Raw genomic sequence first — 72,089 nt, forward strand, 5'->3', positions numbered from 1 at the left:
GAAAAAGAAACAAATACCATGACTTTCTCCCCCTTCTCTCTAATCTGCTAATGGTGTGTGTCCTATGGTCATGATGTAAGTCAGAGCTAGGGAGTAAGGAGCCCAACTGATGCAGCTTATGGATGCCTTCCTCCCACGGCACAGAGCAGGGCGGAACTGGATCTCAGAACATAAAGGAACATGCACAGCCAATGGCTTATGCATATGCATCCAAAAATATTTGGGTGATTTCTATTCAACTCTGCTTCTCTCAATTTGAAGAGGTTCCTCGTTTGTAATACTGTATTTCTAATGGTATTACCAAAAAAAGTGTGGTGTTTTTTGTTGTTGTAGTTTTTTCTCCTCTCCTCTACCAACCCCAGTCTCTGCTCTTCTTTGCCTTTTTATAGTGGGTCTCACTCAATATCCATTATGAATGGGGTTAAAAGAAACGTAGATGGAAGTAAAGAGACAAACACAACTTTCTAGAACATTCCCCTTCCTATGCCATTGCCTAACCCTAGCATGTTCTCAGGCCTGCTGATGATGCTGGTGCCTATGGTGAGTTGGGGAGAAAAAGGGAGAAACAGGGTAAAATGGGAGAGTGACGGAGAGAGAAGATGGCTTGATGGTGTCTGGACCTGCAGTTGGCATCATAGGTATGATGCCTTCACTCCATTTCTTCCTGGCTGTAGATCAATTTAATCAATAATCCTTATTAAGCATATAATTTGTGCCAGACACCATGTCAAGCACTGATGAATAATGCACAGCCCTGCCCACAGGGATCTTACAGTCTATATTCTCGAGGTGCTTACCATGCACCGCAGTTCACATCAACCACACAGTGAGATAAACTCAGCACAGAGGCACTCCCAGGCACAGAGAGAGGCTGAAGAGTCAGGGAAGTCCTCCCAGATTACTGACTCTTAGCAGCAGAGTTAGAGGCCAAGAAATTAACAAGTGAAAGGAGAGGAGGGCAGGGAGAATGCACTTGGCAGAAAGAGATCTTGGCAAAGGGATAAAAATCATGATGTGTTTGGGGCTCATTCTGGATGAGTGAGGCAAGGAAATGTGTAGGCAGCTGCCAGAGGAGGTTTGGAGAAGTGGGCAGGCCTCAGAGCAGGGAGGACCTGAGGGCTTAAGAGGAGTTCAGTTTTATTCCGAAGGCCATGGGATGGTGTCAAGAGTTTCCATAAGAGACTAACTAGGCCAACACCATTTCTAGAGCAATCGTAGTGGCAATAGTATGGAGGCTGAAGGGAGCAGAGAAATGGAAGAAGATTCTTCCAGTAAACTGGGCAGTCAATGACAAAATCCTGACCTGAGCTAACAGCAGGAAGAGATGAAGTGGGGTGTCGCAGTCTATAAAGAGAGGCCAACGATAGGTGGCATCCTGGAACATCAGCCTCAGGTTCTGCCTCACGTAATGCACTTTTCCAACTGCAATACTTGGTGAATTTTGCCATCTGTTTCAGTTAAATTCAACATGCAGAGGGGACAAAACTCTTTCTGGATGAATATCTATTCTTTTCAGAACAGAGAGCCTCTATTGTCTAATTTCTACACAGATTTCTACTGGATATCAAAGAAGCCTTTCAGAGCTTGTTCTGGGAGATGCTAACTCCCATAAAACCTCACTGGAATGAAATGTAGAAGCAGCACCAAGAGGGGCCGGTGCAGCAGGCTCAGATCTAGGGTATGACACGTTCCCTACATATGCCCTAGCTATGCCCTAGGTATGCCGTACATATGCTCTACATAAACCCTACATATACCCTAGATACGCCCTAGATATACCCTAGATATGCCCTAGATATACCCTAGATATGCCCTAGATATGCCCTAGGTATACCATACATAGGCTCTACATAAACCCTATATATGCCCTAGGTATGCCCTAGATATGTCCTAGATATGTCCTACATATGAACCAGTATGCCCTAGATATACCCTATATATTCCCTACATACACCCTACATACCCCCTACATATACCCTACATCTGCCCTAGATATACCCTATATACACCCTAAATATATCTTAGATAAACCTTATATGTGCCATATATATGCCCTAGATATACCCTAGATATGCTCTACATATGCCCAGATGCTTTTGAGCGTGGGCACCGATGTAGATCATCTCCTTAAGTGTAGCAGAAGGGACCCTGGCTCCATTTTGTTTTTACTGCCTCCCATCTTTAACTAGACAACTTTCTTTTTAGGTTCTTCCTGTGAGTTGACATGGAAAGATAAGATGAATGCATGTTGCACAAACCACTCGACAAGCTCACCTGGTTTATCACTGACTGGCTGGGTGTCAAACTCTTGGCTTATGCCCTGGAGATTGGATGCTGCCTCCATTTATAGAAAAGAACGGTTTGGGGATGAGGGCTGAGGTTACTAGTCGCTTTCTTTGGGAGCTTCTTCCCAAATATGATGAGATGTCTCAGGTGGACAGTTTTGGAGCTACCTACAGCCTGTACACAGGAGGGCTTACCACATCTGTAAATTTTGAATCTGAGTTAAGATTGGCTGACCTCTGAATCAGAAAGGTTTGTTTTGGAAGTACTGACTTAATTTCTGTTCCGTTATAAATAGCAAAATTAAAGCTATAGCTGAGGATTCTGGCAGTACATGTTTTTAAAAACCTAAGTGACAATGAAATAGCTTAATGAACTAGTAAATTTCTTTGCAGGAAGTGTAAGACTTGTAAAATCATTGAAGAAAAGCTTTAAGATACCATATAAATACAGTATGCATTGTTAAAGTGTGTTTAATTATGCCAGTAGATTGTTATTTTAAAGCAATTCCAAAGACAGTTGTATAGGTTAATCATAATAAAGGCAATTACAATACTGATGCTTTTGAAATAAGAAGGGTTATGTTTTTTAAAAGTGTAATTATGTTCCTGAATGAATCTATGTAGAGAAAGGCAAAGGAACGTAAGGGCCTCGGCTTGAAGCCTTCAGCGGCTGAGTTAGAATTTGCAAGTCAAAACTTATTTGCATCTAATTCTCAGAACACACAAAAAAAGTCACAAAAGCTTACTTTAAGAAGAAATTCTAAAGATTATTAGAAATTTTTTTAGAGTAAACCGGGAGGAAGGAAAACAAAGCAGGAAAACCAAGTGCGACTTGCGATTTTGTCTACCACACGTAAATGTGCAGATGGTTGACATATCTAAAGCAATCCTGGCAAAGGCCTTGCATGCATCATCCCAGTAAGCACATTTATAACAGGCAGCCCATGTACCCAGCTTGACGCAGGATGCAAAACATGTATTAGACGTGGCTCATTCCAGACCTGGTCCCTGGCTTCAAGCTAATTCACCATGCAGTTGGCAATATAAGACACATGACAAGTGGACACGCAAGTGCAGGCATACAATTAATGCCACAGAGCAGCCTTGCCTGCGATCTGAATGCACCCCTTTCCTCTTTTGGAACTGAAACCACACAATGTGGCATTTCAGGCACAACAAATGGGTGACAGTGGCATAATAGGCCTGGCTTTAAAGTTATCTTAAAACAGCTTCTGTATTTCAGCTTCATCTTCCATAAAGGCAGAATCAGAACACTTCCCACTATGTATGTCTTCTCTTTGCTTTCTCTAAGTGGGGACAATGAAGCTGGCTGAACTTAGAGGGGTTTGGAGACAACGAATCTCTGGTTAAGCAAGATCACAAGGGTGGTTTCAATTGAGGAAAGAGAGGTTATCAGTTTTGGCTAAACAAAATAGCAGCGGTCTCTTGTAAAAGAAGACTGAAGGCAGGCAGTCTACGCCCATGCTTCAAGGACCAAAGCTGCTTCTGTCCTGCTGCTCCACCAACCCTCACCACGAGGTTTCCACCTCATTGCTTTAAGATGGTTGCATGGGCTCCAGCCATTATGTGTGGATTTTAGCCAGCAGGAAAGAGGATGGAGAGAAGAAGGGCATGCCTCTCCCTTTAAGGTTGCTTCTTAAAAGTCTCACACAGTTCCACCTGCATCTTGTCAGCCAGAAATTAGTTGCATGGCCCCACCTAGTTGCAAGGGAAGCTAGAAAATGTGGCCTTTATTCTGGGCAGCCACACACCCAGCTACACACCAGGGGCTCTGTTGTGAAGCAACAAGGGGAGAACAGATACTGGGGTTCTCTGTCATAAGGAATTAGACAAAGGTACGAACGCATGAAGGAGCCTGGGCACTGTTCTTTGAAGTGGCACGATTTCTCTGCTTGTCTAGAAAAGGAAGTTGCACCTGTGTTAGCAGAGGGCAAAGACCTGCAATGCTCATCTGGCACCAACCAGTACAGGAAACCAGCTCCCCCATGGCACCAACCAGCCTCCTGTCTGGCTCGATAGGTTTGCATTTATGTCTTTATTAAGGAAGAGCCAAATTCTGATGTCTAGTCTCACTTTTTCTTCCACAGATCACTTATAACTCCGATTCTCAGTGATGTCATTCCAGACCAGAAGCCACTGGAAGCCTCCAGGTGCCGCAGCAAGGAGGAGCTGGAACCCTTCTCCTCCAGGTGCCGGCTCATGCTGCTGTAGTTCTTGTCTATAGAGGACGTGGACCATCCAGGGAATCACCTGCAGCCGACAGAGGAAACTCTGAAGCCCACCAGGCCTGTACAGACTGGGGAAACACCAGTGACTGAGGTTAGTGGCTAAACTGCCAGAGAACATGGGGCTGAGGTGGAACCTGGATGACTCTTCTGCCTCTGAGCAAAGCTGCTTGCCCTACGCACAACAGCAGTGTCTTAACATCTGCTGAGTTCCCAGGTCCTCTTAGCAGCAGGCAGAGGCATTCAGAGCCCAGACCCCAAAGACATGCTGATCTGGTTTAAACCTGACTGTGCTACTCATCACCCGGGGGACTAGGCAGGTTACATCGTCTTTTTGTGCCTCAGTTTCCTCATCTATAGAATAGGGATATTCTAGTTTCCTGTGATTGCTGTAACAAATTTACAACCTTTATAACAAATTACCACAAATTTGGTGGCTTCAAATGACAGAAATTTATTCTCTCACAAACCTGGAGACCAAAAGTCTGAAGTTTCTATCACTGGACTGAAATAAAAGTGCAGGTGGGGCCAGGCACAGTGGCTCACACCTGTAATCCCAGCACTTTGGGAGGCCAAGGTGGGCGGATCACGAGGTTAGGAGTTTGAGACCAGCCTAGCCAATATGGTGAAACCCCGTCTCTACTAAAAATACAAAATTAGCCAGGCGTGGTGGTGCATGCCTGTAATCCCAGCTACTTCGGGAGGCTGAAGCAGGAGAATCACTTGAAACCAGGAGGCGGAGGTTGCGGTGAGCCAAGATCGTGCCATTGCACTCCAGCCTGGGCAACAAGAGCGAAACTCCGTCTCAAAAAAAAAAAAAAAAAAAAAAAGTGCAGGTGGGGCAGGGCTCCCTCCAGAGTCACTAAGGGGAGAATCCTTGCCTTGCCTGGCCCAGCTTCCGGCTGAGCCAGCATTCCTTGGCTTAGGCTGCAGCCCTCTAGTCTCTGCCTCCGTGGTCACGTTGCATTCTCCTGTGCATTCGTAATGCCCCACATTTCTCTTATAAGGACTCTTTTGATGGCATTTAGGGCCCACCTGGATAACTCAGGGTAACACCCCCACCTCAAGATTTTTAACTTAATCACACCTGTGAAGATCCTTTTTCCATATAAGGTCACATTTGACAGGTTCTGGGAATTTGGATCTGATCTTTTTGGAGACAGTTACTTAAGTCTACTTCAACCGTTAATAATAGTGCCAACTTCAAAGGGTTGTGGGGAGGCTCAAATGAGCCAAGGTATATAAAAAGCTTTGAATGGAGTCAGGCCCATTGAAATCACTGTGGAAGTGTTGGATTTTATTATTTATTTATTTATTTATTTATTTATTTATTTATTTATTTATTTTTGAGATGGAGTAATGCTCTGTTGCCCAGGCTGGGGTGCAATGGTGTGATCTTGGCTCATGGCAACCTCCGCCTCCTGGGTTCAAGTGATTCTCCTGCCTCAGCCTCCTGAGTAGCTGGGATTACAGGTGCCCATCACCATGCCTGGCTGACTTTTGTATTTTTAGTAGAGACAAGGTTTACACCATGTTGGCCGGGCTGGTTTCAAACTCCTGACCTCACGTGATCTGCCCGCCTCGGCCTCCCAAAGTGCTGGGATTACAGGTGTGAGCCACCATGCCTGACCTTATTATCTCCTTTAAAAGGTAAATGGTACAGAAAGGATAGAGCCAGGGAACTCAGGTCTGCAGATGGCTGGTGCAGAGACCTTTCCGCTAATTCTCCAGTCTCACTACAAAACCTACTTCTGCACTCCAGCTTCCCACTGAAAAGACCTCCGAATCAACATGACTGTCAACTCTTGCAAATCAGCACTCCCAAAATGCTCAGGCATCCTTTCAAAATGCCTGCCCTCTGGCCGTGCTTTCATTCCATCTCCATTCTCCCTCTCCACGTTTTTGCCTCAGTCTGCATTGATACTTATTTCTTCCCCACAGAGAAAACTAGATCTAGTCATAGCCAATAGAGATAGTATTGTGAGAAAGTAATTACAGGATCTGAAAGACGTATATGTTTTCTTAAACTTTGGAAATGCAGGGGGTGATAGAGGGAGAGGGTATACGTATGTTGTATATAAGTGTATTTGTATTGATAAATATAATTTTCTGTATTATCAGAATAGGCTAGATTAAATAGGCTAGATTAAGTTACTTACCCAAGGTCATACAATTTCAAATTGACCTCCAAATTTCAATGACTCATTACAGTAGTTTTTTCTTATTCATGCCCCTGCCAATGTGGGTTGTAGGTAGAGAAGTCCTCTGCTCCATATGGTCACTCAGGAGTCCAGGCTGATGGAGCACTGCTGGTCACTGTGGCAGAGAGACAATGTGCTTTGTCCAAAAGCACACAGCACATTCTCCACGCCTAACTGCAAGGGGCCTAGGAAGTCGGGGAGGGCACGTGGCTGTTTGGTGAGCCAGAGATATCTCTGCAACAATGACATAGAGAATTGAAATATATTCCTTTTCTGTCCTAGAATAGCTTCACAGGAGAAAAAGGGTCTGAGCCGTAGGAATTTAGAGTTGCAGAAACATGAATGAACTGCTTCCATTCATATTTATGTCCATTCATTAAGTATAAAGGATATTATCAGACTTGCATTGCCTTTTATGTTTCTACCGTAGGTACTTCCACCTATATTCTGACAGATTTTTAAAAATCAAGAAGATACCTTTTCTCCTTAATTTTTCCTGAAACAACAGGCAGACTTTATCCTAATTAGGACAAGCAGTATGTGAAAGCTAAAGTTTCCCCCTTTGCCACCCTCTGGGGGTGGAGGTAGAGATCGTCCGCACTTGTTCACTAGTGTGTCACTCCTACCCTCCCCTGTTCTCCTCAGCCTGCCCCTACCTCTCCACAGCTGCCCATTAGTGTGTATTCAGTCCTGGCTGAAATCTGATAACTGGGTTTGCAATTCATTTTTGAATGGAAGGTACAAAAAGCACTAAACCTGAAACTTAGAAGTGAAAGAGACTTAAGTATGTACGCCCCCTCGAACCACTTGAAATCATGTCCCCAGATCCTCTTTTCCCTCCAATTTGCAGAGTCCCAGTTAAAGCATTGCTCCTCTGAGCACTGAGGACTTGGTAAAAGGACTCTCAGAGGCAGTGGAGAGAGGTCTGCTCTGCATCTAATTTGGGCCAAAGGAGTAAAGTGTCTGTGACCCTGACAGTGGGGGGTGGGTGTGGAGTTATTTCCCAGGACACCTGATTCCATATAAACCCCAATCATACCTTCAGCTGAATAAATGATAGCATGACCCTCATGTGGGGCCCTGCAAGATGTTTTGATGTTTGGGCTAGAAATTGCTGAATTTAGAATGGCAGGTTTCCAGATCTGTGATTCTAAAAAACAGAAGAGTCAAGAAAAGAAAAAAAAAAAAAAAAAAAGGAGCTTCTCAGAAATAAAATTCCAAGCAGAGAAATATGAATGGGTCTATTGTTGAGGAAAGGGCACCTTTGGAAGCCGACGTGCATCCCGCTGGTTCTGCCCTGTGGTCTCTCTTTCTTGGATCAGGCCTGCTTTCTCCTGGTGTCCTGCAGGCCTGGAGTGAGGTCCTGTTCCCATCCTCATCAGACCTACACCCACCATGCTTTTGGTTTCTCTCTCCTCCAAATCCCTGGCTGAGTTGGACAATCCTGAGGCTCAATTTTTTTCCTGCCACTCCTACAAATCTGCATCCAACCCCTCGGGCATAAGGTATTTTATTGGCAATTCACTGAGAAAGACAGAAGAGGGTCAGACATATGAAATGATGAAGAAATCCCAGAGGCTGCCAACATCTCAGAGCCTCAGAGAAGCCATTCCCACAGGGGACACCAAGGTTGGCTGCCCCTGTCCCTGCCCCCTCCTTCCTTGTCCCCTTTGCTCCACCACAGCCTCTCCCTGCTCCAGACACCTGGGTGGCTCTCCTCGGGGTGGGAGTGGCTGTCCAGGTGTGGAAGACAAGAGTGAAAGCACAGGTGCCATCGGAGTGTCCCAGATGATGATTCACATCTCAGGGAACTTCGGATGAGAGGTTTAACTTCAATGAGAGATTTTCTCCCCAAAGGAAAGTCACCTTCAGGTGCTTCCTCATAGGACCTTAAAGGATAGATACACTTTACAGAGAGCCCGTCAGGGTGTTCACATTTTAAAGGTGGGAAGAGGGAGGCAGAACAGAACAGCACGATAAAGAGGCCATGGGACCCTCAGCCTAAGTGGTACTTGCCAACTCAGATGCCCAGAGCAGGCCAGGCAACAAGACCGAGCTGCCCCAGGTCCATATGGCATCTCTGAGTCATTGATGCAATGGGGCCCTTCTGCTGGGACAGGCATCCCAGTGTTGGGGCCACTGCTTGGCAAGCAGAGCCTGGGCACCTTCCAGGCCCCGGTAGCATGGCCAGGAGCCTCCCACGTGACGCATGTGCTCTCTGTGTGCGATGCCTGGGTATGGCAGCAGGGAGGACCGTGGAGTTCATTTTCACAAGGGCTGTCACCCAGCCACATGCCCTGTGGGCCTGACGTTGTCAGATCTTTCCATTTTGCAAGAGACACTAAGGTCCAGACTGTAATAGGAACTCTCCTGATTTATAAACATAGGCTACTGTTTCAAATATTTTAAACATCACGTGGGCCCAATGAAACAATGAGTGGCTTCCGAAGCAGAAGGTCAGGGAGTCCAGGCCCCAAGTGTACTCAGGCTTGAGGGAAAGCCCTTAAGGTGACAGCGCTGGGGTTCCAGAGTGTGAGGCAGAGAAGAAAGGCAAGCGAAGAAGCTCTAGGCCTTTCACTCGGGGTGGACCATGAGGAAAACGAACTGTGGGAATGCTCTGCTTTTTCTTGTTTCTGTACCTATTATAAGAAAGGCTGGAGGCTGGGCCTGGTGGCACAAGCCTGTCATCTCAGCACTTTGGGAGACTGAGATGGGAGGATTGCTTGAGCCCAGGAGTTCAAGACAAGCCTGAGCAACATAACAAGACCCCATATACAAAATATATAGGCATGGTGGCGTGCAACTGTAGTACTAGCTACTCAGAAGGCTGAGGTGGGAGGATTGCTTGAATCCAGGAGTTTGAGGCTACAGTGAGCTGTGGTCACATCATTGCACTCCAGCCTGGGAGACAGAGCAAGACTCCATCTCTAAAAAATAAAAATAAAAAAGAGGAGGGCCGGAGAGGGTGGAACAGGCTAAGAGTGAAAGGAAGGTTCATGTTGAAGTAGCACTCAGCTTCTGCGACAGTCCAGACTTCTGGCCTAGCAAGGCCATCATAAGAGCTGACACATTAGTGTAGACAAAATGGCAGACACCATTTTAGGCATTTCAACTCATTTAATCCCATCAACATCCCTATTCAACAGGTCTTGCTATAATCCTCACTTTACAGATTAGTACATTGAGGCACAGAGAGGTTAAATCACTTGCCCAAGGTCACACAGCTAGCAAATGGCAGAGCTGGGATTTGCACCCAGGCAGGCTGGCTCCAGAGCTCATGTTCTTAGCCACTACCTCCGCTCAGCATGAGAAACACGGCAGACAATGCTTGGCTTCAGGGGCCATCTTTGAGAATCCTGGGGAAACAGAGGGAACCAGAAGACTGCAGAGAGACATGATGTGTCCTGATTTTTTATTTTAAAAAGCTTTAAATAAGGTATATTCATACAAAAATACAGACAATAATACAATGACATACCTGAATACCCACCACCCAGCTTAAGACATAAACATTTCCGTTATTTGTTGCCTGTGGCCCTTCTACACCCATTTCCCCTGCTCCCTCCTCACCTCCCTGCCTGTTCGTACAATTTTGCCACATCCTTGTATATTCATAAATGGCATATCAAATAGTTGGGCAGGTTTTAAAACTTTATATTAATGGTACTACACACACACGCACACACACACACATTTTTTGAGACAGGGTCTCAGTCTATCACCCAGCAGACTGGAGTGCAGTGGTATGCTCACAGCTCACTCCAGCCTCAATCTCCAGGGCTCAAGTTATCCTCCCACCTCAGCCTCCCCAGCGCTGGGACAACAAGCATGCACCACCACACCTGGCTAATTTTAATATTTTTTGTACCTAGTTTCACCATGTTGCACAGGCTAGTCTCAAACTCCTGGGCTCAAGCAATCCACCCACCCACCTCAACCTCATGAGTAGCTGGGACCACAGGCTCGCACCACCACATCTAGCTAATTTTTAACGTTGTTGTTGAGACAGGAGTCCCATTATGTTGCCCAGGCTGTTCTCAAACTTCTGGGCTCGAGTGATCCTCCCACCTCGACCTCTCAAAGTGCTGGGATTACAGGTGTGAGCCACCAGGCTCAGCTGTACTGTATTTTATGCAACTCATTTAATCCCTTCAGCAACATATGTAACTCATTTATGCCTTCAGCAACATATGTTTTTTGAACCCTGTGGTTTTGAGATTGATCTATGTGACACATGAATCTTACATTCATTTATTTTTGTGCAATTTTTTATTGGAGCATAATATCCATGAATAAAATTCAAAATCTTAAAGGTGCAGCTTAAGGAATTTTTCAAAGTGGTTACACCGTGGAAATATTATTTGTTTAAAAAAATTAAGCAGCCTGTTACCAGGACTTAGAAGCCTTCCTTGCACCCCATTTCATGTTCATTCATTTAAATTGCTAAGTAGTATTCCATTGTATAAACATATTATTTCTTAATCCATTTTTTAATTGATAAACATGTAAGTTGTTTGCACCGTTTCTCTTAATAAACAACGCTGTTGGAACATTTGAGCTTATCTCAGGTGTGTGCCCAGGCGTTGTCTCCCTGAGGGGTGGGGTCTGCAGCTTCACTTGCTGTTGTATGCCAGAAAGTCCTGAATCTCACTCCGCTGCAGTGTGTAAGGGTTCCCTTCCTCCACATCCTCACAGCGCTCAGAACTGCCAGACTTACAGAATTCCTAACATAAAGGGTGTGAAATGGTTGCTCACCATGATTTTAATTCATGCTTCCCTGATTAGAAATGAAGTCGAGCATGTTTTTGTGTTTTTATGGGCCATTCAGTTTTCCTCTTCTGTGAATTGCCTTGTCCTTTGCCAGTTTTTCTATTGGGTTGTTTATCTTTTTCCTCTTGATTTACAGGGGTTCTCTATATAATCTGGGTACTATTCTCACGTCAGTTATAGATCAAGGTGTGGTGTTTTACTTCAGTTTCCCAAAGAGGGAAGAGGATTAGTTTTATGAGCTATAGGCCATTGAGTTTGTAATAAATTTCCAGCAAAATTCTAGAACAGATTATTAAGTGGATGATTTGTGAGCACTGAGAATGGAAAGTCGGGATCATTGGGAGAGAACCAAATGACAAGAAACAAGTCACTCCAGATTCTCAGTCTTGCCTTGGTAGGATTTCAACTTCCAACCACCGCCATTTGGGTGACACTCTTAAATTATGAGCCACAAAGTGCTTTACATACTTCTTCTCACAGCAGCCTCTGAGCCTGCTATCATCCTCGTCTTTATTTTACAAACAAGAAGAGTGAGGCTCTAAGTTACTCAGCAGCACAGTGAATGAGGAAGCAGCCTGGCCTGGTAGACCAGGGAGTGCTGATGTATCTGTGCTGCAATTTCAGCAAGGCCTTGAACCTTGGCGTTGTCAACATGTGGAGAATTGTGGACTGAATCATAGACATTAGATGGGTACAGTTACTGTGTTCTGTGAGTGTTCGTCTTACAAGAATTTTCTAGAGACCTGCACCTGGGCTCTGCTCTGATCTAGTCAATAAGCTCACCAATGTCTTCTTAGAAAGCAGAGACAAGGCTGGGCGCAGTGGTTCATGCCTGTAATCCCAGCACTTTGGGAGGCCAGGGCAGGAGGATTGCTTTAGCCCAGGAGTTTGAGACCAGGCTGGGCAGCATAGCAAGAACCTGTCTGTACAAAAAAAAAAAGTAGGGTGTGGTGACAAACGCCCGTGGTCCCAACTACTTGGGACATTGAGTTGGAATGATTCCTTGAGCCCAGGAGGTTGAGACAGCAGTGAGCCACGATTGTGCCACTGTACTCCAACCTGAGTGACAGAGTGAGTTCCTATCTCAAAAACAAAAGGGGAGTTGGGGATAAAACACAGCATAGCTGAAAGAAGCAACTAGTGTGTGTGTGTGCCACTATCATGAGGAGAAATAGATGGGGGGAGTAAATACAGCACCTTCAACTGAAACACCCAGGTACATGCATTTGAATTCGTCATGAAAACAACTCAACCCATAGAAAACTGGGAAAAGCAAGGCAAGATGACTGCACAGCCAGGAACAACATGGAGCCAGGGGAGCCTCCCCTGCCTAGGGAAGTGGTGAGTGAATGAGTAACCCCAGGGACCCACGCTTTGCCCATGGATCTTTGCAACCCTAAGGTCAGAAGATCCCCTTGTGAACCTACTCCACTAGGGCCTGCAGTCTGACATGTGGAGCTATGTGGAGTCTTGGGAGAGCAGCTGCCCAGGCACATGTGGAGCCCCAGGAGCTTTAGATACCTGGGCTTCCTGGCAAAAGTGACTGCAACCCCAGTAAAATGGGAGATTAGAACCTGGTACCTACCCCTGAGAAAGGGGCTGAATCCAGAGGGCTGAGCAGTGATGGTCTGCAGACCCTTCTTCCATTGCACCTTGCAGGATAAGACCCACTAGTTTGGAACTCCAGCCAGCCATGTGTAACAACATTACATCTCCCTGGGAAGGAGCTCCGAGGGAAAGGGGTGGCAGCCATCTTAGCTGTTTAGCAGCCTTAGCTGTTTTTGCCTTCGGGCTTTGGAGAGTCTGAGGCAACTGGGGGCTGGTGCAGACCCCCAGCACAGCACAGCTGTTCTACAAAAATGTGGTCAGACTGCTTTTTTACACAGGTCTCCATGAAATTTCATGAAAATTAAACAACTGGCTCCTGAATGACTTTTGGGTAAATAATGAAATGAAATTAAGGCAGAAATCAAGAAGTTCTTTGGAATTAAGGAGAACAAAGAAACAACATACCAGATTCTCTGGGACACAGCTAAGGCAGTGTTAGGAGGGAAATCTATAGTATTAAATGGCCACATCAAAAAGTTAGAAAGATCTCAAATTAACAACCTAATATCACAACTAAAAGAACTAGAGAAGCAAGAGCAAAACAACCCCAAAGCTAGCATAAGACAAGAAATAACCAAAATCAAAGCTGAACCAAAGGAGGTCAAGACACAAGAAACCATTAAAAGATTAATAAATCCGAGCTGTTTTTTTGAAAAAATTAATAAGATAGGCCACTAGCTAGATTAATAAAGAAGAAAAGAGAGAAGATCCAAATGAATACATTGAGAAATGACAAAGGGGATGTTACCACTGACCCCACAGAAATACAAAGATCAGACTGCTACAAACACCTCTATGTACACAAACTAGAAAACCTAGAAGAGATGGATAAATTTCTGGACACAGAGACATTCCCAAGACTGAATCAGGAAGGAATTGATTCACTGAACAGGCCAATAATGAGCTCTGAAACTGAATCAGTAATAAATAGCCTACCAACTAAAAAAAGCCCAAGACCAAATGGATTCACAGACAAATTCTACCAGATGTACAAAGATGAGCTGGCAGCATTCCTACTGAAACTATTCCAAAAAATTGAGGAGGAGAGGCTCCTCCCCAAACTCATTCTATGAGGTCAGCATTATCCTGATACCAAAAGCTGTCAGAGACACAACAAATAAAGAAAACTTCAGACCTTGATGAACATCGTTGTACATATCCTTGATGAACGTAGATGTAAAAATCTTCAACAAAATACTTGCCAACTGAATCCAGCAGCACATTAAAAACCTAATCCACCACAATCAAGTAGGCTTTATCCCTGGGATGCAAGGTTGGTTCAACTTATACAAATCAATAAATGTGATTCATCACATAAACACAACTAAAGACAAAAACCACATGATTATCTCAATAAATGCAGAAAAGACTTTTGATAAAACTCAACATTCCTTCATGTTAAAAACTCTCAATAAACTATGTATTGAAGGAACATACCTCAAAATAATAAAAGCCATCTATGACAAACTCACAATCAACATCATACTAAATAAGCAAAAGCTGGAAGCATTCCCCTTGAAAACCAGCACAAGACAAGGATGCCCTCTCTCACTGCTCCTATTCAACATAGTATTGGAAGTCCTGGCCGCAGCAATCAGGCAAGAGAAAGAAATAAAGGGCATTCAAACAGGGACAAAGTCAAAACTATCCCTGTTTGCAGATGACATGATCCTGTATCTAGAAAACCCCATTGTTTCAGCCCAAAAGCTTTTTTTTAAAAAAAATTTTCCATAGGTTATTGGGGTACAGGTGGTATTTGGTTACATGAGTAAGTTCTTTAGTGGTGATTTGTGAGATTTTGGTGCACTCATCACCCAAGCTGTATACACTGCACCATATTTATAGTCTTTTATCCCTTGCCCCCCTCACACCCTTCCCCACAAAGCCCCAAAGTCCATTTTATCATTCTTATGCCTTTGGGTCCTCATAGCTTAGCTCCCACATATCAGTGAGAACATACGGTGTTTGGTTTTCCATTCTTGAGTTGCTTCACTTAGAATAATAGTCTCCAGTCTCATCCAGGTCACTGCAGATGCTGTTAATCCATTCCTTTTTATGGCTTAGTTAATCCATTCCTTTTTATGGCTAATATGTATATATTACAGTTTCTTTGTCTGCTCGTTGATTGATGGGCATTTGGGTTGGTTCCACGATTTTGCAATTGCAAATTGTGCTGCTATAAACATGAATGAAGTATATTTTCGTGTAATGACTTCTTTTCCTCTGGGCAGATACCCAGGAGTGGGATTGCTGGATCAAATGGTAGTTCTACTTTTAGTTCTTTAAGGAATCTCCACACTGTTTTCCATAGTGGCTGTACTAGTTAACACCAACATCTACTGTTTTCTAATTTTTTTTATTATGGCCATTCTTGCAGTGGTAAGGTGGTATCGCATTGTGGTTTTGACTTGCATTTCCCTGATCATTAGTAATGTTGAGCATTTTTTCATATGTTTGTTGGCCATTTGTATATCCTCTTTTAGAATTGTCTATTCATGTCCTCAGCCCACTTTTTGGTGGGATTGTTTGTTCTTTTCTTACTGATTTGTTTGAGTTCATTGTAGATTCTGGATATTAGTCTTTTGTCAGATGTGTAGATGGTGAAGATTTTCTCCCACTCTGTCGATTGTCTGTTTACTCTGCTGACTGTTCTTTTGCTGCGCAAAAGCTCTTTAGTTTAATTAGGTCCCAGCTATTTATCTTTGCTTTTATTGCATTTGCTTTTGGGTTGTTGGTCATGAAATCCTTGTCTAAGCCAATATCTAGAAGGGTTATTCCAAAGTTATCTTCTAGAATTTTTATAGTTTCAGGTCTTAGATTTAAGTCCTTCATCCATCTTGAGTTCATTTTTGCATAAGGTGAGAGATGAGGATCCAGTTTCATTCTCCTACATGTGGCTAGCCAATTATCCCGGTACCATTTGTTGAAAAGAGTGTCCTTTCCTCACTTCATGTTTTGTTTGCTTTGTCAAAGATCAGTTGGCTGTAAGTATTTGGTTTTGTTTCTGGGTTCTCTATTCTGTTCCATTGGTCTATGTGCCTATTTTTATACCAGTACCACACTGTTTTGGTGATGCCTTATGGTATACTTTGAAATCAGGTAATGTGATGCCTCCAGATGTGCTCTTTTTGCTTAGTCTTGCTTTGGCTATATGGGCTTTTTTGTTGGTTCCATATGAATTTTAGAATTGTTTTGTCTAATTCTGTGAAGAATGATGGTGGTATTTTGATAGAGATTGCAGTGAATTTGTAGATTGCTTTTGGCAGTATGGTGTTTTTCACAATATTGATTCTACCCATCCTTGAGCATGGGATGTGTTTCCATTTGCTTGTGTCATCTGTGATTTCTTTCAGCAGTGTTTTGTAGTTTTCTTAGTAGAGGTCTTTTGCCTCCTTGGTTAGGTATATTCCTAAGTGTTTTATTTTTTGGCAGCTGTTGTAAAAGGGGTTGAGTTCTTGATTTGATTCTCTGCTTGATTGTTGTTGGTGTATAGAAGAACTACTGATTGGTGTACATTAATTTTATATCCAAAAACTTTGCTCAATTCTTTTATCAGTTCTAGAAGCTTTCTGGAGGAGGCTTTAGAGTTTTTGAGGTAAATGATCATATCATCAGCAAATAGTGACAGTTTGACTTCCTCTTTACCAATTTGGATGCCCTTTATTTTTTTCTCTTGTCTGATTGCCCTAACTAGGACTTTCAGTACTATGTTGAAGAGGAGTGGTGAGAGTGAGCATCCTTGTCTTGTTCCAGTTCTGCCAATTTTGCTGAGAGTTTTAATTGTAAAGCGATGCTGGATTTTGTCTAATGCTTTTTCTGCATCTATTCAGATGATCATGTGATTTTTGTTTTTAATTCTGTTTATGTGGTGTATCACATTTATTGGCTTGTGTATGTTAAACCATCCCTGCATCCCCAGTATGAAACCCACTTGATCATGGTGGATTATCTTTTTGTTATGTTTTGGATTCAATTAGCTAGTATTTTGTTAAGGATTTTAGCATCTATGTTCATCAGGGATATCAGTCTGTAGTTTTTTGGTTATGTCCTTTCCTGGTTTTGGTGTTAGGGCGATGCTGGCTTCATAGAACGAATTAAGGAGGGTTCCCTCTTTCTCTATCTTGTGGAATAGTATTAGTAGGATTAGTATCAATTCTTCTTTGAATGTCTGGTAGAATTCTGCTGTGAATCTGTCTGGTCCTGGACTTTTTCTGGTTGGTAATTTTTTAATTACTGTTTCAATCTTGTTGCTTGTTATTGGTCTTTTCAGGGTATCTAATTCTTCCTGATTTAAGCTAGGAGGTTTGTATTTTTCCAGGAATTTATCCATCCCTTCTAGGTTTTCTAGTTTATGTGCATAAAGGTGTTCATAGAAGCCTTGAATAATCTTTTGGATTTCAGTGGTGCCAGTTGTAATATCTCATGTTTTATTTCTTATTGACGTTATTTGGATTTTCTCTCTTCTTTTCTTGGTTAATCATGCTAATGGTCTATCAATTTTATTTATCTCTTCAAAAACCAGCTTTTGTTTCATTTATCTTTTTTAATTTTTTTTTTTTTGGTGTTGTTGTTGTTGCTGTTTCTATTTCATTTAGTTCTGCTCTGATCTTGGTTGTTTCTTTTCCTCAGCTGGGTTTGGGTTTGGTTTGTTCTTGTGTCTCTAGTTCCTTGAGGTGTGACCTTAGATTTCTGTTTGTGTTCTTTCAGACTTTTTGATGTAGGTGTTTAGGGCTATGAACTTTCCTCTTAATACCACCTTTGCTGTATCCCAGAGGTTTTGATAGGTTGTATCACCATTGTCATTCAGTTCAAAGAATTTTTAAATTTCTATCTGGATTTTGTTTTTGACCCAGTGATTATTCCAGAGCAGGTTATTTAATTTCCAAGTATTTGCATGGTTTTGAAGGTTGATTCCTTCTGGGGTTGATTTCCAGTTTTATTCCACTGTGGTCTGAGAGAGTGCTTGATATAATTTCAATTTTCTCAAGTCTATTGAGGCTCGTTTTGTGGCCTATCATATGGTTTATCTAAGAGAATTTCCATGCACTGTTGAATCAAAGGTGTATTCTGTGGTTGTTGGATGGGAGGTTCTGTATGTATCTGTTAAGTCCATTTGTTCCAAGGTATAGTTTAAATTCATTATTTTTTTGTTGACTTTCTGTCTTGATGACCTGTCTAGTGCTGTCAGTGGAGTATTGAAGTCTCCCCATTATTATGTTGCTGTCTATCTCATTTCTTAGGTCTATTAGTAATTGCTTTCTAAATATGGGAGCTCCAGTGTTAGATGCATGTATGTTTAGGATTGTGATATTTTCCTGCTGGACAAGGCCTTTTACCATTATATAATGTCCCTCTTTGTCTTTTTTAACTGCTATTGCTTTCAAGTTTGTGTTGTCTGATATAAGAATGGCTACCCCTGCACGCTTTTGGTGTCCATTTGCATGAAATGCCTTTTTCCACCCCTTTACTTTATCTGAGTCCTTATGTGTTAGATGAGTCTCTTGAAGGCAGCAGATAGTTGGTTGGTGAATTCTTATCCATTCTGCAGTTCTATATCTTTTAAGTGGAGCATTTAGGCCATTTACATTCAATGTTAGCACTGAGATGTGAGGTACCATTCCATTCATCATACTATTTGTTGCTTGTGTACCTTTTGCTTTTTAAATTGTATTTTGTTTTATAGGTCCTGTGAGATTTATGCTTTAAAGAGGTCCTGTTTTGATGCATTTCCAAGATTTGTTTCAAGATTTAGAGCTCCTTTTAGCAGTTCTTGTAGTGGTGGCTTGGTAGTGTCAAATTCTCTCAGCATTTGTTTGTCTGAAAAAGACTGTATCTTTCCTTTATATGTGATGCTTAGTTTTGCTGGATACAAAATTCTTAGCTGATAATTGTTTTGTTTGACGAGGCTGAAGATAGGGCCCCAATCCCTTCTAGCTTGTAGGATTTCTGCTGAGAAATCTGCTGTTAATCTGATAGGTTTTCCTTTATAGGTTACCTGGTGCTTTGGTTTCACAGCTCTTAAGATTCATTCCTTCGTCTTAACTTTAGATAACCTGACGACAATGTGCCTACGCAATGATCTTTTTGCGATGAATTTCCCATGTGTTCTTTGTGCTTCTTGTATTTGGATGTCTAGGTCTCTAGCAAGGCCAGGAAAGTTTTACTCCATTATTCCCCCAAAATATGTTTCCCAAACTTAGATTTCACTTCTTCCTCAAGAACACTGATTATTCTTAGGCTTGGTCATTTAACATAATCCCAGACTTCTTGGAGGCTTTGTTCGTATTTTCTTATTCTCTTTTCTTTGTCTTTGTTGGATTGGGTTAATTCGAAGACCTTGTCTTCAAGCTCTGAATTTCTTTCTTCTACTTGTTCAATTCTATTCCTGAGACTTCCAGTACATTTTGCATTTCTACAAGTGTGTCCAATGTTTCCTGAAGTTTCAATTGTTTTTTCTTTATGATATTTATTTCTTTGAATATTTCTCCCTTCACTTCTTGTATCATTTTTTTGATTTCCTTCCATTGGGCTTTGCCTTTCTCTGGTACCTCCCTGTTTAGCTTAATAACTAACCTCTTGAATTCTTTTTCAGGTAAATCAGGGATTTCTTCTTGGTTTGGATCCATTGCTGGTGAGCTAGTGTGATTTTTTTAGGGGTGTTAAAGAGCTTGTTTTGCCATATTGCCAAAGCTGGTTTTCTGGTTTCTTCTCATTTGGGTTGGCTCTGTCAGAGGGAAGGTCTAGGGCTGAAGGCTGTTGTTCAGATTCTTTTGTCCCATGGGGTGTTCTCTTGATGTGTAGTACTCTCCCCCTTTTCCTATGGATGTGGCTTCCTGAGAGCCAAGCTGTAGTGATTGTTATTTCTCTTCTGAGTCTAGCTACTCAGTAAGTCTACCAGGCTCTGGGCTGGTACTGGCATTTGTCTGCACAGATTCCTGTGATATGAACCATCTATGGGTCTCTCAGCCATGGATACCACCACCTGTTCTGGTGGAGGTGGCAGGGGAGTGAAATGGACTCTGTGAGGGTTCTTAGCTTTGGTGGTTTAATACTCTATTTTTGTGCTGGTTGGCCTCCTGCTGGGAGATGGAGCTTTGCAGACAGCATCTGCATGGTAGTGTGGCGAGGGCTCGGCAGTAGGCAGAGTCCCGGAACTCCCAAGAGTATATGCCCTTTGTCTTCAACTACCAGGGTGGGACCATCAGGTGGGGGCAGGGCTATGCAAGTCTGAGCTCAGTCTCTCCTTAGGCGGGTCTTGCTGTGGCAGCTGTAGGGGATGAGGGTGAGGTTCCCAGGTCAATGGAGTTGTGAACCTGGGAGGATTATGGCTGCCTTTGCTGAGTCCTGCAGGTTATCAGAGAAATGGAAAGAGCCAGCAGTCACAGGCCCCACTCAGCTCCCACACAATCCAAAGGACCAGTCTCACTTCCATCATGTCCCCCCCAGCAGCACAAGTCTGTTCCAGGCAGTGGGCAGTGGGCAAGCAGAGCTGAGAACTTGCCTCAGGCTACATGCCTCCTGGCTGCAAAAGAAAAAGGCTTCATTTATTTCCCTCCGCCCCCCCACCCCCAGGTCTGCACACCAGATTCGTGCCCTCCCCCAAGCTCTGGCCAGGAGGCTTCTCAACAGGTTCGAATTGTTACAAAGTTCAGCTGGAGACTTCCTTCTCCCTGTGGCATTTTCCCTGCACTGCTGGCCATCCTCCCAAAGGAACCCTGTGGTGCCAGGCAGGAATGGCCTGCTTGGGACCCAGCGAGCTCCCAGGGCCTTTCCCACTGCTTCCCCCACCCCTGTATTTCACTCGGCTCTCTAAATTGACTCAGCTCCAGGTAAGGTCGGAATCTTCTCCTGCAAACTAGACCTTCAGTTTCCCCAGTGGGGGTGTGCGTTTGGGAGAGGAGGGTCTCCCTTTCCCACTTCCACAGTTTGGGCACTCATAGTATTTAGAGTGTCTCCTGGGTCCTGCAGGAGCAGTCTGCTTCCTTCAGAGGATCTGTGGGTCCTCTCGAGATTCCTGGTTTAGTCCTGCAGTTCTTCTGGAGCTAAAATTCATGATGCGAGCCTCCTCATGCTGCTCTGTCCATCCAAGTCAAAGCTGCAGTCTAGTCCTGCCTCTCACTGCCATGATGATCCTGGATGTCCGAGCATTCCCAAAAGCTTCTTAAGCTGATAAACAACTTCAGCAAAGTTTCAGGATACAAAATCAATGTGCAAAAATTACTAACATTCCCATACACAACAACAGCCAAGCCAAGAGCCAAATCAGGAACACTATCCCATTCACAATTGCCACAGAAAGAATAAAATACCCAGGAATACAGCTAACCAGGGAGATGAAAGATCTCTACAATGAAAATTACAAAACACCACTCAGAGAAATAAGAGATGACACAAACAAATGGAAAACATTCCGTGCTCATGGATAGGGAGAATCAATATCATTAAAATGGCCATACTGCCCAAAGCAATTTACAGATTCAATGCTATTCCTATCAAACTACCAACAATATTCTTCACAGAACTAGGAAAAAACTATTTTAAAATTCATGTGAAACCAAAAAAGAGCCCAAATAGCCAAGGCTATTTGGAACAAAGCTGGAGGCATCACGCTACTTGACTTCAAACTGTACTACATGGATGCAGTAACCAAAACAGCATGGTACAGGTACAAAAGCAGACACATAGATCAATGGAATAGAATAGAGAGCCCAGAAATAAGGCCACATACCTGCAAGTATCTGATCTTTGACAAAGCTTACAAAAACAAGCAATAGGGAAAGTACTCCTTATTCAGTAAAAGGTGCTGGGATAACCGGCTAGACGTATGCCGAAGATTTCTTACACCATGTACAAAAATCAACTCAAGATGGATAAAAGGCTTATATGTAAAACCCGAAACTTAAAAACCCTGGAAGACCACCTAGGCAATACCATTATGCACATAGGAATGGGCAAAGATTTCATGACAAGAAGGCCAAAAGCAATCGCAACAAAAGCAAAAACTGACAAATGGGCTCTAATTAAACTTAAGAGCTTCTATACAGCAAAAGGAACTATCAACAGAGTAAACAGACAACCTACAGAATGGGAGAAAATATTTGAAAACTATGTATCTGACAAAAGTCTAATATCCAGCATCTATAAGGAACTTAAACTTACAAGAAAAAAGCCATTAAAAAGTAGGCAAAGGAGGCTGGGCACAGTGCCTCAACGCTTGTAATCCCAGCACTTTGGGAGGCCAGGTAAATCACTTGAGGCCAGTTCGAGACCAGCCTGGTCAGCATGGTGAAACCCCATCTCTACTAAAACACACACACACACACACACACACAAACACACAAAAAACAAAAATTAGCCAGGAGTGGTGGCACATACCTGTAATGCTAGCTACTTGGGAGGCTGAGGCATGAGAATCTCTTGAACCTGGGAGGTGAAGATTGCAGTGAGCCAAGATCACACCACTGCACTCCAGCCTGGGCAACAGAGTGAGACTGTCAAAAAAAAGAGAGAGAGAGAAAAAAAAACAAGTGGGCAAAGGACTTGACACTTTTCAAAAGAAGACATACATGTGGCCAACAAGCATATAAAACGAAATTCAACATCACTGATCATTAGAGAAATGCAAATCAAGACCACAATAAGATGCCATCTTACACAAGTCAGAATGGCTATTATTAAAAGGTCAAAAAATAACACGTGCTGGCAAGGTTGCAGAGAAAAGGGAATACTTACACATTGTTGGTGGGAATGTAAATTAGTTCAGCCATTGTGTAAAGCAGTGTGGTGATTCCTCAGAAAGCTAAAAATAGAACTACTGTTCAATGAACAATCTCATTACTGGGTATACACCCAGAGAAATATAAATCATTCTGCCATAAAGACACATGCACATGAATGTTCATTGCAGCACTACTCACAATAACAAAGACATGGAATCAACCTAAATGTCTATCAATGACAGGCTGGATAAAGAAAATGCGGTACATATACACCATGGCATACTATGCAGCCATAACAAAGAATGAGATCATGTTCTTTGCAGGAAAATAGATGGAGCTGGAAGCCATTATCCTTCGCAAACTAACACAAGAACAGAAAACCAAATACTACATGTTCTCACTTATAAGTGGGAGCTAAATGATGAGAACACGTGGACCCAAAGAGAGGAACAACAGACACTGGGGCCTACTTGAGGGTGGAGGGTGAGAGAAGGGAGAGGAGCAGAAAAAACAGCTATTGGGTACTACTCTTAGTACCTGGGTGACAAAATAATCTGTACAACAAACTCCTGTGACACAAGTTTAGCTACATAACTAACCTACGCATATACCCCTGAACCGAAAATAAAAGTTACAAAAAGCAGAGATAACATGCAAACATATTTATAAATGGTTTGAAACCAATTAAGATTTAAAAAGTTTTTAAGGTAGGTCGGTTTGAACTGAATGCAAATTCCTGGAGCAACATAAGAAGTTGACTAACACGGTGAAACCCCATCTCTACTAAAAATACAAAAAATAAGCCGGGTGTGGTGGCGGGTGCCTGTAGTCCCAGCTACATGGGAGGCTGAGGCAGGAGAATGGCGTGAACCCGGGAGGTGGGGCTTGCAGTGAGCCGAGATCGTGCTACTGCACTCCAGCCTGGGCGACAGAGCGAGACTCCGTCTCAAAAAAAAAAAGAAGTTCTCTGTCCAAATCTTCCCTGGTCATCTCTCTGATTCCAAAGACCAATCAGGGAGGAGGTGAAATAGACAGTCCCAAGGGGCCCAAGAGAGGCTGGGGAATCCTGTGGGGGTAGGATGGAGCAGAAGGAACCGGAGACTAAGGATGAATCCAAGGGAGCAAGGCAAGTTAATACCGGCTGAGTCTCAAGAACAGGGGAAGTGCCAGAAAGGGCATCTGAGGCCAGGAATCAGGAGGAGATGGGGGAGCTGGAGAGGAGTGGAGGGTGCTGGGAAGGAGGGGAGGGCTCAGTGGGTCACTGCGCCACCCACTGAGGAGCAGCCAGAGGAATGATGGCTGAGTGCCCTGGACACCCTTAAAGGTACCAGGTGAAGGCCGGAAGTCTTAGAAGAAAAAAAAAAGCTGCACACATGGTGGGTGTCACACCCAAAAAGCAACAGACCTTGTCCAGGAAGTCACTCATCTAGGACATTGTAGAAAAGATTCACTGACCCAGGTTGGGCCAGATGAGCACACAGTCATTCCAATCCCAGATCCCTGGATTCGGTGTTGGGGGGACAGTTAGGGCTCACATTGGAGAAGCACCTGCCTTGAGCAGGGCAGAGCGCAGGGGTGGGAAGGGAGCTGGGAGATGAGAAGGCTGAGCTGGAGGGGAATGGGGTCTCACACCTACTGGGAGCCAGAGGCAACCATGAGAATCTCTCCAAATACTCCTATCAGAGAGAGGGGAAACAAGTATTTGAGAAGCGTGTTAGGACCAATTTTCTTCCTTTTTTTCTTCAGATCATAAAAGTGACAGACATTCATCATCCTTTTGGAAAATACAGTAAAGTAGGAAGAACATACAGATTTCCCTTACTCGTATCCACACAGGACTGTTGTTCTTTTCATGTATAGTCTATTTTCAGGTGTAAGTATGCCTGTGGCTGAACGTTTGCTCATTAGTTAGCTGGGTTGGGATTATCTGGTAGGATTTTTGCACTTAACTACCTGCTATAGTCAGAACGTTTGCGTCCCTGCCACATTTACATGTTGAAACCTAATCTCCAAGGTGGTGGTATTAGGAGGGGGTGCTACTGGGTGGTGATTAGGTCATGAGGGCAGAGCTCTCAAGCATGGGTTTAGTGTTCCTTGAGAGGAGGCCCTGGAGAGCCCCTGGCCCCTTCTACCAGGTGAGGACACAGGGAGAAGGTGTCACCTGTGAACCAGGAAAAAGGTCCTCACTAGACACTGAGTTAGCCGACACCTTGATCTTGGCCCCCACCCCTTCCAAAACTGTGAAAAATAAATTTTTGTTGTTTATAAGCCCCCTTGTTTATGGCACGGTGTCATGGCAGCCACCCAAACAGACCAAGAGACTATCTGTTGTGAGCATTTTCCCGTGTTTTTCAACTGCATAATTTGTAATGGTCGCATTGCCTTCCATCATATGAATGTATCGTAATTTATTTAACAGATTGCTTGTTGTTAGACATGCATTAATATAAATCCTGAGATATAATCTGGACATCAATCTAGACAAACAAGCACCAAAGCTGTAGTTTAGCTCTGCCCCTAGGGCAGTATCAGAAGCTGTAAAGACAGCTGTGAGCTGGAGCAGTCCCGAGGCACCTTCATGCAGGTGTGCCAGGAAAGCCTGTGGTGGCCCCAAAGGCATCATCAGCTGTCAGAGGGAGCAGGCTTCAAAGGCCAACAATCAAGCTTAGTGCCAGGAAGCACAGCCCCTGCACATGGCCTGCAGCCCTCTCAGGACAGAAGAACTGGGTGCAGCAGGCCTCACACGCCTACTGGTGGGGTCCCAGGAGAGGTCCTATAGCTTCTGGCCAGCTGTCCCCACACCCTGCTCCGCTCTGCTCTCTCCATACCCCCACCCCGTGGAGAATAGCCCCTTCTCACCACACCCAGCCCTGCTGTGGTCCGCACGCTCCCACATCTTCAGCCCCTTCCTTGTGTGGCTCTAGTGTCTGTGTGGACTGAAGGTCAACTGTCCCCTGGGACTCTGCTCACCTTGGAGCCCCCACCCCTACTGCCATTTCCAAATTACATCTCTTTCTTTTTTCTCTAGAACCCACAGCTTATGTGAAGCTGTGCCATTCAGCTCCACCACATCCTGACTTTCCTCATCACGGTCCTTACCAACCTCTGATTATCCCATTCATTAAAAACTCTAGTTCTGCCTCACTACCTTCTCCTCCACATTTCCCCTGATTTTTACATCCGTGTGTCAGAGCCAACCAAAACTAGAGCTTCTAAGTCCCAGTAGCATTTCCCTAGGGCTGCTGAAACAAATTGCTTCAAATCAGTGGCTTAGCATAACAGAAATTGATTCTCTCACAGATCTAGAGGCTGGAAATCCAAAATCAAGGCATGGACAAGGCCACAGTGCCTCTGGAGGCTTAGGGCAAACCCTTCCTGGCCTCTTCCAGCTTCTGGTGGTTCCTTGGCCTGTGATTGTGTAACTCCAATCTCTTCACTTGGTCTTCTCCTGTGTCTGTGTGTCTGTCTCCCCTTCTTTCTATTACAAGGACACTTACTGGATTTAGGGCCCACGTGGCTAATCCAGGATGATCTCATCCATAGATCTTTAACTGAATTATATCTGCAAAGACTCTTTTTCCAAATCAGGTTATAGTCACAGGGTCACAAGTTCCAGGACACTGACATATCTTTTTGGAGCCCACCATTCAACTGAACTCGGTGCCTTATCCTGTTTGCCACCCGAGCCACTCTAGTCTCACGGTCACACCATAGACCTTGTCATAACAAGTATCTCAGCCACCTTTAAATTATCGATCTCAGACATCCTCCCAGCTCTCTTGTGCTCTAGGACTCTAGCCCAGGGGTTCTCATTCACCGATGTCCCTGCCTGTGCCTTTTCTGTCATTCCTTCCCTCGTTGCTGCCCTCCTTACTCGGCTCAGACTGCAAGATGCCTCATTACAACCTCCCCCTGGCAGGATTCCTCAACCCCTTGCTTCTCTCTTCTCTAAGTCATACTTATCCTGCAAAACCTCAACCTTGGCTGATTCTAGTATTGACCTGGGTGCACAGCTGACCACGACAGGAAAAGAATCACACCATCAGACTGACTGGTTTCACTTTAAGTTCATGGCCACAGACCTCCAATGGGCACTGCTTAGCTACCCTGTCCATTTCCATTGTGAATTGACTTTCCCCAGCAGCGTCTCCCTCTTTACATCTCCCATGGTGAATGCATGACCTGCCCTACATGGAACTGAGTAAATACACATATCAGAGGGGAGTGCAATTCTCTTCTCATCTCCAAATGCACAGGTAGACTCACAGCTACATCTGTCTTGTCACTCCCCAAGCACCCTGCTCCCTGACCTGAACTGACTCCAGCACAGGCGCTCTTGAGAGAGGCAGCCTTGCCCAGGCCACTTGGTGCTCTGTGGCTCACACCCAAACAATGCCTGGCATGGGAAGCTCTTGGTGTTGGTTGAATGAAGGAGGACTTCCTTCCTCCAGTTATCTCCTCCTGCACCCTCGATCTCCTCTCCACTGAATCATTTCCACTCACACACAAAGACATGCTGGAATCTCTCATCATTAGAAGAAAAGTCTTTCTGTGGCTCGACAGACTCGCAGTGTTCCCTCCCGTTCCCCATCCTGCTTCATAGCAAAACGTCTCCCACAAGCGGTCTGCACACTAGCATCTCGGCTTCACCCATCCTTCCTTCTGCTTCTTCACCTACTCTTCAGTCTCCTCCAGTCTGGCTTCTGGCTTCTCCACTCCCCTGAAACTCCTTTTGTCAAGGGCATCAGTGACCTCTGTGTCAAGGGCATTGATAAGCTCCATGCTGTCAAACCCAACTTTGTCTATTATAAAAACACCTAGAAAAAAGAAATTGACAGAGGAGAAGGCTGCAAGGTGAAACACAGCTGCCCACCCCCTCTTCTTAGACCCCTCTCCTTTCTCATTGCCCATGACACAGCGAATAGATTTTTCTCTTATCCCACCAGACACTTCTAATCAACCTTCCTCACTAGGTCCCCCTCTCCCTGACCTCTAGATATGACCTCTCATTCTTCTCTGTCAGTGTATTTTTCATTCATAGCTTTAAACACCATTCATTTGCTGATGAATTCCAAATTTATTTTTTCACTTGAATCTAGACTCTTAAGCCCTCCATATCCTTCCTTGGTGCCTTCTTTAGGTATTTCAGGGGCATCTGAAATTTAATATTTCCTAAATGTCACCCTTGATCTCCCCCACCCCCTCCCCACCACGCAACTGGTTCCCCCCATCAGTCCTCAGAAAATAGTGCCACCATCTCACTTGCAGTCACGCCCAACAGCTAGCATAGTCCTTGTGGGAGTGTCTCTGGAGATAAAGTCATAGACCAGGAAATGCTGTGCCAAAAGGCGTGTGCCACTTCTTAAAAGTATAGAGAGCTCTGATGCCCATTCACCATGATAACAAATGAGGCTTTGAAGCTCATGACGTTATCATCTCTGAAACTGTGAGGATTTTTTTTTAAGTGGGTAGTTTGCTTTGCCTGGAACTCTTCCCTCCTCTGAGGCGTTGGTGAGTCAGCTGGGGCTCGTAGATATAAGCAATGGACACCAAGCTCTGGCTGATACAAGTAGAAAACATTGACTGGAAGAGTACTGGGTAGCTCACAGGGCCACTGGGAAGACTGAAAAACTATGGGACTAATGGGAGCCCTGAGGTCAGCCTCAACCAAAACCATACCCTAGAACCTGTGCACATCAGATTCTGGACGTCATCACTACCTGCTGCCATCATTGTCACCGCCTGAAAAACAGCCTCCTCCTCTCATCCCTGACTCTGCTTCACTAGGGTTGGTGCCTGTGCCCTGGCTTCCCAGGAGGGGGAAAGGCAATGGGCCACTTTGACTGCACCCCGAAGACTCATGAAGTGTCACTCTGGGTGGCTGCAGAGATGATGGCCGCCCATGGCGCTCATCCTGAGGGTCCACAGGTCTCACTGCTGTTCAGCAAGACAACACTGGACCTGTTGGCTGTTACAGACTCTGGGGCTTTGGGAAGGGAACGTGGATGGAGCAGGGGAGGGAGGCAGGGTGGCACAATGTTTAAATATGCCATTCCAAAGTTCTGGCCACCAGTCTGTCCTGTCTGTCTGTCCTGCTAGCAAGTTCTGCATGTGGCATGTCAGCGGCCATCTTCATGTTCCTGCTGGGCCTCTTCTTTGATGTCATAACTATGAATATGATGCCCACTTTTTATCAGAAAGGCTCCAAGCATTTTGCAAACATTAGTAAGTGACTAGTCATCAGTACACAGTTGTTAATAAATCAGGGACTTTCTCAGCTGGATTCTTCCTGGTTTTCTCCCTCTGCCCATCAAGATGGGAGGTGGTGTGGTAGAGGGGAGAAGGACTGGACTCCTTTTTCTTAAGCACTACCTTACCATTTCTCCACCACCCCTGGCACTTGCAGTGGAAACTTGCCGCTTCCGTTTCTAGCCACAGAGGTAATCTACTTTCATTTTGGCAACTAGGCTGGTATTTTTTTCCATGAAGCTGGGTAATGAGCCTTGCCCTGGTTTCTGAGGTTTCATGTTCACCAGCAGTAAGCCAGGCCTCCTTTTTCCCCTGGTTTCTTTTCTTTTAAAGAAGAGGAAACCAAGGCAAGTATTTAGTGAAGGTGGCCAAGATGCTGAAGCTGTTGTTCTCAGATGCAGTCTGAAGGCCAGCACATTAGCGACATCCGAAGTGCACATTAAAATAACTCCATCACCACCTCCCAAATCAGCCCACCTCCCCCACTTCCCTCCATGCCACCTCCATCCACCAAATCAGTGTCTTTGGCAGCAGAACCAAGGAAATTGCAGTTTTATTAAGTTCCCAGATGACACTCTAATTTAAAAGCCACTAGTCCAGAGTAGACATAGGCATCAGAGCAGTGATATGATTTGAAGTCACAGGCCTCAGTCTATGCACCTGCAAGGTAAGTGATGAGCAAATGAATGCAATAGGCAGCACGTGGACACTTTTGGGGGTGCTTATCCATTACACAAGTTTGTTTTTGTTTGTTTTTTTGAGAAAGGGTTTCATTGTGTCACCTAGGATGGAATGCAGTGGCAGGATCTCAGCTCACTGCAACCTCCACCTCCCAGACTCAAGCAATCCTCCCACCTTAACCTCTTGAGTAGCTTGGACCACAAGTGCATGCCACCACACCCAGCTAATTTTTGTATTTTTTATATAGACAAGGTCTCGCTGTGTTGCCCAGGCTGGTCTTGAACTCCTGGACTCACGTTATCTGCCTCTCTTGGCCTCCCAAAGTGCTAGGATTACAGGCATGAGCCACCCCGCCCAGCCTCCATTTCACAAGTATTTGAATGACTGCCTACTATGGGCAAAATGTATGCCAGAAAATAATCAGGAAATTTTCCATCTATAAATTGCATTAGATAGATAGATAGATAGATAGATAGATAGATAGATGATAGATAGATGATAGATAGATAGATAGATAGATAGATAGATAGATAGATAGATAAATGATAGATAAACTTAAACATTAGCCCTACTGTCTTCTGTCTTCTAAGATAAGGGAGCTGAATAGATGGAGTCGAAGGGTCTTCTAGTTCCAACTTCCTACAATTTATGAAGTGGTTGGAATTAGCTCTAACCATTTCCTAGACACTCTTAAAAAAAAAAAAGATTTCAAACACACGCAAAAAAGCACTAAAAAACAAAAACAAAAACAAAACACAGATGCCCATGTTTCAACTTCCAACATTGAACACATTTTAACATTTTTCAATCAATCTAAATCTTTATAGATACAGTTGAAGTCCTCACTTCCAACCCATTTATCTCCTTCCCTTCCTTTCTCTCCAGAAGTGATGATCCTGAAACTGCTATGTGCCTTTTACCAATGGTTTTATAATTTCAAAATATATACTGTTGTTCAGTATTTTTATAAACACATATATAGTTGATATATATCCATCATGTGCCTTTTATACCTATTTTGCAGTATTTTCAAATATATCTATATTGATACATGTACATCTACTTTGTTCATTTGTATGACATTCCAATATATGACTATCACCACGATTTATTTAACCGTTTCCTGCTGATTAGCACTTTCCATTTTCCATGTTTGTTTAGATGACAAATTGCTCTCCCACATGATGGCGCCATTTCTATTCCCACCAGAGCTGAATGAGGCTCCACATTTACCCACATCCTTGCCAAAGCTGTGCTTGGTTTTAGGTTTTTAACATTTTTGCCAGTTCGATAGGGATGAAATGCCATCTCATGGTTATGCTGATTTGCGTTTCCTTGATTACTAATGAGGTAGAACATATTTTTCATTTTTTTCCTTTTTTTTTTTTTTTTTTTTTAATTTGAGACAGGGTCTCACTCTGTCCCTCCTGGCTAAAATGCAGTAGTGTGATCTCGGATCACTGCAGCCTCGACTCCCCAAGCTCAGGTGATCCTCCTGTCAGAGGCGTTTGAACTAGAGCAACCCGGTCTCAAATAGGAGCTGGGTAAAATGAGGCTGAAACCTACTGGGCTGCATTCCCAGATGGTTAAGGCATTCTTAGTCACAGAATGAGATAGGAGGTTGGCACAAGATACAGGTCATAAAGACCTTGCTGATATAACAGTTTGCAGTAAAGAGGCCGCCTAAAACCCACCAAAACTAAGATGGCCACGAGAGTGACCTCTGGTCATCTTCACTGCTACACATTCCCCAGCACCATGACAGTTTACAAATGCCATAGCAACGTCAGGAACTTACTCTATATGGTCTAAAAAGGGGAGGTATGAATAATCCACTCCTTGTTTAGCATATCATCAAGAAATAATCATAAAATGGGCAACCAGCAGCCCTCGGGGCTGCTCTGTCTATGGAGTGGCTGTTCTTCGATTCCTTTACTTTCCTAATAAACTTGCTTTCACTTTATGAAGTCACCCTGCATTCTTTCTTGCGTGACATCCAGGAACCTTCACTTGGGGTCTGGATCAGGACCCCTTTCCTGTAACTCTCTCACCTCAGCCTCCTGGGCAGCTGAGACTACAGGCACCTGCTACCACGTCTGGCTATTTTTTTGTAATTTTTTTAGAGAAGAGGGTCTCACTGTGTTGCCCAGGCTGGCTGCAAACTCCTAGGCTCAAACAATCTGCTTGCCTCGGTCTTCAAAAGTGCTGGGATTATAGGCGTGAGCTACTGCACCCTGCCTATTTTTCATTTTTTAATAGCCATACACATTTTCTCTTTTGTTAATCGTTAATTTCTTTGTTCTTTTTTTATTGCATTGCAGGATTTAAAATTTTTCTGGAGTCAAATGTTTCACTAGTTACACAAATTGCAAATATCTTCTCCCGGTCTGTAACTTTGCCCGTGGAGTTGGGATGCATCACTCTCCTGGCACATGCATGTATTGACCAACCCAGAAACTCTCTGAACCCCTCTGTGTAGGGGTTTTTATTGGAGGTTTTATTTATTACATAGGTATGATTGATTAAATCATCAGCCATTGGTGATGGACTTAATCTTCAGTCCCTCTCCCCTCCGGTCCAGCTGAAAGCTCCAACCTTCTAATCCTATGGTTGGTTCCTCTGACACCAGCCCCCATCCAGAAGCCATCTAGGGCCCCACTGAGAGTCACCTTATCAGCATAATAAGGTGTGGTTGAAAGGGGGCTTATTTTAAGTGACCAGACACACTGCTGTCACCAATAATGCTCAGGGAATTACAGGGGTTTTAGGGGCTCTGAGCCAGGAACCATATTACAAAGACGAAATGTGTTTGTCATTGTATCACAGTGTCACACATCTTATTTCCTTCAAGCTCAGATATGAATGTTATGAATTCATGTTATCATTTAACCAGCATTGCCGTGGATTTTTTATCTGGGAGGTGGCAGTGGTGTACTGGGATTGGCCAGTATCCGTTCACAGGAACCAACTGTTAAATATTTAGGAATGTCGTGAGTGTTCGATGAAAGGGCTGCATTTGCAAAGTGGTCTTCAAATGCTGACGGAGCCAAGAAACCAAAGAACAAGGCAGACAAATTCAGTTTGTTTTATTGGGGAACTTACAGACAGAAGTGTGGGCTTGGGTGGCCGCAAGACAAGTGGATTTCCCCACTGTTCCTCCCCAGACTGAGGGCTTATGTACTATAGGGAAAGGGTGTGCGTGCTCCAGTGAGACAATTAAAGGCAATCCTTCGGAACAGGCCAGAATGCTATGTGCATCACAGCCTATAAATGTGTGTGATAACATCAAGGTTGCATGTTCCTATGCTAAGGACTGTAAATAAAGTAGGAATCAGGAGTCATTCACAGGACTGGGGCTAATCAGAAGTCAAGATGGCACATTAGCATCCAAGATGGAGTCACTTTTGTCTCCACAAGGAGGCAGTTGCTGAACATAGCCATTATTAAAAATTAAATTGTATAAACTCAAAAATCAATAAATTATCATAATAACAAAAGTAAAAAGAACTCAAAACTTGTCACTCCAAATTTTTGTACTACATTTTTCTGTTCTCTCTGCTCCGAAGGTTATTGGCATGTTTTGTATCTGTGTGTATAATGGTGTTCTACTGAGCACCTGTCCGTGACTGGAGTTCACACCGGTAACTTGAAATTGGCCATGATGAGAGTATTTCCTGCTAACACGGTGGATCAGGGCTTGATTTATTGTTTTGGTGATCAACTAGATTAAGGGTCGACAAATTTATTCTGTAAAGGGCCAGATAGTAAATATTTTAGGCTTTGTGGTCCATACAGTTTCTGTTATAACTACTCAACCCTGCTCTTGTAGTGCAAAAGCCGCCACAAACCATTGGCAAACAAATGGGTGCAGCTGTTTGCCAATAAAACTTTATTTGCAAAACAGTCTGTGCGCTTGATTTGGCCCACTGGCCATAGTTTGTCAGCCCTGGTTGAGAATTAAGAAAGTGATGAGAAAATGTTAATAATTCAGATTAAAGTTAAAAGTATGTCATATCTAGTGCTGAAGCTTAAAGAGGTTTCAGCTTAATGAATATAATTTACATAAGCATAAGAAATAGTTTAACAGTAGATCACATATCAGATTTTATAACAATAAACTTATTGGGAAAAGAGTTAACAGATTACAATGCAGCTCTATTTGTCAAATTATGGTTAAATTGCAATCATAGGTTGGCTACAGTAAATGTTCTGCAAAACTTAACAAAAATATTCTGTGAGAATCAATTGGCTGTACAGAATTTGCAATAAAAAATATTATGTATTTAATTATGATTTGTAAATTGTATGTTATATACATCCTTTATATCAATAAAATGTATGATACACACACACACACAAATATATGGCATTATTTTGGAAGATCTGGTTGTTAAACATTTACCAGCACACACTGTGAAGTGGTCATCTTAGCTCAGTGTGCTGTGTTGTCAAAACTGCTTTCCAAATTCTGTTGACTTAAAAGTTCAGATAAATCTAACACCTACAGCTAGAATGCCCTTGAAATATCTAGATATTTACATATTGTACCTTACTTAAGAAAATCTGTCTGTCATCTAGTTTCTTTCCTTCATAGTGCATATTGTATGCAGCATGTGGGCTGTGTTTTCCTGAGCCGTACACAGGAATGAAAACAGCAGAAAGGAGGTGGAAACCTCCTGCTTAATGTCTTCATTTCACCATATGGAATAAAGCCAATATCAAGAAACACCCGCCTCCAACACTTCTTTGGCACCTGGCCAGGAGAAGAGGGATGCCTCAGAGGGGTCTTTGCACAGACGGGCTTATTAATACAAAATGCTATGGGCTGACTTTTTGTACCTTGAAGTGTATTCGGTTTTATAAGCATCCTTCTGGGCAAATTTCTTTTCCAGTTTGTAATCTAAAATAATACAATATGCTGGCTAGGTGTGGTGGTTCATGCCTGTAATCCCAGCACTTTTGGAAGCTGAGGCAGGAGGGTCACTGGAGGCCAGGAGTTGGAGACCAAGCCTGGGCAACATAGCGAGACCTCATCTCTAAATAAAAATAATTAGCCAGATGCAGTGGCTTATGTCTATAGTCCCAGCTACTCAGAAGGCTGAGGTGGTAGGATCACTTAAGCCCAGGAGTGCAAGACCAGCCTGGGCAATATAGAGGACCCTATTTCTACAAAAAATAAAAAATAAAAATTAACTGGGCGTGGTGGCACACACCTGTAGTCCCAGTTACTCAAGAGGCTGAGGTGAAAGGATCTCTTGAGCCCAGGAGTTTGAGGCTGCAGTGAGCTATGGTTGCACCACTGCATTCCAGCTTGGGCAACAGAGAGAGACCCTGCCTCTAAGAAAAGAAAATAAGGTTGGGCACGGTGGTTCACACTTGTAATCCCAACGCTTTGGGAGGCTGAGGCTGCAGTGAGCCACAATTACCCCACTGTACTCCAGCCTGGGCAACAGAGTAAGACCCAGTCTCATAAAATTAAATTAAATTAAAATTTAAAAATTATACAGTATGCTAATTTTGTGATAATTACAGAGGAAGCCTTTATTTCCCCTCTGGTTTTCCAAGTTCAGTTTTGAAGTTTGGGCCAGAGAAAGAGGGAGTAAAGAACTTTTTTTTTTTTCAGCTGCCTTTGGTTTTTCTAAGTTTGCAGTAGTTACAGGGTCAGAATTTACAGCCTTATATGGGGTACTCTTATATATCATATTCTGCTAGAGAAAAAAAAATGGAACAAAATTTGAAGTGACCCAGAACCTCACAGAGCCCAAAGCTTTGACTTGCTGTCAGATTTAAAGATAAGATCATTTTTAACCTAAGATCTACTACCTTTCCGTATTGCAAAATATCAAATGAATCTGGCCTTTTTAAATTAAGATATAAGTGAAATCTTGAGCCCTAGGCCATGAATTCCGTGAGTGCTGGGACCATGACCCTAGCACATGGTCAGCCCCTAATCAATACTTATCGATGAGGGAAGAATAGGCCAAGAGGACTGGATCTAGAACGTTCCTTATCGAGATCCTTAATTTGAACCCCCACTCCTGAGAAAGTGACTCATGCCTGCTATGTGATGGTGAGTGAGAAAAATACAGGTTTCTGTGAGCACATTACATAGAAGAATAGTACTCATTTCTGGGCCGTGTGTTTCCATAAGTTCAATGTTAATATAAATATACAAGCCATCTGCCACCTCAGATGCTGGGCTCTCTTGGCATCAAGGTTTGTCAGGCAACTTGAATTCCTTTTTTTATTGGCGTAGAGGCTCAGGTGGAATTCCAAAAGCAGAAATTTCATCACCAAATACACATGTCCTAAGTACTAACTGTGCACAGTAGGTACAATGAAACTAGGCCCGGATTGCAAGGATAAAAGACAGAGTTGGAAGAATGAACACACAGTTACAACACAGCACTAACAGAGTCACAGAGGCAGGCAGTGGGCAGACAGTTTCACAGAAGAGGGGCGTGTCACTCACAGCAGTGATCAGAGGGCACCTTCTAGGGGAGGTGACAGGTGAACTGAGAGTTCGGAAGAAAAGGTTCAGATATGCTACGGTTTTAAATGTAAAAGCCTCTCCCTTCCCTCCTGACTTAATGTGCCCTTACACAGTCTTTGGTCCATGATGGAGTCAGATGGTGAATTTTATGTGTCAACTTGGCTAGGCCAGCCCAGTTGTTTGGTCAAACACCAGTCTCACTGTTGCTGTGAAGGTAGTGTTTAGATGTGATTAACACTTAAACCAGTAGACTTTGAGTAAAGCACATCACTCCATACCATAAGGTGGATGTAATGGACATAGAGGTCTCACCCATTACACATTGAACATGTTAAAGACAGACTTTCTAATGAGGAAGGCATTGTTCCTAATATGGTCACATGGAAATTCTGCGAGACTTTCCAGCCTCTGGACTCAGGACTGCAACATCAGGTCCTGTCTGAGTTTCTGGCCTGCTGGCCTGCCCTACAAATTTCAGGCTTGCCAGCCCCCACAACAGCATGCACCAATTCCTTAAAATGAATCTCTCTTTATATATCTATGTATGCATTCGATTGGTTCTGTTTCTCTGGAGACGCTTGACTAATACAGAGAGCTTTGCATTTAACCCTTAGGGTTGGTCAGCGTGGGGCCCTACCCGCGTGCTTGCGAAAAGGGACACAGAACATACAGCCAGTATGGAGTAAATGAGCCCAGGTGACTCACGTCTTAATCCATCTCTGCTTCTCTGTGTCTCTGGTCCTGTGGGCCCACAAATTCTGGGCGTAATTAGATCCCAGGCTCTCCCGGCCGCTTTTGCTACATTTAAGTCTTCAGGCAGCCACTTCCCAGCCCCATACCTTTAGCCCCAATTTCCGTCTTATCTCCAGTCCCAATCTGTCACTTGGCAATACCTGTCAGCCCTGTCCTTGGGGTTGCCAGGTAACTAATGTCTGTGTGCTGGCACATCAGATACCCTCAAGTTGCTCCAGAGTGCCTTGGTAGGTAGGTCCAGAGATCATACTATGTTTTATCTATGTAGGTTTGCATTTTGAGTCTCAGGGAAAATTTAAGAGACTGAATGTTAATCAGTGCCTCTCCAGTTACCAAGGGCATTGAGCTGACCACTCTCCAGGCTCATGTCACAATATATTTTGATTAACTGTGGCTCCCCACCACCTGCTCCTGACTGGAGGGACTAAACTGAATCTTTTATCTTTATATCCTTGGTGTTTGGCACAATGCTTTGAATATAGCAAGTGCTTGATAAATGCGTATTGAAATATACCAATAGATGAGGCTGAGGAGGAGAATGAGTGCTTAAAATACGTCAGACCTTATTCTCAGCTCTGTATGTACTGAGTGACTGTAAGCGCACACGCGTAATCCTCACAGCAGTCTTGCGGGGTGCCTGCTACTCTCACTCCCTCTCTACACTAAGGTAACTGGGCGCATAGGGCGAGATGGCTTCTCTTAAAGTCATGTAGTAAGAGGCAGAGTCAACATGTAAACTCAGGTTCCAGACTCCACACTCCTAACGATGTGCTGCTTGTATGAACTCTATGAAGTCTACTCTACAACAACTCTGAAGATACGATATGCGACTCATCTCTCTCCTGCAACATCTTCCCACCGTTTCCAGGATCAGAACTAGAAGAACTTGACCCTCATGAGTGATATTACAGGAAGCAGGGTTGAGAGCAGATTCAGATGCTGGGCTTGACACCTGCCCTGTGTGACTTGGAGACTCAGTTTCCTTATTTATACAATAAGGGGTTGGACCAGGTGATCTCCAAGGTCCCTATATGTCATCTAAATGCTAGGAAAGGATCTGGCAAGCTTTTTTTTTTTTTTTTTTTTTTTTTTTTGAGACGGAGTCTTACTCTGTCACCCAGGCTGGAGTGCGGTGAGGCGATCTTGACTCACTGCAGCCTCCACCTCCTGGGCTCAAGCGATCCTCCCACCTCAGCCTCCTAAGCAGCTGGGATTACAGGCACCCGCCACCACACTCAACTAATTTTTGTAGTTTTAGTAGTTTAGTAGAGACAGGGTTTCTACCATGTTGGCCAGGCTGGTCTTGAACTCCTGGCCTCAGGTGATCTGCCCACTTCAGCCTCCCAAAGTGCTGGGATTAGAGGCGTGCACCTGGCCCAGTGAGCTCCTTAGACTCTTCTGCCTGTCACGACTTGACAGCTGTGGCTTATCGCTGACCCAGTGCAGTGTCTCCAACCTCAGTTCAATCACAATCCCCCTGGATTGGTTTCTATGGCCTTTTGGTGGCTGTAAATTCCTTTGAGAATCTGGTGAAAGCAAAGGGTCACCTCTCAGGAAAAAGGAAACATTTATAACCACACATTTTGCACATGACTTTGGAGCATTTCAGCCCCCTTAAGGGTCCATCCTTAAGGCCCCAGGATCAAAACTCCCACACTAGAAAATGAGCAGGAAGTAACTGGAGTTGAAGTTAAAAATGGCACCAAGGGAAGATGTGATCAGAGGGAAGGGTGAGCTTGGGCTGAATAGGGCTTGGGTCTGCAGAGGATCTGCAGGCTGCCTAGGCCTCAGCCTGGTTTCCTAAGCCAAAAGGTAGGCGGTCAAAGGCAGCAGGTGTGGGGAAGGCATGCTGGGGAGGGCTTTCTCATTTGTCTGCCCCCTGATTCTGCTCGTGGAGACCCTCCTGGGTGTGGGCAGGCAGAGATACACCTGAGTCCTGTCTCACACCTTCACGGGGCTCTTACCTGAGCAATCTGCCCCACAGGGAAAATGACTGCCAAGAGCAACTGCTCTCACCTCCTTAGTAGCCCTCATACCGAGGTGCACCTGATCTTTTCCAAGTGCCTTAAAGCTTGCGTGCTCCAAGCCTAGCTGCTTTCTTTATATATGGAGGCTCCTGCATCTTAAAAGGAGACTTGGCGAGGAGCGGTGACTCACACTTGTAATCCCAATGCTTTGGGAGGCCGAGGTGGGAAGTTCACTGGAGCCTAGGAGTTTGATACCAGTCTGAGCGACATGGCAAAACCCCCATATCTACAAAAAATTTAAAAATTAGCTGGGCATGGTGGCTCGCATTTGTAATCCCAGCTATTGGGGAGGCTGAAGTAGGAGGATCACTTGAGCCCAGAAATTCGAAGCTGCAGTAAACCATGATCATGCATCACTGCACTCCAGCCCGACTGACAGAGCTAGACCCTGTCTCAACAAAAAGGCTGGGGAGACTCATTTAATTCAATACCTTAAGGTCCCCTAGGCCAATAGATACCTGTATAGATAAAACTCCAAGAAGCTCAAAGCTTTTAACCTAATTGCTTCTAAATATGCCTTTTGGAAAGGCATGCTGAAGTTAAATGTAATACTTTCAAACAGACCCTAAGAAAAAGCTGTAGCTGAATACTTCTCAAACGCGAATCTGATGGCTGTTTACTGTTCTGGGTCTTTACCCTAAATTCGCTAAGGCATCACTATAGCTCATGCAGAGGAGCTTATTTTCCTAAGACTTCTTGCCTGTTGCTCTTCAGCACCGTTCACTCTCCTTTAGTCTGTTGGGGGACAGTTAACCCACCTTTCTGGGGCAGCCAGATCTACCTCTTTATAGGTTAAAAGCCCTGTTGTTTGCTGTAGAAAAGAAAATGCACAGGAGACCTCAGAAACTCGTGTCAATATCAGGAGCTTAAAGACCCGTAAGTAAACAAGGGGGCTGGGTTTTCCTTTTGTGTGTTTGCTTCGAGTTGCCTGCTCTGAGATACTGCTATCTTTGCCTTTGCTGAGGAATATTTACTGCTTTCTTCAAAGCTGACCATGAAAGTGGCTGTAACTAAGTTTTAAAAAGCATTATCAGGCCGGGCGTCATGGCTCACGCCTGTAATCCCAGCACTTTGGGAGGCTGAGGTGGGCAGATCACTTGAGGTCAGGAGTTTGAGACCATCCTGGCCAACATGCAGCAACCCCGTCTCTACTAAAAATACGAAAACTTAGCTGGGCGTGGTGGTGCGTGCTTGTAATCCCAGCCACTTGGGAGGCTGAGGCAGGAGAATCGCCTGAACCCCGGAGACGGAGGTTGCAGTGGGCCGAGATCGCGCCACTGTACTTCCAGCCTGGGCTATAGAGTAAGACTCTGTCTCAGAAAAAAAAAAAAAAAAGCATTATCATTTGAGTGGAGCTATTCACGTGGATGAGATGCGTTTTTCACTGGTAATGAGAGCACACAAAGTGAGGGGTGAGAATACGAGGCATTATTTGGGGGAATGCAGTGTCCCACCACGATCTTACAAAATGGAGCGTCTATACTTTTGTCTCTACTATGTACTGGTTTTGGATTCAGCGATGCCCACCTGCATCTCATAACGGGAAAACACAACTCGAGCAGAATTGACTGTTGAATAAATAGGCATTACCCGGATGGAATTACACCAAGCAAACGGTATCTGTTTTAAAAACAGCTGCTTTCCAGTTTGTTTTTCACAATGTAATATTCAGCCTGCCTGTGACCAGTTGTGGCTGAGTTGTAGGCTGTTTGTGGAGATTATGGGAGGCAGCGTTAAATGTTGCGTTTCTTTTGTTTTTTAAAATCCACCCTTTTGTTCTGTCCTCAGAGAGGAATGCATCTTTTGTTCTCAGCTACTCAGCTTCGGCCAGGTCTGGCGGCGCCTTTGAGTAACATGGGCAACGCGCGCCCTCTTCTGGACAATCCACTAATTGCAAATTCTGTAAACATTGGTCTGGTTATCAAGCGGGCCCTGAATTTGAATGTTCTTGGTACAGAACACAAACGAAATTATGACATGTTCCCTGCATTCAAAGGGCCTGCTTTTATGTTAGAAGATTAAACAGCTTGCTTTGGGATTTTCAGTGTGATTTGGAGAGACCAGAGAATCTATTCTTTTAGTCGTGTTTCTTAAAAAGGTATGACTTTGTTTTACAGCCAAAATTTCATTTTAAAAATCTAACGATGTATTTTCTTTCTCTATTTGAATTATTTCTGAATTTATATGATTTAAACGGCTTCCTGGCCTGACGCAATGGCTCTCACCAGTAATCCAAGCACTTTGGGAGGCTGAGGCAGAAGGATCGCTTGAGCCCAAGGGTTCCAGACCAGCCTGGGCAACATAGAGAGACTCCGTCTGGACAAAAATTACAAAAATTAGCCAGGCATGGCGGCCATTTCTCTAGTTCCAGCTACTCAGGAGGCTGAAGTGGGAGAGTCCCTTGAGCCCGGGAGTTCCAAGCTGCAGGGCACTGTGATCACACCCCTGCACCCCAGCTTGGACAATAGAGCGAGACCCTATCCCTAAAAAACAAACAAACGAAGTCTTCCTTTTAAAAGAGTAGAAACAAGATAAATAGCAAAGGTGTGTAGGACATTTGTTTTCAGTAAAGATACTGGATCTTTAAAATCACTACATGAAGATAAATTATTCTATGTAAATCCCAAATCAAATCAGTAATTTATCACAAAGTGCTTAGAGCAATATTCTCTACTCCCTTAAAGTGCTGTTTATCAAAAACGAAACATTTATTTCAGTCTCTCCAGACTGAAGATTACAGAGCAAAATACTCTGTATTTACTTTTTTTTTCACTCAGCTGAGAAGAGAAGAATATAATCCCCATGGCCTTGCCATTCCCTTAACCTCACTTGTGGGACTGTTCAGTTTGTGGATAATCAGCAAATTTCAGGTCTATCACTCAGTAATATAAGACCTTGGGAAGATTACTTAATGTTTGTAAATCTCAGTCTCACTATATGAAAAAGGGGGATAACAGTGGGAGGAATTAAATGAGCTAACCTGTGGTAGGTGCTGGGCACAGTGCCTTGCATTTAATAAGTGTTCAATAAATGTTAGCCACCACCATCACCACCACCACTACCACCATCACCACCACTGCCACCATTACCCCCACCACCACTACCGTCACCACTACCATCACCACCACCACCACCATCACCATCACCACCACCACCACCATACCACTACCTCCACCATAACCACCACCACCACCACCACCATCACCACCACCACGACCAACATACCACTACCTCCACCATAACCACTACCACCACCACCATCACCACCATCACCACCACCACCACCATCATCACCACCATCACCACCAATACCATCACCACTGCCATCACCACCATCACCACCACTGCCACAATCACCACCACCATCATCAAAATCACTTTCTGTATTCCTCTGCTCCTCTTTTATTTTTATTGTAAAATAAAACATATAGAAACCTTCCAAAATAAAAGTAGAACTTAATGAGTCATAATAAGGTGAATGCCCATTCAACCAAAAGAGCCAGTCACCCCAGAAACCTCCATTGCGCTGTTCCAGCCTCAACTCCCTCCCTTCCCCAAAAAGGAACCACTGTCCTTTTACTGTAGTGACTTTCTTGTTTCTCTGTGGTTTTAGGACCCAAATGTGCCTGACTAGACACTTTAGTCTGCACCTCCCCCAATTTTTCTACTTTATGTCTTTTAAGTTTATTATAATGTATAGGCTTCTCTCCATTCCTTGCAGTTTGCCCGCTGAAGAACCTGGGGTATTTGATATGTAGAACATCTCAGAGTCTGGCTCTGAGGTGACTGCAGGCTCATGGTGCAATTCAACATGTTCCTCTGTCTTTCCTGCCAACTTGGAAGCTGGGGCCAGAGGCTGCGTCAGACTCCTGTTCTATCCCTAGACTCGTGTTCAGTCTCTTTGGCAAGATTCTAGGTAGTGCTGTGTCCTTTCATCAGCTCAGTGGCTAAATTTACGTGGTCTGCAAAATGACGATATTCTAATGTCACTATTTATTTTTCATCCTTTAGTTAAAATACTTTTAGTAAGCATTTCTGCCCTTCATGCTGTATTTGATTTCTCCGCGGTACAGTTCACATAGAAAAAAACTTGACTTTCTTTGCTTTAATTACCCAGTTTTCAAGAAAGTGAATGTGTGCCCGTGGTGGTTGTAAAACTTGACTGCAAATTCTGCAGCGCTTCTGCCTTCAAGAGATGGGGTCTACATCCCGCTTGTTGAATCTGGAGGGGCATGGGAGAGCATTAAAAATGACAATTTGTGACAAGTGCAGTGGCTCCTGCCTGTAATCCCAGCACTTTGGGAGACCGAAGCAGGCAGATCACCTGAGGTCAGGAGTTTGAGACCAGCCTGGCCAACGTGGTGAAACCCCGTCTTTACTAAAAATGCAAAAATTAGCCAGGCATGGTGGTGGATACCTGTAATCCCAACTACTCAGGAGGCTGAGGCAGGAGAATCGCTTGAACCCAGGAGGCAGAGATTGTAGTGAGCCAAGATTGCGCCACTGCACTCCAGCCTGGGTGACAGAGCAAGACTCTGTTTAAAAAAAAAAAAGAAAAATCACAATTTGTGACTTCCATGCCTACATCATAAAAGGCCACACAGCTTCTACCTTGTTTCCTCGGACACATGCTCATGGAGCCCATGGCTGCCCTGTGAGAAATCCAGCTCTGCTGAGAACACCGCCTCAGAAAGGCTGCATATGGGCACTCTGGTTAGCAGCCCAACTGAGCACAGGCTTCAGTCATCCCAACCCAGACCCAAATGTGCAAGTGAAGTGGCCTCCAGATGACTCCAGTCCCAGCCATTTGGTCTTTCCAGCTGAGGTCCCAGATGTCACGGAGCCAGGTCCACCAGGCCCCGTCTGAAGTCCTGAAATACAGAATCCATATGCATGATAGAACTGGTGTTTATACTGCTTCGTCTTGGGGGGAGTATGTTATACATAGTAGTTAATCATAACAGTTCCTTATCGCCCTCTAAAGGTGACCAATGAGATTTATTTATATCCTTGTAAACTCACAAATTTAAAAAATATTTCATTATTTCAATCAATGGATTCATTATGCTTCTTGATGCTCAAATTGTCCCTTATTTGACCAATGGCACTTCTTCAGATTGGATTCTGAGTCCTTTTGACATTGCTCTATGAATATACCAAAAACCATTGAATTATACACTTTAAGTAGGTGAACTGTATGCTATGTAAATTTTTATCTCAAAAAGCTCTTATTTAAGAGAAGACAGTTACAAAAGACAAAATAACACAAATCAGAATTAGATAAATTCAAAACTGCGGTGATAGAACTCAGAAAAAATTAGAAATTAGCAGTCACTACGTATGTCTTTGCCTGCTCCCGAGGCAACCACTAATCCACTTTCTGTCTTTACAGATTTGTCTATTCAGACACTTCATATACATAAAATCATACAATATGTGGTCTTTTGTGTCTGGCTTTTTAGTGCAATGTTTTCAAGGTTCGTCCACGTTATAGCATGTAACAATACTTTATTACCTTTTATGGCTAAATAACATTCCATGTATAGACGTAATGTTTGTCTACCCATTCATTCGTTGATATACATGAGGATTATTTCCACTTTTCAGCTTTTATTAATGACACTGCTATCAACATTCATGTGCACATTTTTTGTTTGTTTCTTTTCGAGACAGAGCCTTCCTCTGTTGCACAGGCTGGAGTACAGTGGCACAATCACAGCTCACTGCAACCTCCACCTCCCAGGCTCAAGCAATCCTCCCTCCTCAGCCTCCCAAGTAGTTGGGACTACAGGTGCACACCACAAAGCCCAGCTAATTTTTTTGAATTTTTTTATGGACGGGGTCTTGCCATGTTGCCCAGGCTGGTCTCAAACTCCTGGGCTCAAGCAATCCTCCTGCCTCAGCCTCCCGAAGTGCTGGGGTTACAAGCATGAGCCACCATGCCCAGCCTCATGCACAAGTTTTTGTGTAGACATGTTTTCAGTTCTCTTGGGTATAAAACTAGGAGTAGAAATGCTGGGTCATATGGTCCTCTATGTTTAACCTTGTGGGGCACTGCCAAGCTGTTTTCCAGAGTTTCTGAACCATTTTAAATTCCCACCAGCAATGTATGAAGGTTTCTATTTCTCCACATTCTTGTCAACACTTGTTATTATCTGTCTTTTATAGCCATCCTACTGACTGTTCAATTGTTTTTTTTTTTTTTTGAGACAGAGTCTCACTCTGTCACCCAGGCTGGAGTGCAGTGCAGTGGCATGATCTCGGCTCACTATAGCCTCCACCTCCTGGGTTCAAGCGATTCTCCTGCCTCAGTCTCCTGAGTAGCTGGGACTACAGGCACGCACCCCCACATCTTGCTAATTTTTGTATTTTTAGTACGGATGGGGTTTCACCATGTTGGCCAAGATGGTCTCGATCTCCTGACCTCATGATCCACCCGCCTCAGCCTCCCAAAGTGCTGGGATCACAGGCATGAGCCACAGTGCCTGGCCTACTCAAGTGGTTTTTCATTGTGGTTTTGACATGCATTTCCCTGGTGGCTAATGATGGTGAATATATTTTTATGTGCTTATTGGCCATTTGTATGTTTTCTTTGGAGAAATGTCTGTCAAGTCATGTCATTTTCTTAATGTCTCTTAGCTCATTTTCAAAGAGAAAGTTATAGTTGCGAACTTTTCTGTGGACTTTTTTTTCCTGGTGTGGTTACAATGTCTGTAGTATTGTTATTCTGCATTTATTCTTTTTTTTTTTCTTAAGAGTTTTCTATGGAATTTGGTTTTATTTTCCTATTATTCATTTATAAGCAAAATCAGTTGTCCTTAACTTTAGAAGGAGGCAGCGTGGATTTTCTGTCTTCACAGAGCACCCTCTGGTTTTTCAATGTGTGAGTGTGTGTGTGTGTGTGTGTGTGTGTAACTTGCTTTCTGAGATTTCCTGATGCTGTTCCCCTCCACCACTTTTATCTGGACCTTGTCTTTTCCTGTCTGCGCAGCACACGTCCTGATCTGTTTTGACTGTGCTCCCACAATTTGTCCTCAGTGTGGTGTTCTGTGCCTGAAAGGTGCCCTGGCTGGACTGGTTAGAGAGCTCATTGGGGTTAGACAGCTCTGGCCTCCTCTGAGCTACCAGGGACTTCTCACGTGCACCCACCATGGGACTGGGCAAGGCCCTTCTGGTTTCGGCTGCTCTTCTCAAATGGCTCCATCTTGCTTTCCAGGGAAGACCTGATGACTGCCTCTGGGGTCTCCTGTGCTGATGCCCCACTGCCTCCCTCACCTTTCTTCCACACCGATACTGATTACCATGCAGGCCTTGTAGGTGTTGGTGGTTTGCTTTTTGCTGCTTATAGTTTGGGATTTATGGGGACAGCTTAACTTCCAGTTTCATTATAAAGGTCTGTGGGTTTTTGGTTTTGCTACTTGGTTGCTCTTCTGGTTTTATGGAGGAATTGGTGTGATTAAAAGACTACGCTGTCACCACTGCTGCCTTTCCAGAATCCTTCTCAGGCCACTTCTTTGACAATGAAAATTCAATTTGCCTTTCATTTTGCTATTTGCTTTGAACCTGATCCATTTGAATCATGCAGATTCAGGTTGGGGTTATTAATCATATCAAGGATCATTAGTTACCTCAAAAAGTGTATGTTCTTGTTCTTTTTTTTTTTTTTTTTTTTTTTTTGAGACAGAGTCTCTGTCTGTCACCCAGGCTGGAGTGGCATGATCTCGGTTCACTGCAACCTCCGCCTCCCGGGTTTCAGTGCTTCTCCTGCCTCAGCTTCCTGAGTAGATGGGACTGCAGGTGCATGCCACCATGCCTGTTTAATTTTTGTAATTTTAGTAGAGATGGGGTTTCACCATATTGGTCAGGCTGGTCTCAAACTCCTGACCTCAGGTGATCCACCCATCTCAGCCTCCCGAAGTGTTAGGATTACAGGCATGAGCCACCACGCCCGGCCAAAGTGTATGTTCTTTATTACTCTGGCAAACTAGATCTGAACACTGTGGGAGCTCTGGGTACTCTGAAATCTCATTAGGCAATCAGCAATCCTCAAGGCCTGTGACTCAGCAGGTCCACCCAAGGCCTGAGCCACTCCACGTCCAGCTCTTCTCACCCCATGCCTTTGCACGTCTACCCAGCGTCTTGCTGCTAGATTCTATCTTACTGAGAACTTACTACGGGAATGCTTCTTGAAAATTTCACACTCTCCCCTCTAATCCCATGTGCTAAATGTCAAGGCTCCCATGGACTCTGGACTCTGTACAAATAGCCCCTTAAACAGCAAAAACTCCAGGCTAGACTCATCTTGTTTGATTACACTGTACTTGTAATCACTCATTCAACAGGCACTTATCAAGTGCCTACTGTGTGCAAGATACTGTGCTGCACACTAAGAACACAGACCTACTGTGTGCAGACACTATGCTGCACACTAGGAACATAAAGATAAATATGACCCTTTCTCTCTCCTCCAGGAAAAGGGGAGATTGGTGCACAAATATTGATTGTGGTGCAGGGAAATCATTGCTAGAATAGAAATACAGATTATATGATATGCTGTGAGGGCAGATGCAAAGAAAAACACAACTGTCAACTGTAATTCCTATGTCAGAAAATAAAACTGCATGTGTTCTGTGATCCAACATACAAAATGTACGTATTTGGTAAACGTGGGAATGGAATACACCATTATGAATATAATTTTTACTTACTCCTATAATCCCAGCACTTTGGGAGGCTCAGGCGGGAGGATTGCTTGAGCCCAGGAGTTCAAGACCAGCCTGGACAACATGGTGAGACCCCATCTCTCCAAAAACTTAAAAATTAGTTGGGTGTACTGGCATGCTCTGTAGTCCTAGGTACTCAGGAGGCTGAGGCAAGAGGATCACTTGAGCCCAGGAGTCTGAGGCTGCAGTAAACTGTAATCATGCCACGGCACTCAGCCTGGGCAACAGAGTAAGACCCTGTCTCAAAGAAAGAGAAGGAAGGAAGGAAGGAAGGAAGGGAGAGAGAAAGAAAAGAAAGAGAAAGAAAGAAAGAAAAAGAAAGAAAAGAAAATCATTGTTGCATCAATGAAAGAATAGTGGGTGATTTTTTTCCTTGTCAAAATTTATTTTATTGTAGTTACTTTTTGTTTGTTTGTTTTTGAGATGCAGTCTCACTCTGTCACTCAGGCTGGAGTGCAATGGCACAATCTCGGCTCACTGCAACCTCTGCCTCCCGGGTTCAAGCAATTCTCCCGCCTCAGCCTCCTGAGTAGCTGGGACTACAGGCGCGTGCCACCATGCCTGGCTAATTTTTGTATTTTTAGTAGAGATGGGGTTTCACCATGTTAGCCAGGGTGGTCTCGATCTCTTGACCTCATGATTCCCCCACCTTGGCCTCCCAAAGTGCTGAGATTATAGGCGTGGGCCACCATGCCCAGCCTGTAGTTACTTTTTAATAATAATATTGTTTTATGTGTGAATACATGGATATATGCTTGCATACGTAGACACACAGCTATTTTCTTGATGCGCTTTCATATGATTGATAAAGCAAAGCTCTTGGCCCTGTGGTAGACACCTGTGAGGTTTTTCATCCTCTTTCCCTCGCCATATGTACTAGTTGGAAAATACTGTGGGATTTCACATGTGTCACCCTCATTATGATTTTCAAAAGTGAAAAGTAGAAAAAGCTGACTAGGACAATGATTGCGACATAAATCCCAGATAGAATGGTTTCGAAGCAGACACTCCAGAAGGGAGATGCCAAGTGAGTGTTTCCAGAATTGTAATGAGACTTTCTGCAGGCAGGGCAGTATCTTTGCTGATAGAGAGGAACCCAGGAAACGGCCCCACGTGTGAAGAGCTGCAGCTGAGAATACTCTGGTACTTCACGGAGGATGCTGACTAGCTGATGTCATTCCCCTGAGAAGTCCACAGGCCCCACTGGCTACACCTGGCTGGGAGGAGCATGGGGATTTTAACAGAGGTGGAAGTAAAGTTGTGTTTTGGAGAAAATGACCCACTTGGATTTTTCATGCAGACAGAATAGGAGAGTCTGAGCTGTGCAAGAAAGGGAGAGACATTAGATTACTCATGGGAGATTGTCAGCCAGGTGCCAGAAGATACATCTGCGGTGGCCATTAAAGTACCATGAGGAGTCGGTTCCCTGGAACCCCACTCCTTCTGCGTCCAATGCCTGGTCCCATGTCAGCCATGGTGGGACAGATGACCTTACATCTGAGCAGTGTCAGGAACTGCAGAATAACAAAAGCAGGTAACGCCCCTCTCTACTGAGTTGGACCATATCTGAAAACCATAAATGAAGGTCTGGAAGCTTCAGGAGTCACACTCTCCAAGTACTGCCTCTCCTGGCATGCTTCTCACTCCTCCCCCAGGCCGAGGATGCAGAATTGCAGATGACTCACAATCTTCAGGAGACTGCTAGACGGAGGGCGGTGTTAACTTGGCATCGAACTTGCCAAATTACAGTGAAAGAATTGCTGTGTATCTGATAAATGAAATCTTTACAAATTAAATTGTATTTAATATGTCTTAGGGGAGCTCTCTATTTTTTTTTAATGTTTCAATAGGAGAAAGAGAGAAGGGAAGGTCTCAAGAGGATGGTTCCCCCCATTACTTTATTGAGCTTTCTAAAAGACGTGGGTTTTTTTATTATTATTATTCAGTGGCAGCGATAGATGCATGGCAGGTGTTTAACACCAAGGATCCTTCAGTCTGAGTTACTGAGAAGGAGCACTGTAGGAGAAAGGGCGGAGGATGCTGTGTGGGAGGGCGAAAAATAAAAGCATGGCTGGGTGCAATGGCTCATGCCTGTAATCCCAGCATTTCAACTGGCAGAGGTGGGAGGATCGCTTGAGGCCTGAATTGGAGCCCAGCCTGGGCAACACAGCAAGACCCCATCTCTACAAAAGGAAAAAAAAATGAGCATGGTGGTGGGGACTTGTAGTCCCAGCTACTTGGGAGGCCAAGGAAAGAGGATCCCTTGAGCACAGGAGTTCAAGGCTGCAGTGAGCGATGATTGTGCCACTGTACTCCAGCCTGGGTGACAGAGCAAGACCCTGTCACTCAAAAAAGGAGAGCAAGGCCAGAAGTTACCAGAATTAGCAGCTGTTTCTCAAGCCAAAGCAGCCCAAGAGGCTCTCGAGGGAGAAATCTGCTTCTCAGGTTCCAGGGGTCGGGCACTGGATTCCACCAGCCCTGAACAACCCGATCCAGTGTGAGCCAAGAATCACTGACCACACACATCAGGGGGTCTGGCATTCCTGGGAGACAGCTCAGGCTGGCATTGGTTGAAAGGAGAAAGCACCCAAGGACCTCATTATCTCATTGGCATCAGCATCTTTATCCCCCTCACAACTGCTGTTTGGGTTTTATTTTGTTTCCTGCCTTGGTCATACGCAGTCCTTATCTGAATGGGGACACCCACCCCTGGCCTGTGGGTTCTGGTTGGTGGCTGGCGGCTTATCTAAAATGACAGAAGCCTTCTATGCCTTAGAGAGTTAAGTGCCCCTTTTCTTCTTTTCAACAAAAGTCACTGGTAGTAGAAATGTTCATTTCTGTCTTAATCACCGCAGGGCATAACAATTCCTGAATTGTGATCATGGCTTTGACAATGCAATGTTAAATTTGCCTCAAAATATCTTGAGTGAACTATATGAAAGTGTGTTGCACTTAAAATCGGATAAAATAAAAATAAAATCTGATAAATGAAACTCTGAATAAACAAAATGGAAAGATTTATGGTATAATTGTCTTCAGTACTTAATGTTTCTGTTTTTTAAAAAAGGCTTCATCAATAACCTCATATACAGCAGGTTCCACTGTGCTTTTATATCACAGAAAGCATGAGGGGCTCTGATACTAGGCTGCCTTTGATGGCTTTGCCATTTATTGTCCCCTGGGATCTGCAGTAGGCTAAATTATCGCTTTGTGCCACAACTTCGTCATTTGTGCCACCAGCCTGCCACATAGGGCTGGGATGATTACGTAACCTACAATGTGAAAAACAATTAGCCCAGTGCCTGGTACAGAATAACACTCAGTAATGTTAGCTGTTATTATCATATTTTAATAACTAATTTTCTCCCCACTCCTTTGTAATATAGAGTCAAATCTGTAGCTCTTTAATACGCTGCCTATCTTGAGTCAATTTCTGAATTTTACAAACCAGCAAATGCTAATACAGGCAATATGGACAGAGAAAATTGTTATGCTTGCTGAAATCAAGGCAAAAACTAGACACTATAAAATATCAGAAAGGGGTCCCTAGCTCCACCGCCAGAAGTTTCCACGCCCCGGGGCCTCTCCTGTACCAAGTGTTGGAGAATACACTTTGTTTCTAGTACCTGCAGGAAAGGAGATTTTATGCCCAGTACCTGCCTTAGAAATGCCAGTGCTGCCAAAAGCTCTACATATGTATGCACTGTGCCTTCTCAGGCCAGTGAATTCTATGCATACCTTGATTTATATTGTGTCTAAAATTGCAGACACTGGCACCAAAGCTTCACCAGGCCAAGAGGAGCAGGGATCACTGCTCTGTTTTGACGGCAAATACCTTGTGATGGTTAATATTGAGTGTCAACATGATTGGATTGAAGGATGCAAAGTATTGATCCTGGGTGTGTCTGTGAGGGTATTGCTAAAAGAGATTAACATTTGAGTCAGTGGACTGGGAGAGGCAGACCCACCCTCGATGTGGGTGGGCAACATCTAATCAGCCATCAGCCTGTCTAAGATAAAAGCAGGCAGAAAAACGTGGAAGGAATAGACAGGCTGAATCTTCCAGCCTTCATATTTCTCCCCTGCTGGATGCTTCCTGCCCTCGAACATCAGGCTCCAAGTTCTTTTGGACTCTTGGACTTACACCAGTGGTCTGCCAGGGGCTCTTGGGCCTTTGGCCACAGACTGAAGGCTGCACTGTCAGCCTGCCTACTTTTGAGGTTTTGGGACTCGGACTGGCTTCCTTGCTCCTCAGCTTGCAGATGGCCTATTGTGGGACCTTGTGATTGTGTGAGTCAATACTCCTTAATAAACTCCCTTTTATATATACATCTATCCTATAAGTTCTGTCCCTCTAGAGAACCCTGACTAATACAGGCCCCCTCCCCTCATGCCCACCCACCTGACCCCTCTCGTCCAGTCCAGACTGGCCTCAGCTTGTAGAAGTGTGAATGAGGCTGAAGTGGGGGATGGAATGGGTGGGGAACATTTGGTACAAGCCTCTAGAATGTTTCCGTGTGGCCATAAAGTCACAGTACCTAAGTATAAGTCAGTGAAAAGTTTGGATAAGCACGTTTTTAATCACAGTTTTTAATGGTGGTAAAATATACATAACACTTACCGTCTTCACCATTCTTAAGCATACGGTTCCATGGCACTAAATACATTCACATTGTTGTGCCACCATCATCACCATCCATCTCCAGAAAGGCACGTTTTTGTTGGGGTTGTTGGAGACAGGGAATAGAGGATGACAAAATGTCATAAAACCACATAATGAATGTTCATATGACCGGGAAAGATTGAGGTTTAACAGGAATTCAGGGGAAGGCCCTGCTCAGTGGAAAGAAGCTACCGTGGAATTCTGAGCAACAGTGAGACTGTGACCTCAGTCCCCCGGGGTGCGGCAGCCCTCACCAGGCCCCTGCTGCCCGCACTCCCCATTAAAGCTGTGGCTACTTTGGGCAAAATGAAGGGAACAAAAGTTGGGTTTTTGCTTCTGGCCGTTTGCCGCACTCCTTGTCCCTTGTCCCTTCCCCACTTCCCTGATGTTCTTTTTTTTTCTTTTCTTTTCTTTGAGATAGGGTCCCCCAGACTGGAGCACAGTGGTACAATGTTGGCTCACTGCAACATCTGCCTCTGGGCTCAGATGATCCTCCCAGCTCAGCCTTCTGAGTAACTGGGACCACAGGTGTATGCCACCACATCCAGCTAGTTTTTAAATTTTTTTTTTTAAATACAGGGTTTCCCTATGTTGCCCAGGCTGGTCTCAAACTCCTGGGCTCAAGCCATCCTCCCACCTCAGCCTCCCAAAGTCCTGGAATTACAGGCATGAGCCACTGTGCCTGGCCTCCCTGTTGCTCCTGACTCTAAGGCCATGCTCTCCTCAGCCTTTTATTAGGTGCCACATAGGACCTTAATTCCTGCTTTGATTAGCAATCCTAGTGGCCTTTGGTATGGCAGTGCTTCTCATTCTCAACCTGAAGGCCCAGCTGCCCCCAGCCCACAGTCCTGGCTTTCCCCTGGGTGGTGCAGTATGAGAGCCTAAGCATCAGAACCACACAGCCTGGTCCAAAGCGTGGCCCCACCACTGCTCTGTGGCCCTGGGCAAGTCCCCCTGTCTCCCTATCTGTAAAATGGGAATTAGATACCCGCCTACTAGAGTGTGGGGCAGCTGAAACGAAAGACATACATAGAGGAGCTGGGTAGGTGCTTCCAAAAATCCCAGTTCCCCTTGCGGAACCAGCCAGCCAGTGACAGACCACACTGCTGTTCAAATACTTTTCTTTCTTTTTTTTCTTTTCTTTTCTTTTCTTTTTTTTCTTTTCTTTTCTTTCTTTCTTTCTTTCTTCCTTTCTTTCTTTTTCTTTCTTTCTTTCTTTCTTTCTTTCTTTCTTTCTTTCTTTCTTTCTTTCTTCCTTCCTTCCTTCTTTCTTTCTTTCTTTTCTTCTTTTCCTTCCTTCCTTCCCTCCTCCCTTCCTCCTTCCTTCCTTTCTTCCTTCCCTCCCTCCCTCCCCCTCCTTCCCTTCCCTTCCCTTCCCTCCCCCTCTTTCCCTTCCCTTCCCTTCCCCTCCTTCCCTTCCCTTCCCTTCCCTTCCCTTCCCTTCCCTTCCCTTCCCTTCCCTTCCCTTCTCTTCCCTTCGCTTCCCTTCCCTTCCCTCCCCTCCCCTCCCCTTCCCTTGCCTTCCCTTCCCTCCCTTTCTTTTTTTTTTTTTTTTTTTTTTAACAGAGTCTGGCTGTGTAGTCCAGACTGGAGTGCAGTGATGCATCTCAGCTCGCTGAAACCTCTGCCTCCTGGGTTCAAGTGATTCTTCTGCCTCAGCCTCCAGAGTAGCTGGGATTACAGGCATGTGCCACCATGCCTGGCTAATACGTATTTTTAGTAGAGACAGGGTTTTGCCATGTTGCCCAGGCTAGTCTCCAAATCCTGACCTCAGGTGATCCGCCTGCCTTGGCCTCCCAAAGTGCTGGGATTACAGGCATGAACCACCATGCCTGGCCTCTTTCTTTCTATTTCAAAAAAAAAAATTGTTGACAATATATTAGACCCGTGCTATGTGCTTTTGTGCTTCAAGAATGAGAAGGGGCAACGTTTTAAGAGAAAGCATGAGACAAGTGCACAGGGAAAACAATGGAGCCCTGTGCACGGGCGTGCAGCCAGCAGCTGCCAGGCAGCCACAGAAATGAAGAGGAGGTGGAAGGGCTCTAGGCTTCTCCAAAGGAGCTGACCGCTTTGGTCTGCGAAAGGGAGATTTCCGACTGAGGGTGCCTAAGATTTTAACTGATGCGTGGGAAAGCAAAGTGTGAATCTCCAAACCCATAACTTTCCCACCTCTGCAAGGAGTTCTCTCCTCCTCTGTGTCAGCCCCCAGAGACAAAGAGTGGAAGGAATTTCAGGGCAGGTGGAGGGTGGTTCATTTACAGAAAAGAGCTTTCATGATCTCAGGTTGGATTAGGGTAAGGTAGTAATGAATGGCTGTTGTTTGGATGAAATACTGGAATGATTTCAACTGTGGTAGACAGGTTTGACTTGAGAAGAGTATGGAGAACTAGTTAAGAACAGACTTGGCCAGCCACGGTGGCTCACGCCTGTAATCCCAGCACTTTGGGAGGCTGGGGCAGGCAGATCACTTGAGTTCAGGAGTTCAAGACCAGCCTGGGCAACATGGCAAAACCCGATCTCTACTAAAAATACAAAAATTAGCCAGGTGTGGTGGTGCGCGCCTGGAATCTCAGCTACTCGAGAGGCTGAGGCAGGAGAATCGCTTGAACCTGGGAGGCAGAGGTTGCAGCGAGCTGAGATGGTGCCACTGCACTCCAGCCTGGATGACAGAGCCAACTCTGTCTCAAAAAAAAAAAAAAAAGAAGAGCAAAGACTTTAGTTTGAGACCTGGATTTGGGTCACGTATTATTTAACCTTCCTGAACCTCAGTCTTCTCATCTATAAAATGGAGTTGCAACTGCACAGGATTATTATTTGAGGATTAAATGAGGTAATGCCTATCACAGTGCCTGACATATAGTAAGTACACATTAAATGTCCATTATTATAACTTGAGATAACAAGATAGAAAAAAATTAACTTTTGCTCAATGGGTCATGTTAGCTTTCTTCATGTTCAAATCACTAGTGAGAAATTTAAGGTAAAGGGCAAATCAGACCTTGATTATCTGTCTTTGATTGCAGATATGATACCGTTTTTATGCTACTGATGTTCTTCAGAATTACTGTAAGCATTTTGAGGACCCAGCCTTCTCAAGTGAGTCAGACCTAGTAGCAATAATGATCTCTTTTCCTTTGTTTCCCAGTTTTTCTCCTTGGCCTTTCTAGGGCTTTTTCTTCAACAATTTGAACACGTGTTCGATATTGCATAGCAGTGGAAAAGCCTTTTGAAGACCAGATCAATGAGAGTGAGCGAGTGTCAGACATGGGCAGCAGTCATCTTGATGAACAGATGTTAGAAGTCTGAAAGCTTGAAAAACAGTTGTAAGATTTTTGTAACAGATCCATGAAAAAGTAGGATCCTTAGGTGATGTCTAAATGGTACTCTATTTTTAATCTGGAGATCTTACAGGACTAAACATCACATTTTTTCAAATTACAAATGAAGGGCGGGGCGCAAGGGCTCATGCCTGTAATCCCAGCACTTTGGGAGGCCGAGGAGGGTGGATCACCCGAGGCCAGAAGTTCCAGACCAGCCTGGCCAACATGTTGAAACCCGGTCTCTACTAAAAACACAAAAATTAGCTGGGTGTGTTTTTTTTTTTTGTTTTTTTTTTTTTTTTTTTTTTTTTTGTTTTTTTTTTTGTGAGACGGAGTCTCGCTCTGTCGCCCAGGCTGGAATGCAGTGGCGCAATCTCGGCTCACTGCAAGCTCCGCCTCCCGGGTCCACGCCATTCTCCTGCCTCAGCCTCTCCGAGTAGCTGGGACTACAGGCGCCCGCTGCCTCGCCCGGCTAATTTTTTGTATTTTTAGTAGAGACGGGGTTTCACTGTGTTAGCCAGGATGGTCTCGATCTCCTGACCTCGTGATCTGCCCGCCTCGGCCTCCCAAAGTGCTGGGATTACAAGCGTGAGCCACTGCGCCCGGCAAGCTGGGTGTGTTGACACACACCTGTAATCCCCACTACTCAGTGACTGAGGCACGAGAATTGCTTGAACCTGAGATGCAGAGGTTGCAGTGAGCTGAGATGGCGCCACTGCACTCTAGCCTGAGTGACAGAGCAAGACCTTGTCTCAAAAAAAAATAAATAAATAAAAATAAAAATAAATAAATAAAAATTTAAAAAAAATTACAAATGAAAGTGATTTGCACAAAATACAAAAAGAATTGAAGCCAGGCTGGCTTATAAGATAAAGATAGTTTATTGACTTAACAGTAACTAAAACTCTAAAGGTAATAATTTCAGGTAACATTTGATCCAGCAGCTCAAAAAATGTCACCAACAGCCTGCCTTCTGTCCTCAATCTGCCTTATATGGTGTTGGCTTTATCCACAGATTCCACAAGGTGGCCCCAGAGGCAGCTCCAGGATCTTGATTACTGGAAAAAGGCTGTAGCTGCTCCAAAATTCCCCATTCGGGTAAAAGGGATGGTCTCTTTTTCAGAGCTACTATAAAATAGATTTATTTTTCCCACAAACCCCAGCAAATGTCTTCTCCTGGCTTGTTGCCTCTGATTTGGTAGTGCCAGTCTCCAAACCAGTCCATTTGGCTTAGGGGCATGGTGGGTGTGCCCATTGGTTTAAGCCAGCCAGAAACCACTCCAGGCACTTGGGGAGGGTTCAGTCCCACTCAAGCCAAATTCACTCTGGAAATCTGTGTTCTTGTAGCCAGGAGAGAATATAGATGCAGGGTATCAAATAGCCAATGTATACTACATTACATTTTAAGAGAAGCCACCAAATTTATACAATTTGTGCTTACAGATTTCTATACCAAGAACAAAGACAAGAGAAATGCCTGATTCTTGTGTGTGTGTGTGTGTGTGTGTGTGTGTGTGTGTGTTTTGTTGTTATTTTTTTTGTTTTTTTTTTTTTCCTGTTGATTGATCACAATAACCAGGAAGGATTTTGGCACTTGGCATTTTTGCACCTTGGTTCTGACCTGGAAAGGAGGAGGGTGTGGCATTTACAGATAAGTAACTGAAGACCAAGGTCAAATGAATGGATGATCTAATTCATTCCCTAAACAGAGAAATGTCTGGTGCCTTCCTGGCCTCATTCCTCTCCGAAGTGGCTGTTGGCTCCAGCCCAAAAGCCTCTGCATTCTTTGGCTTCCATTGATTTCTTACCTGATTCCAATCACATTGCCCTCTGACTAATACTATTTTTTAATGCTTAGACGAATTATGTATGCATTAAAAGGAAAACCTTGGATTTAAGCCTTGAGGTGAAATAGGATGCTTAGTCTGTGGTGACAAAAGAAGACTGGAAATGGAAGGAGATCGGCGGGGTCACAAACAGCAGCCCACAGACGCAGCCCTTGGCTGCTGAATGTCCTCCCTCTCAGCCCATATGGTGACACTCTAAGTGCACACTGGGCATGCAGCCCAGATAAAGGCAGCCAGAATAAATGGTTTCTATAATGTAATGGGGTTAAATGAAAGATTTCTAACTCTCCCACTTTCATTTGTGGCTCAGAAAAGATTTTAGTAATGACATCGAAGGTAATCAGAGATCAGCTGGAGGAAAGATGTATAATCAGATTTTCCAGTGTTCAGATTTGCTCTGGGGGAGGGGTTATGCATTTATTCAACAAATATTTCTTAAAGGCCCAGTATGTGCCAGGTATAGGGTACAATGGTGAGCACAGACATGCATGGCCTGTCCACTTGGGTTTACAGTCTAGCACAAGGGAGCTAGGTAATCATCAAATACCTATGCAAGCCCACCTACAGTAAGTGCTATCAGTTAAAATATAGACATATTTAGGCATGTTAAGAAAGTCTCACATGAATTTTGTGAATTAAATATGTAGAGAAACTCCCAATATAGAGCATCTTAAACTGCTAAATAAAATATTTAAAAAAGACTGTTTTGCCAATTTTGTTGTTATAATTTACATACAATGAAATTCACTGATTTTAACTGTACAATTCAATGAGTATTGACAAATGTTTAGAGTCCTGTCACTGCCACCACATCATGACATAGCACACATCCATCACCCCTGAAGTTCCCTTGTGCCCCTTTACGGCCAGTCCCTTCCCGCTACCTTCTGACCCCAGGCATCCACTGATCTGCTTCCTGTTTCGCTTTTTCTAAAATTTCCCATAAATTAAATCATATGTAGTCTTCTGTCATGTAACATGGTGCTTCTGAGATTTCTTCTTGTGATGCATGTCAGGAGTCTGTGTCTTTCTCTTGGTAAGTAGTATTCTACAGATTGGATATACCACAATTTGTTTTATTAATTCACCAATTAATGGACATTTGAGTTCATTCTGGTTTTTAGCTATTATGAATAAAGTTGATATAAATATTCACCTACAAGTCTTTGGGTAGACATATGTTTTTACTTTTCTTAGGTAGTTACCTAGGAGTGGAATGGCTGGGTATGGTAAGCAGAGCTCTAAAAATGACTCCTAGTGACCTAGCCCTTTGATAATCACTACCCCTTTGATTACGGGTAAAATTTATGATTATAAAATTTAAGCTATCGCTCCCATGATTATCTTACAGGGTAAAGCGAGATTATCTGAGGGGTCTAATCTAATCATGTGAGCCCTTTAAATGCTAGCAAGCAAAAAAGAAAGTCGGAGAGATCTGAAGCACAGTGGGGATTCAATATGTCCGTACTGGCTTGAAGATGAAGGACTCCCCTAAGAAGGAATGTGGGTGGCCTTAGCAGCTGAGAGAGGCCCCAGCTGACAGCCAGCAAGAAAATGATGACTGCAGGCCGGGTGCAGTGGCTCATGTCTGTAATCCCAGCACTTTGGGAGGCCAAGGTGGGCTGATCACCTAAGGTCGGGAGTTCAAGACCAGCCTGACCAACATGGAGAAACCCCATCTCTACTAAAAATACAAAATTAGCCAGGCATGGTGGCGCATGTCTATAATCCCAGTTACTTGGGAGGCTGAGGCAGGAGAATCACTTGAACCCAGAAGGCGGAAGTTGTGGTGAGCTGAGATCGTGCCACTGCACTCCAGCCTGGGCAACAGGAGTGAAACTCCATCTCAAAAAAAAAAAAAAAAAAAAAAAGGAAAATGGTGACTGCAGTCCTGCAACTTCAAGGAACTGAATTCTGCCAACAGCCTGAATGAACTTGGAGGTGGATTTCATCCTAGAGCCTCCAGAAGAGGATTCAGCCCAGTCAACACCTTCAAGTCCATCCTGTGACACCATGAGCAGAAAACCCGCCACAGTGTTCAAGCCTGCTGACCTACAGAACTATGAGAACTGTGAGCTAACAAATAAATGCAGTTTTAAGCCACTGTTTGTGATGATGTTACAACGATAGAAAACTAATACATATGGTATGTGTATGTTTAACTTCATAAGAAACCTGCTAAATTGTTTCCAAAAGCAGCTACACCATTTTACACTTCTACCAGCAATGTAGGAGAGTTCCAGTTGTTCCACATTCTTGACAACACTTGATATTGTCAGTCTTTTTGATTTTTAACCATTCTCATGTAGTGGCATTTCATTGTGGTTTTAATTTGCATTTCCCTAATGAGTAATAGTGTTAGGCATCTTTTCATATGCTTATTTGCTATCCTTGTATATCTTTTTTTTTTTTTTTTAGACAAGTCTTGCTCTGTTGCTCAGGCTGAAAGGTAGTGGCATGATCATAGCTCACTGTAACCTCGAACTCCCCGACTCTAGAGATCTTCCCATCTCAGCCTCCCTAGTAGCTGGGACTACAGCCGTGCACCACAAGGCCCAGCTAATTTTATTTTTTATATTTGTAGAGACGGAGCCTCACTATGTTGCCCAGGCTAGTCTCAAACTCCTGGGCTCAAGCAATCATCCTGACTTAACCTCCCAAGGCACGGGGATTACAGGCATGAGCCACCATCCCTGTTCATTCTTTAGTAAAATGTCTGTCCAAATCTTTAGCCCACTTTTTAAATTGGATTATTATTTGTCTTATTATTTCAAAGCTCTGCTTGGCTGATGGTAAAGTTAATAAAAGACAGAACCGGCTGGGCGCGGTGGCTCACGTCTGTAATCCCAGTACTTTGGGAGGCTGAGGTGGGTGGATCACCTGAGGCCAGGAGTTTGAGACCAGCCTGGCCAACTTAGTGAAACCCCATCTCTACTAAAATACAAAAATTAGCCGGGCATGATGGCATGCACCTGTAATCCTAGCTCCTCCAGAAGCTGAGGCAGGAGAATTGCTTGAACCTGGGAGGCGGAGGTTGCAGCGAGCTGAGATCACGCCACTGCACTCCAGCCTGGTCGACGGAGCAAGACTCTATCTCCAGAGAAAAAAAAAGAAGAGGAAGAAGGCCGAACTGTAAGAAAGCTTGATTGCACGAGGGAAACAGGGTAAAGCAGGCCTTTTTCTGGGTGGGGGTGGAGAATGTCTGCCAACCCTCCACGGCTTACGGTTTGAATTTGAATGAGCCACATACAAGGGAAGGAGATAAAAAGCTTGGGGCTTGAGCAGGGCTGGAGGCCAGATAAGAGATGCCCAATCTGAAGCCAGAACCCCTGAAAAGGAACACAATGATTATACAAGGGAAAAATGTACCTACATAACACCATGTTACCTATCTCAGGCTTGGCTCTGGGTGAAGTATGGAGAAATGCTCAGAATTGCCCAACCATATGCTCCAACTCACAAGCATGTGAGCCTGAAATTTACACTTGCTACTAGGCTTGAAAACTTTAAACATAAAATTTATTTTAAAGTGGTTTGATGTGGGAAGTGTCCCAATCTTCCTAATTCACCTACCTGGTCATTGCACTTTAACACAGAATTCCCACAGGATAAAGCTGCCAGGTACAAGAATTCACCATAATTAAAAACCACTAAATAAACAGGAAAATAAGACATGAGTAAGTGTCAGCTGAGACAAAAAGCTGCTGAGTTAAACCTGCAAAGGCTGAATACTAGAGTGATTGGTACGGAATATTAAATAAGTGTGTTTGATGTTTTGTAAAAATAATATAATGGAATACAAGCATAACATGAAGCAAAACACCTAAAGTTGACAGATTAACTAGAAAAAAAGCAAAAATTAGATGGCAGCTGATTCCTCAATAGCAACAGTGAAGCTGTAAGACAGCGGAATTATATTTTAAAGTATTACTTGAAAATAACCATGAGACTGGGCATGGTGGCTCACATCTGTAATCCCAGCACTTTAGGAGGCCAAGGTAGGTGGATTGCTTGAGGCCAGGAGTTTGAGACCAGACTGGGCAACATGGTGAAACCCCGTTTCTACAAAAAAAATACAAAAAATTAGCCAGGCAAGTGGCATGCGCCCATAGTCCCAGCTACTCTGGAGGCTGAGGTGGGAGGATCACTGAAGCCCAAGAGATCGAGGCTTCAGTGAGCCATAATCACAACATTGCAGCCTGGGCGATGAGTGAGACTCTGTCTCAAAAAAAAAGAAAAAGAAAAAGAAAAAGAAATAACTATGAACCCCAAAATCATGTCAAGTGAAACTGTATATCAAGAACAAAACCAAAATGAAGACATTATCAAACCAAAGCTGAGATAATTCAGTAATAAAACACTCTAGGAATCTTCCCAGGGATGTACTTTAAGGAAAAGGAGAATGATCCCAGAAGGACATTCTGAGAAGCAAAAAGGAATGATCAGAAATATAGGTAAAAACTGTGGACAAATATAAGCAATGTTGCATTTATAAAATGTTAATAATAGTGGGCTGGGCACTTTGGGAGGCCAAGGTGAGACAATTGCTTGATCTCAGGAGTTTGAGACCCACTTGGCAACATAGCAAGACCTCTTCTCTATTAAAAATTTAAAAAATTAGCTGGGAGTGGGAGCATGTGCCTGTGGTCCCAACTACTCAAGAGGCTGAGGTGGGAGGATCACTTGAGCCCAGAAGGTGGAGGCTGCTGTGAGCCGTGATCTCGCCACTGCACTCTAGCCTGGGCAACACAGTGAGATCCTGTCAGAAGAAGAAAGACGAAGGAGAAGGAGAAGGAGAAGAACAAGAAGGTCTAATTGAAGGGTCAAAAATGTCCAATGTAGAACTAAAATGCTGGGAAAAAAAAGCCTACAAATTAGGATAAACACATTTGCCAAAATGAGCACATTCTTCCATGTGCCAGGTCCTGTGCTGAGTATTCTTCAGGCGTTAGCTCACTTAACCCTTCCAACCATGCTGCGTAACGTGCTATTATTACTCCCATTTTTCAAATGAGAACACACAGGAAGTAGCAGCTGAGATTTAAAGCCAGATCTATCCGACTTTTGGGGGGGTTGTTTGTTTGCTTTTTAGAGCCTCACTCTGCCACTTAGGCTGGAATGCAGTGATACAGTCAAAGCTCATTGCAGCCTCAATCTCTCAGGCTCAAGGGATCCTCCCATCTTAGTCTCCCGAGTAGCTGGAACTACAGGCAGCCCCACCACACCCAGCTAATTTTTTATTTTCGGTAGGACAGGATGTCCCTATGTTACCCAGGCTGGTCTCAACCTCTTGGCCTCAAGCAATCCTCCCACCTCAGCCCCACAAAGTGCTGAGATTACAAGCATGAGCCACTGCACCTGGCCTCTGACTTTGAACCTACCATCTTAACCACTCTACCACACTGCTCTCCATGGAAATGTTTGTCATGGAAAATATAGGGGTCAAGGCAGGAGGATTGATTGAGGCCAGGAGTTCAAGACCAGCCTGGGCAACATAGCAAGACCTTGTCTCTAAAATAAATAAAATATAAAATAAAATGAAATAGAAAATATTGCCAGGCATGGTGGCTCATGCCTGTAATCCCAGAACTTTGGGAGGGCAAGGCAAGAGGATTGCTTTAGCCCAGGAGTTTGAGACCAACCTGGGCAACATGGCAAGACCCTGTCTCTACAAAAAAAAATTTTTTCTAATTAGTCAAGCATGGTGGTACACACCTGTAGTCCCAGCTACTCAGAGAGGCTGAGGCAGAAGGATTACTTGAGCCCAGGAGATCAAGGCTTCAGTGAGCCATGTTTGTACCACTGCACTCCAACCTGGGGGGCAGAGTAAGAAAAAAAAAGAAAAAAGAAAAAGATGAAAAGAAAAAGAAAAAAAAATTGGCAAGTATAAAGCCAAGAATTCCCTCAAATCATCATAGTCGTAAGTGCACACACATATAATTTTGAAAAAGATTGGAATCATAACTATCTACTGTTTTGAATCTCACTTTATATTATCAGTTAATATAATATTCTGAATATAATCGTCCTGCTCTTAATTATCCTTTAGAAAAACATTTTTCAATGACTGCATTCTTAGTATCTTTTAACTGACTTCTACAATGTTCACTGTTAATTTTTGTTAAAAGTGAAGTTGATCTGTTTAGAATTTTCCATTTTCTCAAACATGAAATGTATTAGGAAATGCCTATGTACGGATGTCTATTCTATTGCTGGGTATACATATCTCTGCTTTAGGGCTCTCCATTTGCGAATAACCATGTGTGTCACATGTTTACAAAATTTGTGCTTCAAAGCAGATTCAGGATACAGCATGTGAATTTTCAAAACAGAAATTAGGCTAGGCACAGGCTCACACCTGTAATCTCAGCACTTTGGGAGGCTGAGATAGGTAGATCACTTGAGGTCAGGAGTTCGAGACAGGCCTGGCTGACTCTTCTAAAAATACAAAAATTAGCCGGGCTTGGTGGTGAGCACCTGTAGTCCCAGCTACTCGAGAGGCTGAGGCAGGAGAATGGCTTGAACCTGGGAGGCAGAGGTTGCAATGAGCCAGAATCACACCTCTGCACTCCAACCTGGGTGACAGAGTGAGACTCCATCTCAAAATAATAAATAAATAAATAAAATTTAAAAACATAAATTAGATGATTTTTCTTTTTCTTTTTTTTGAGATGGAGTCTCGGTCTGTTGCCAGGCTGGAGTGCAGTGGTGTGATCTTGTCTCACTGCAATCTCTGCCTCCCAGATTCAAGCGATTCCCTTGCCTCAGCCTCCCGAGTAGCTGGGACTACATGTGCATACCACCACACCTGGCTAATTTTTTTTTTGTATTGTAGTAGAGATGGGGTTTCACCATGTTGGCCGGTATGATCTTGATCTCCTGAGATGGTGATCCGCCCGCCTCAGCCTCCCAAAGTGCTAGGATTACAGGCATGATTTTTCTTAACAAAAAGATTTTTTTTGCTTTATGAATAAATTTTCTTGTGTGTTTTATTTTGCATAAACCCTTTCCCTAGAATATGGAAATATCACTTGCTTTGTGAAAATTGGATGCATGTGAAATTTTTCAGATATGAATTTATGACTTTTTAAAGGATGCATTTGTATGTACATATTTCAGTCTCAACCCAGAGATTAATATAATCATATTACCATAATGTGTATAGTAAAATCTCATTAATTCAAACATGGCACTGGATTCTAACTTTTAATAGCTCAAATACGGAATATATAATTGATCATAGGAGAAACCAGTATGGGGCATGTGTAATTTTTTTTTATATACAATCCTCTTATGCCTTAGATGCAAGCTCATTAACTTGTTTCATTTTACCTTTTAGCACTTATTTGTGGTGTGATTAGTATGATATGTCTGTAACCAAAAGTAACAAGACAGAGGTCAGGCAGTGGCTCACACCTGTAATAGCTGTACTTGAGGAGGCCAAGCTAGGTGGATCACTTGAGGCCAAGAGTTCAAGACCAGCCTGGTCAACATGGTGAAACCCTATCTCTACTAAAAATAGAAAAATTAGCCGGGCTTGGTGGCTCACGCCTGTATTCCCAGCTATTCGGGAAGCTGAGACTCGAGAATCACCTGAACCCGGGAGGCGGAGGTTGCAGTGAGCAAAGATGGCACCACTGCACTCCAGCCTGGGCAACAGAGTGAAGCTGTGTCTCAACAAACAAACAAACAACAACAACAAAACCAAAACAAAAGGAACCAGGTGGCATGTGAACATTTAAATGTTTAATAAATATGCATAGTCTCATCTACACTTAATCTTTTCTCCATAGAAACCAACTGAAATCATGAGTGAAATTTCATAAGCATCATGGCCTGATGATGCAAGACTGTATTTGAAACAGTTCTTGAATTTCTGTGCACGAGATCTTCTATAGCCAAATATTATTTCCACGAAGTCGCATCTCTGTTTCGTACGTCTTTATGGGCTTCTCCTCACTCCTACCTGGAGCCAGCTAGTGCTCTGTCGGTGCAAAATAACTGTTTAAATAGTATCTTAAGGAAAATAAATAGAGAAAAGGAAATAAGCCGAAGGGAATGATGGAATTCATTCTAAAGCCAGGTATTAACTCACTGGTAGGGAAGGGCGAGCGACGCAGTCCCTCGCCTGCGATAGCCACTGACCTCACTCAGGCTCGCGCGGCCCCTCTTCCATTCCCCCAAATCACTGCCGTCTTATTCCTGCCCAACCACCCTCGTCAATCTCTTTGAATCTGTGATTTAAAACAGGCATTCATGGACATTCTTCTTAGAAAGCCTAGTGCTAAGTCGCAGTTGTCAAGGGAACCGCGTGTCTGGAGGGAGAACAGGCTCTCCGGAGTTTCCAGGGAAACCACCCCCCGCAGAGGCAGGTGCGGCTGGCTGGGCCTCGCGGGGAAGGGCTCTCTGGGCGGAGCCGGGGCACTCGGGGCCTGGGGCGTGGTCGCCGGGCTGCCGTGCGCTCGGGATCAGTCTTTTTATACATACATAAATAAATATATATATATGTTATAAAATACTAATTTCGGTGGAGTACTTTACTTTGATATTCCACTTGCAAAACAGAGCCACTGATTCCTTCCTGCTTGACAAGATTGAGTCGCTCTCGAGGAGCTGCCCGTGCTTTGGAAATGGTCCAAATCAACGAGGAACTGCCAAGGAGCCCCCTCAGACAGTAAGGTTCTGTTGGCCAGGGTCCTGGGGACAGACACGAGCGTTGGTGCGCGCGACTGAAACGGGAGCAGAGCAGTTGAATGAGCTTCTTACGCTTTGCATGGTGCGCAGAATATCCCACCGATACACAGAAATCCAGTAGAAATAGGGATGAGTGTTGCTGCGAAAGAGCCTTTTGCATTTGAAATGCATGTTAGGTTAACTGGAAAGGCGCCTGCCTCTTGTTTTGTTTCAGAAATACTGTTGGGAAAAGGATCCGATTTCTGCTCGGTGTGAAGAAAGAGGTCTCTGGAGAATTCCTAGGTCAGGGCTGGCATTTGCACCTTTTCATGGTCTTTCCGTGCACAGTCACTCCACCGGCGGCGTCGCTGGGGCTGAGGCCGGGTGACTGCGGCTGGGCATGCGGATTTAGTTCCCCGCCTGTCATCTTTGTGGCTCCTTGTGGGGGAGGGGTGGGCTGTCTGACACAGTTATTAAACCTGGCAGCTGCGCTGGCGGCACTGAGGAGCATTTTGAGTGAGCTTGCTGAAAATGAGGGGCTTTCAGCTGGTCGCCTGCTTGTCACCTCTCGCTGCCTAAAAGGCAGCTCTCGGAGCACTCTCCCGTCCTTCTAATTACAGCTGCGGGGGCAGTGCGCGCTTGGGGATACAATTGGAAACGTGAGTATCTGAGGCCCCCGCGCCGCTGGCAGGCGACTAGGCGCTTAAAGCTTCCAGACCTGTGGCGGGGACGGAAAGGCAGGGATAGGAGAGGCGGGCGCGCGTGCAGCGGGGCTGCGGGAGGGCCCCGAGACGCGCGTCGCCACGCCTCGTCTGGAGGTAGTGCGCGCTGGCGAGGAGGCGACAGCCCGAAGGCTGCAGACGGGGGCGTGAGTGCAGGGTTGCCAGCGCCGGGCTTGGAACGGCCCTGTGCTTTGGGGATCCACACACAAAGGAAATAACCCTGGGCCTAGGCAGCCAGGGCAGGCAGCCCCGTCCCGCCCCCGATCTTTCCGGCCCTTTTTGAAAATGGAGAGAAGGCGCGTTTTACGGTTGGCTCAAAACGAGATGAGGCCAGTGTTCCAGCCGGCGGGGACCTTTGCGCGCTGCGCAGTGGCGGCTGCGGCCGGTCCTGCAGGGACACCAGCGTGGCGGCGTCTCAGGGAGCAGCGCGCATCGCTGAGTCGGGGCCCCGGAGGGGGCGCGTCCGGGTTCCTTTGAGATCTCAGCGCCTTTGGAATTTCTGAGCCCTGCAGGCCTCAGTCTCTCACCGCGCCCAGAACTCGTTTCTTCCTTCTCTTCGCACAAGGGGTTTAACAGGGCAGACATGAAGTGAAAAGACCTCAATTCCCTCCTTTCTCCCCAAAATATGAGTGTGAGGGGAGAAAGGAGGGAATTACTATCGATTGCTAAAAGGAATATTGAAGTTCAACTCAGTTTTATATTTAATTCCAGACAAGGTTTTAGTTTTACAGAGCTGGTATCATGCAAGGGTGTGTCTCTGTGGTTTACACATTTCTTAAAGAACCTTGGCCCTTCCCTGAAGGTTCCGAGGAGCGTTTCACAGAGTCACGTGGTTTCAGAACGTCCTGTTTAATGTTTCAAGTGCATTTCTGTGTTGATTTGGCTGAGGCCCAAATATGTGATACAGAGGCAGGCTCTTCTCTTAGGGGACCTGAAATCTAACTACTGCAGTCTCTGAAGCTCAGGTTTCTTGATGTGGTGTCTGGCCTCCACGGTCAGGGGCTGATAGCCAACGGAAGACCTCACCTTCCCCAGAGGGGCTTACCAGAGCCAGGACCCTGTGTTGGGAGTGTGAGCAATGAAGGGTGAACAAACTACTTAAACTTACCAGGTCTCCATTTCCTCATCCATATAATGGGTGTAACAGGATAATATCTATCCATCAAAGTAATATCTAACTCCTAGCCTAAGAGATAGGCTACGATTTCTGCGTGTCTTCCATCTCCCACCAAGCAGTTTTCTTTTAACCTGACATTTGAGGATTGGCTTCATGAGAGCAAGTAGAAAAGACAGAAAGACTACAAAATGGAAAAATTAAAATATAATAATCCTCAGAAAAGTAGTAATCAGTATAGCTTAGAATTTGCCTAAAAATACACTAACCAATTGCTTGTACACATATGGTGTACATATGGGCACATATGGTCTCTTTAATTTTATTTATCAGGTTATGGCCCTGGGGAAAGATTGATGTCTGTCTGCCTCAAAAATAATACTTGACATTTGATGCTTAAATTTGCCCCAAATTGGCCAGGCACGGTGGCTCACGCCTGTAATCCCAGCACTTTGGAGACCGAGGCAGGCGGATCACCTGAGGTCAGGAGTTCAAGACCAGCCTGGCCAAAATGGTGAAACTCTGTCTCTACTGAAAATACAAAAAAATAGCCAGGCGTGATGGTGGGTACCTGTAATCCCAGCTACTAGGGAGGCTGAGGCAGGAGAATTGTTTGAACCCAGGAGGCAGAGGTTGTAGTGAGCCGAGATCGCACCATTGCACTCCAGCCTGGGCAACAGGGTGAGACTCCATCTCAAAAAAAAAAAAAAAAAAAAAAAGAAAAAGAAAAAATTTGCCCCAAATTTTAGTTTTCCATCTCGGAGTGGGGTTTCTCAGATTTTTGCACATGAGTTTCTTGTTAATAAAAACCAGATGATGATTAAGTAGAAGTGATGTTAAAAGAAATAAATGTGATTCTGAAATATTAGATATGACATATCAAAACTAGAAATAAATACTTCTACTGAATTCTACTCTAGTAAAATAATGGTTAGGGTATTGTTCTTAATTTTGTCCACTGTACTTTAAAAAGAATGTGCAGAAATTGGAGGGAAGGGGTTCAGAATGGGAAAATCAAATAATGAGGTGGAAAGAGGAGAGACTAAAAGAACCGAGGCTGTTTTAGGGAGAGAAGGTGGAGTGGCAACTTCTATACTGTCAAATGTGTGAGGGGCTGAGAAGGATGGAGTAAGAGAAAACAAGATTTTGATTGGATATAATGAAAAACTTACAAAATGGAGACAAAGTAAAATTAACCACCAAGAAGCATCTAGAAGAGAACAATTTATCTTCTGCCTTTCATGGCCCCAGCCCAGCCATTCTTTACCCTAGCTGCAGGCTAGAATCACCTGGGGACTTAAAAACTCCTCTGAGCCTGGATCCTTCCCCAGACTTCAAGATTCCGACTTAACTGGTATGAGCCCAGGTATGGATATGTTCTAGGAGCTCCCTAGGCAAAACACTAGGTAGAGAAACATTGGTCCGTGCCGAAGAAGACAAAGTCTACCACTGAAGGGCCAGGCAGGGAGCATAGATATCCGAGGAGGGCCAGGACCTGCTGGGGTTCACTTGTTGGGGAGGCAGCTGTGAGCCACACTCAATGTTTGCCAGATCTTCTGATTTGCCAAGGGAAGCTGGAATTTTTGGTTTTTAAATTTGTGAATATGACATCTCCAGATCCTTAGAGGTTGGCAACTAATTAAGGGTAAAGCATTTTAAAATATTTCGTGCTTGCTGAACAAAACACCCCAGCCGAAGCTGGCCCCCCGTCCAGATAGGCAACCGCAACCAGACTTTTGCCTTCTTTGTGGGTAACGGGTGTGAGTGGGAGCTCTCCCAGGGCCTCTTCTAGCTTCAGTTTTATGATTTGATGCTTTCTTTTTAACCTGAAGAAACATCTCTTGGCCTCAGTCTTTTTAAAGGCATGTCATGTCTTCCTGGCTGAGTGTCTACCCCTCCATAGATCTCTCTGGATTGTTTGAATAAAGGAACATTTCTAGTTCCCTAATCTTCCCCTGGCTGTAAATTAAGGAGGCTGCCCCCTGGAGATTCCAAAATAGTGAGAATTCTAACCATTCTTAACCACGCCTGCCACCTCCCCCACATCTGCCACTCACAGCTCCCTTGCTCCCTCCACTGGTGATGGAGATGGGGTGAATGGGGTTCAGGAGGCCTGGGAAGTGTCCTGAAGCTGCCTCCTGGTGCCCCATCTCTTGCAGGGGAGGGGAGGAGTAAGGATTGATCATATATATAAGCTTATAAGCAGCACAATTGTTGAAGTATGATTCTTACAAATGAGACTCCAAAATTCCCAGTTCACTCATCTCTTGAATTTCCCTCTAGCCTTCTCTAAGCCACACAAGCCGTGGAGTATAGTATGTCTCCATCGCCAAAGAGGAGCACTTGACACCTCTCTGCACAGATGAGAATATCTTGACCAGGGGTAAAACAAATCCAGGTGGACTAGCACTGAGAGCTGACTGGATTCTCCCTGCCTCTCCCCTTTGGGTTAGGGCTGTTGTACTTTGGATGGTGGGGCCAGGTGGTGAAGTAACAGGAAGGCAGATCAACTGTCTCTCTAGCATTCCCTGCCCCTGCCTGCCCACCCTGCTGTAGTGCTAGGACCAGGGTGACACCTCTCTTCCTTCCCAATCATGAGGCACTGAGAGCCTTCCAGGGTGGCACAGAGACCTGTGTGGGCAAGGTGGCAGAGATGTGGTGCAGAAGAGATGAGCACTTACTCCAGCGCTGATATGCAGAAGCCAGCTTTGTTCAAAACAGCGTTGTTTAGCAAGGTTGCACCATATATAAATTAAATCAACATCCTTAAGCAGCTGCCTGTTTTCAGTTCCCACAGGCTAAGCACGCAAAACCAGAGTGACTATGAGCAGGTGTCAGGTTCCCCTCCAAAGGTCACCAAAAAAAAAAAAAAAACCCAAAGCCATGGCCATGCTGTCTCCAGTCCTTTTGCCAGCCTCTTGGTTCTCCAAAGTCAAATCTTTGGCTTGTGGTCCAAAGATTTCACTATCAATGAGAAGGGAAGGGGAGTTTTAAAGTTAGAATGTGTAAATGGCCCAGGGAAAAGGAAAGGAAGTAAGATCCAGCTGTTTGGTTGGATTCTGGTTGTCAAACACAGAAATATGTTTCTTGGAGGAGCAGAAGCCACATCAGCCCCAATTTTGAGTTGCCAAAACCATAGGCTTGGGCTGAGATGCTCTACCCTGGCATAATCTCTCTCCCTGTGTCTTAGTGACTGCCTAAAAAATGTGGTTGATTCTTTTCCTGGAATCATAGATTAGCACATTCCACTGCATTACCCTCTGCCCTCAGCTAGACCAGATCCCAAGGAGCAGGGGATGAATAGTGGGGTGCTCTGACACCCATTTAACAGTCTCACAGTGCCTCGCTTCGAGCCACTAAGCAGCCTCACAGCTGTGCCCCAAAATGGGCTGCACACAAGGTTCTTCCTCCATGCTCCTTTCAGGCATGAGACCAACCTTGGGGATCAGTATTCCTGTCCTCTTGTCCAGGGCAGTGGTTAAATACCATCCACTGCTTTGCACTGGCACCTGGAATGTCAGGCTCTGCCTATTTCTGGTTTGGTAATGACAGGTTCCCTATGGAGAATTTTGGCCGATGAGCTTGTCAGCCAGGGTTTACACAATCAGTTTGTGTTTTTTCTTGAGGTAGTTTACTCGGTTGCCTCTCTATTCTAGAGCTTTCCTGTTGGCTCTTTCTTTTTGACAAATTTACTACTTAACAGAAGATCTACTTAAGTGTGTCCAGGGACAGAGAGAGAAGGTAAAACCCCAATCTATTTCTTTGAACCTTGTTGTGGTGGTAGCAGAAAAATCAATGAAGGGGAAACTTCATACTGTTGGCTAAAATGCAACTATTCAATTCATCCCTGTGCTGATCAATAATTCTTGCTATATTAAATTAATAAGAATATTAGTAAAGCTCAATTATGCAATCCTATGAACTATAATTGGTTTGTAAAAACAAACAATTTCATTGGAAATTTTATTTAAAGTAGATTATTTTGATCATTGTAT

Source organism: Symphalangus syndactylus, chromosome 4 (assembly GCF_028878055.3).
Source record: "Symphalangus syndactylus isolate Jambi chromosome 4, NHGRI_mSymSyn1-v2.1_pri, whole genome shotgun sequence".
NCBI lineage: Eukaryota > Metazoa > Chordata > Mammalia > Primates > Hylobatidae > Symphalangus > Symphalangus syndactylus.